The sequence below is a fragment of the Dromiciops gliroides genome, chromosome 4 (assembly GCF_019393635.1).
Source record: "Dromiciops gliroides isolate mDroGli1 chromosome 4, mDroGli1.pri, whole genome shotgun sequence".
NCBI lineage: Eukaryota > Metazoa > Chordata > Mammalia > Microbiotheria > Microbiotheriidae > Dromiciops > Dromiciops gliroides.
Window position 1 is genome coordinate 98,173,423 of NC_057864.1, and position 72,089 is coordinate 98,245,511.

Genomic DNA, 72,089 nt, shown 5'->3' on the forward strand with positions numbered 1-72,089 from the left:
AACTATGTATGGGCAATTGAGTTTCCAATTAGTACCAACTGCACCCAATGCCGGGAACACATCCCCTGTAATCTCTTTCTAGCCAGTTGTCTGACCCCCTTACCATGTCTGGGTTGAAATCTTCCAAAGCTGCTGCTGCTTCTTAGGCTCTGTGTGTGTGTGTGTGTGTGTGTGTGTGTATACATGCATGTGTGCACGCACGTGTGTGCTCCAGACAGGTGCAACAGATCTCTCCTGTGGACCTCCGAAGTCTGGAAAATTGTCTCATCCTGACCTTTTGTTGGCTCTGACACTCCAAAATTGGATTTGAGGCATTGAAGTTTTTTGGAGGTGAAAACTGAGAGAGTTCAGCTAAGTTGCTGCTTCTAACCCAGCATCTTGGCTCCATTTCTAAAAGAACTCATAAAAGTAAATTTAAAAAAATTTTTTTTAATTATATTTTAAAAAACATAGTACAGAAGCATCAAAATATCTTTTTACATGCATATGTGAAGTTATCAACTGGCAAAGCAACATGTGGCACAAATATGAAATAATCCCTGAAAATGTCTTCTTAGAAATTGTAAACAAGTATGTTTACTGGACTGGAGGGGAAAGAAAACTAAGATCTTTTCTTAATGGAAAAAGATTTTTAATCTTCTCAAAGTAATTCTGAACAGAGGACAAAAACAGATCCTTTATTTTCAATCTCACTTATTACAGACAGAATGGCAATCTTTAGCAATTATATGAAGGTAAAGAAGACATGTACAACTCCTGCTGTCCAAATCTGACATATCCAACAGTAACAAAAATCATCTCCTATATCCTCACCTTACAAATATGCTCTGTTTAGTCAGATACTATATGATAGTAATTTGTAGAATTTTCATTGATATTGCACAATGACAAGATTATCTAAAGTGGCACAATTAGTTACTTCTGAGAATGACTTTTATCATGTTTTTTAATAATGTCCATAAGATTATCACCAGTTACTAGGGTATTCTGCCCCTGGTTAACTCTTTGCTGTTCTTTTCTCTTCTGTTCATGGAGATAAGGGGAGTTTAGTAATTGAGGAGGAAGAATGGATCCTGTTGGTTTGACTCTCTTCACAATATCCCAAAAAAGCTTCTTTGTGTTGTTATTGATGAAAGTAATTGCAGTTCCATTGTGACCTAATCTTCCTGCTCTTCCAACCTGTAAATGAAATTCAAAGGATCATTTAAAATCTTAACCTCCATTCAAATGGAAAAAAAAGGGAAGACATAATTTTAATAAGCTTTACTAATATTAGCTTTCCTATTATCAAACCTTAGGAACAGAAATTACTTTTTAAAGAACTCAGGCTATAATCTTTAGTTAAATGGGGGATTATCTACCAGTTTTAGAATACTAGTCCCACCTGAAATGTGACACTAAAGCTATTTCATCAATGGTGTCTGAAAGCGATAAACTCACATGGAATATCATAATTCATTCCCATTCAAAGAACTGAACTTATGGATTCTATAAGAACTGCTCTGAGGGCTGGGAGGGATTGATTGTGCTATAGGGAGCTGGTTTCCTACTCAAAGTCTCCAACAGCAATTAAATCACAGGTTGGTCTTCCTCCTTCCCCAGTGGTGGACAAGAGACCACCCAGAGAAAGACTTGGGCAAACATAACTCATGTCTCTTATAGCTGTTCAGATACGCATTCTATAATCCATTTCCAGAAATCTGTTAAAGTTCAGATTGGTTTTCTAAGTTTGGGTAAAGCATTTTAAAGTAATTCAAAATTAGCTACAGTGTCACCATAGTCTGAAAACAGTTGATGTTAATGCAAACATCAAATTATCTCTAACTTAAACTAAGCAAAATAAACCAAAACTATTCTTAAGTGGGAAATAATCGCTACTTCCCTCAACCAATTCATCAACATTCTTGAAGCCAGGATGTCTGTCTGCCAGTATAGCTCAATCTGCTCATCTACAAATAGGCATGTTTCCACATGTGGTCCATGATATATTCACAATGGTTGACAAACAACATCCTCTACTTAAGTACTGCTTAGATTCTTCATCATGGCCCGGAGGGGACCCCAGGGTTTTTAAGTTCTGAGCTTGTCAAAAGCGAGCTCTGACAGGTCATGGAAAGATTTCATATTTAACCCTGGAAATGGACAACGTGTCTAAGGATCTGTCTAACTAATTTCAAGGTCACTAGCTTCTGAGGGTCTTTTTAATATTTTTATTACAGTAGCAAACAGAACCATTTGCCAAGGTATATAGAAGCTTCGATCTACACTAGTACAAAGAGTGGTCGGTCATGTTAATGAAAATCAAGGTGTGTTTTTTAAAGTGTAATCCTTAGATGGCTTCACAATATTTATCAGTCTGACAAAAGTATTTTACCACACATTCCATACTTACTAATGTTAATAGCACCTGATATTTGTAACTGATGGCATTCTAAAGAATTATACTAATGCACAAATAATGCTAGAGAACCAGAAGTCCTTAGGGATCATCTACCCCAACCCCTTCAAATGAAGTGACTTGTAGAAAGTCATAGACCAAGTTACTGGAAGAAGAGTGACTAGGATACAGGATTTCCAATTTCTAGTCCAATATTCTTCCCTGTAAATATTTTTTAATGAGATATTTTATTTTTTCCGTTACATGTAAAGATAGTTCTCAACTTTTGTTTATACATGCTTTACAATTTCAGATTTTTCTCCCTCCCTCCCCTCCCTCCCCCCTCCCCTAGACAGCAGGTAATCTGATATAGGTTATATCTATATATCTCTATACATATACATATAGATATATATATGTAAATATTTTTTAAATTAATTATAATCTAGTTTCTTTAGGATTAAATTAATTTGTTTCAGGTGGGCCTCATACTAATTTGGCTTGTTGACTGATACTCAGTAATTATGCACTCCCCCACCCCATCCAAGTCAAACTTCCAGCACTCTTATCCAGAACCATCTGGAAAAACATCTACAAATCTCTGCCCCCCCCAAATCATCCAAAATAGCCTGCAAAGTTCATGCATTTTGGTAGAAAAGACCCTCATTTTCACACAATAACAACCAATCCCATGTACTAGCCCATAGCAAAATTCGAGTGGCAGCAACAGTGGGTTACAAGAGTCAGGCATACTAACAGCAACCAGAAAAGGCAGCTGGCAATGAGGGAGGAGAAAAAGGAAATTAAGAAGCATACAGAAGACTAGGCAGGATGGTCTGGAGCCCTTTAGTGAAGAGTTATCGGCTTCACATTCCTCAAGAACACCACTAGATTACAACCCAGCACGATAACTGATCTAACAAAGTCAATCCAGATTCATCAGTACAATATAGTACACAGGACATGGGGCTATGAGTGAGAAGACTTGGGTTCTGGTCCCACTTTTGCTTGTGTAAGCCCTATACAAGGCATTAATATTTCTGGACTTAGCTTCCTATCTACAGAATGAACATATTGGATCAAATGAGCTCTATTGATCTATACCTGTACATTCAGTAGACACTGATTAAAGCAGCAGGAAAGTATCAACTGTTTTTAGAAAGATTTTCCTCAAAATGGTTAAATTAAAAGAATGTTTCAGTGGCAAAGTGGGCAAGCTTTGGTTATCTGAAAAATTTGCTCCCATGGACCACCTCCAAAAAAAAAAAGATTTTATTATATAAATATACAATCATGATTACCATGTTTCCAATTTCCATAGGTGCCTAAAAATAGCTCCCAAGCAACTGGTGGGATAACCAGGCCAAACCCAGAGGTTAAAGTCCAGAGCTGCTATCCTTAGCTCTGGAAACCAAATCTGGAAGTTACTGCTTGGTCTGAGGTGTACACTTGTGCAGCTCTCATTTCTCAGGTGATTTCCAGAGCTGCACATCTAAAACCCAGACAAACCCTTCTCTCCAGCAGAGACTCACATGAGGCAGGGTGGGAACATTTGATGGTGTCTCATTCCAGCAAACAAGTAACAGGGAACAGGCTCTGAAAGCCATAAGCAGCTGCCAAATTGAACATATCTGGAGCTGCAGAGTAGATGGCCTTGGCACACAGCCCAGATCCCAAAGTGTCCCATGTTGCTACTCCACTTTAAAGACCCATCCTCTATCTTAGCAGGCAGGTGAACGCAACAGGCAAGAAGAGTCATCCACAACTCATTCCTTCCTAATTCCAGTACACGCTGGGCAAGGACATGTGCAGAAGGCTTTTGTGAGAAGGGAAAGCCCTCTTTATGTGGGAACCCATGGCTGACTATAAATGGATGGAGGCAAGACTTTCACCAAACAGAAAGATTCTTAAGGGTTTTGCTCTGATGTATTAATTTAAATAGCAATCTCTACTGGAAACGAGAGGGAAGATTCCTATCAGTGGGCTCACAGAACCATTAAAGGGAACCTAAAAACAATTCCCAAATAGAGTTTTAGGATACCAGAGAAAACCGTTTTTACCTGATGGACATATTCATCCATACTAGAAGGCATATCAAAATTGACGACCAGTTTGACATTGATCAAGTCTAGTCCTCGTCCCAGGACTCCAGTGCTTACTACAACTTCATATTCTCCTTGAAATAATCCCTGTCAAGAAAGCATTCATTAAAATATAAGCTTCCATATGAAGAATTACAGAGTCTCTAGAAAGTTGAAGAATTAGCTCATATACCTTCTCCTCCATGAAACCTTCCATGATATTCTCCCACCAAAACTTGTTTCACAGTATTATAGCAAAAGCTTAAAGGGACCCGAGAGGCCATCTCGTCTGTAGAGAGTGTTGTTTATAGCTTGGACACTCTATGATAAACCCCTCATTTTACAAAGCTGAGGATGAGAGAGATGAAGTAACTTCCCAATATCACACAAGTGGTAAGCATCAGTCAGAATTTGAATGTGGGTCCTCGGATTCCAAATGCAGTCCTTTCCCCCCTCTTTCCTCAACTCCTCAGATTTCTCCCAGCATATGTCTAAACCTCTACATGTACTTCTGATTCTATTAGCTGCATGTGGGCAGCAACGTGACGAAGTGGATAGAGTGCTGGGCCTTGATTCAGAGTTCAAATCTGACACTTTCTAGTTGCGTGACTCTGGGCAAGTCACTTAATTCTGTTTGCCTCAGTTTCCTCATCTGTAAAATGAATTAGAGAAGGAAATGGCAAACTGTTCCAGTGTCTTTGCCAAGGAAACCCCAGATGGGATCACAAAGAGTTGGGCAGAAATGAAAAGAATGAAAAACAAAAGCTATAGGTATATGTCCTATGTCCCCAGTGAGGGCAAGGCTCATAATGTTGATCACTTGACACCAAGGCCAATACCCTGCACATTGACTATGTATTATAAACTTCTTTGCTTCAGAGTAAATAGGCTTATGTGTTTCCATTGTCGGAGAGGGGCAAAAAAGGTAGAGATGAGTCTCATTGTGATTCAAAAGCAATAATAACATACAAGGTACAGGTCATGGAACTTGAGAGTTTAGTGCAGCCCCCTTATTTTCTAAAAGAGAAGGACAAGAAGGTCGAAGGAAGTGAAGTGATTTGCTTCCATGTAATAAGAAGGATGTAGGAGTTCATGATGGTCATGGGGGTTATAATCTAACTCAAAATAAAATCAAATCTATGACAGAGTAAAACTTAATAAAAGGATTTTCGTTTATGTTACTCAGGGATCCCTGCAATGATTTGCTGTTATAACATTTTGAACAAAGAGTTAGGAAAAAGTCAGGAGGTTCCCACACAGTGTTATACTAAAAGAAAGGAGCATCCTTTCAAATATACCTGCTCTTCACAGGTAAGACTTACCCATAGTCCTTCAAATACTACATCTCCTTCAGTAACTAACCAATCCAAATCCATCTTCCTTTCTGGGAAAGCAACATTTTGGGGGTGAGAAGCAGAAATTGATGGTAGAGAGGGGAAGGATTAGAAAGTGATGGAACCAGTAGAATTTAAATTTCTTGATGCAGTGCTCTTTCATTTTTGTCTTGGTCACCTTAGTACCCAGCACAATGATATGCATTTAATAAATGTTTGCTGAGTTAAAGATAGATTCGAATGACAGAGAAAGATTAAATAGGTACAACTTTCTTTTTAATCCATGTTCAGCAGATCTCTGTATTAGTAGATAGCTGTAAACCTAAGACACTGTCATTTTTTACAACACTTTCATATATTGCCTTCTCTCCTTTCATATAACACCATATATTGCCAAATATAAAATGCTATATCTGAATCCTAGCTCTAAGTACAAATAAAAGAGCCACGAGGACTGTAGATAATACTCTGTGTGGTAGTAAGGATTAAAAGAATACTGACAGCTCAAAGCAGGGGTTGGCAAACTATGGCTTATAGGCCAAATCCCTTTGGTTATCTGCTTTTATACTGTCTGTGACCTAAGAATGGTTTTTACATTTTTTAATAGTTTTATTGTATTTAAAGATAAATTAAAGACATAGTTTAACAGGGATATATGTAAACTTTCATTTTGATCTGAAAACTCAATTTCACAAGTACAAATAGGCCAAAATGTTCAAATAGCAGTTTAGGTTAAAAAGATCTTGAGTCCTTGTGGGATACAAGCTCAGTACAGGTCAAGTGTGATAGGGCAGCCAAAAAAACTCTATATCATCTTGGGCTGCATTGAGAGATATAGCTTCCAATAACAAAATAATAATAACCTCCCTATACTTTGCCCTGGTCAGATTGTGCCTGAAGCACTGTGTCAAATTCTGGGCACCACATTTTAGAAAAGACAATGATAAACAGATCATCAAAAGAAAGGGGCCAAGAGTTGTAAAGGGCCTCATATTTATGCTACATAAGAATCAATAAAAGGATCTAGGAATGTTAAATATGGGGCGGGGGATAACTGTCTGCATAAATCTGAAGGACCATTGTATCAAAAAATATGAGACACATTTTATTTAGGCCCAGACAGAAGAACTAAGGAACAATGGAGGTAAGTTGCAAAGAGGCAATTTTAGGCCTGATACAAGGGAAATGTCTTAATAATCAGAACTCTCCAGAAAAGGAATGGTCTTGTTCCAGAGGATCTCCTACATTCCCCCCCCCCTTATTTTATTTTATTCATTTTTTTTTTTTTGCGAGGCAATGAGGGTTAAGTGACTTGCTCAAGGTCACACAAATAGTAAGTTTCAAGTGTCTGAGGACGGATTTGAACTCAGGTCCTCCTGAATCCAGGGCTGGTGCTTTATCCACTGTGCCATGTAGCTGTGGTTCCCCCCCCTTTATTTTACAGGTGAAAAAATGGAGGTTAAGTGACACGTTCTAAGTCATATAGGTAATAACCAGCAGAGTCAGATCTTCTAACTCCAAACCTCCTGTTGTTGCTCCTGTTAGTAGACCATTTTTCAGGCATGTTGTAAAAATGACTCTTTTTTTTTTTTCAGATATAGATTGGCCTAGATGGCTGCTGATGCCCCTTCTAGAAGTTTTGAAAATCGATGATTTAACAACCTGAATTTCTGAATGCTGAGTTAATTTTATGATATCCTAAGAAAGGCACAAGTTAAAAACTTCTTAAATTTGTGTATTAATATGAGGAAAGGCCATTGTAAATGATTAAGGTTTTGAATTGTAGGCTAAATACAGTTGTTGTTTTTTTTTTAAAGGACACATTCAAGTACAGCTAGGAGGCAAAATCAAAAAGATCCATAGGGAACTGGGATTTGTTTGAATGAACACATAGAAAGGGATTAACAATACACTATTTTATGTGAAATTCTACATTTTCTAAAGATCTGTCCTTTCAAGAAACTTAAACATCCCCATAATCTCCAGTAATCTTGCTAACACTATTAACTTATTTAGCAAAACTTCTGCCCCAGTGATGACAATTTCAGAATGAAGGGGATTTAAGCTTGTGAAGATCTGACCTCTACTTCAAAGATGAACAATAACTTCCTTTAAAATCTTAGGGTAACAGTAAGGTCTGTAAGAATTGGGTAGTGACACATAAGTGAAAATGAGACAATGTACACGGCATGTTTGGTTTTGTTTGTTCGAATCACACAGAATAAATAGGAGAGTCAAACCTGCAATATCCTTGTTCTTTCTACTTGTGGCTTATCTGAATGCATAGATATGCTTTGCAACCCAGTGATCTTATGAACTGCATCACTCAAAAGGTCAGCTCCTAGTTTGCAGTCTACAAACACGAGCACCGGAGGCTTAAAGAGTTTGTCATCCTGAAAAAAAAAAAGTCATTTGAAAAAGCTATTTTAGGTTATTCTTATCACATGGCCTATGGTGGAAAATGCTTCTGAGTCTATTACATTTAGCACACCGGCTAAACGGTTATTACAACTGATATGGGATAAAAAGGGGTTTATTCCAACAAGCATCTTGTTTAAAATATTCTCCCAAGGGTCCACAACCCAATTATTTTCTTCTTCTCAGAAGACAGAACTAAGATAGACCCAGACACCTCTTACCGCCTTAAGGATAATAGAATATTAAAATGTAACAAAACAATTCTGAAGGATTTATGATGAAAAATACTAACCAGCCCCAGAGAAAGAACTGATAGAGTCAGATTGAAGCATACAGTTTAACTTTTTTCATTTTTGTTGATTTTTTTTGGGTCTGTGTTCTCTTTTGCAACATGACTAATATGAAAATGTTTTACATGACTGTACATGTATAATCTATATCAAAGTGCTTGCCTTCTCAAGGAAGAGAGAGGGTAGAGAAGGGAGGGAATTTAGAACTCAAAGATTATTTTTAAAAATGAATGTTTAAAATAGTTTTTTACATGTAATTGAGAAAAAAATAAACCATTTTAAAAAAAGAATATTAAAATGTTCATCCTTAATTTAAATCCTAAAAATAAAAATAAGTGTGGTGCTAAATAAATTTTCTCCTATGTACTTAAAGCTAATTTTTAACCCTGGACAAATGGGTTAAATACATGAGGGAGGATATTTTAAAGAAGATGCTTATTTCAATAGGGCAAACCTCTTTCTTGGGGGTCCCCTTTTAAAAGAAGCCATACTTTATCATTAATAATTAAGAAAAATGTAAATCAATCTCTCTCTCTCTCTCTCTCTCTTCCCCTCCCTCCCTCCCCTCCCCTACATTTTTGTACCCTAGCATGAACGTACTAGAAACACATCATAAGCCATTAGGGACAATGAGCACACTTTACATACTTCTTGCAGAGGGGTAAGTAACACATATAACTAAAGTACTCTAGTTACTTAGAACTTTAAAAATTTAGCCAGTGTCCACATTCACCTAAAAGGATTGCATGGCACAGAGGAGAGAGTGCTGACCTTGGAGATTTAGAATCTGTCCTCATATACTCACTAGCCCTGAGACCCAGGGCAAAAACTTAATGATCCTCAGCTTCCTCATCAGTAAAATGAAGGGGCTGAAGTGGATAGAGCACTGGCCCTGGAGTCAGGAGGGCCTGAGTTCAAATTCAGCCTCAGACACTCAACACTTACTAGCTGTGTGACCCTGGGTAAGTCACTTAACCCTCATTGCCTCGCCAAAAAAAAAAAAAAAGTGACTGACTCAGTGGCCTTTAAAGTCCCTCTAAGTTCTCTAAGGTCCCAGCTCTAAATCTAGGATGCTATGATTTATGATCCTAAATGAAAATGTTAAGATTTTTCTATATGAAAATTCGAGAAAATGAAGAGAAAAAGAATTTAAACTTTAAACTTTCAACTCTAAATATCTAATTTTCTTATGACTTTCAGGAAAAGCTAGAAAAAAAGTAGAATGTCATCAAATTTTCATACTGATTCTACCTAAAATCATTATTGTAAAAATTGGGAGAAAAAATGTACCCATTGTCTGTCAACTTTAAATGTAAAAGTTTATTTCTCTACTCACATTTAAGATCTCAAATAACTTTTTCTTCTTGGAAGGTTCTTCTACCCACAAAATGATCTGGCGGACATTGGGACAGGGCAGATTTTTTTCTCCAATGATAATTCTCACAGGGTCATGTAGAAGTTGGCTTGCCAGGTGTTCTATGCTTGCTGGAATTGTGGCAGAAACCAAAAGGGTCTGACGGTCAAGAGTAGTGTTTTCCAAAATATCAAGAACTTGCTGTTGAAAACCCATTTTTAACATGGTATCAGCCTAAAATGAAATCATTATAAAGTTACAAAGTGATATACTTATAGAAAAAAAGTAGATAACACTTCAACATTATAAATATCAATGTATCCATCATATAAGAAAAATAAAAATAAACCATTTCACTGGTTTTTTTAACTCTTCATTTAACTTTGTCACAGCATTCAAATATTTTAAAAATTGGCCTGCTGTTCTCTAGATGTAGCATATAAATGGTTGTATCTTAATATTATCGTCTCACTCTATTTTTTTGAGTCATTCACACGTGAAAAACCAACTGCCTGAAGCCAAAATGTAAAACAAATATCAACTCTAAAGCAGACATATATATGCACACAGAGTACTGAGCCTTAGGGGGTAGTACACTGGGTACAAAAGCCCAAAGCCAAAATCGTATTCCTCACACAATGACTACTACAGGACTTCAGGAAGGTACTCTCTCTGAATTTCTTGTGTGTAAATCTAAGTAATAATATTCCCTATCCAGTTGCAAAGAAAGAAGGTGGAAAAGATTAGATAATGTGTTATTCCCTTTAGAAGTAAAAGGAGTGTGAGAGGTCAGATAATGAAATGGAAAATTCCCTGGACAAGAAGTCAAGAACTGATTTTTGGTCTTGCTTCTGAGACTTACTATGTAGTACTATATTCTGGGCAAGTTACAACCTCTCCTTGTCTCACTTTCTTCATCTTTAAATTAAATGGGGATAATAATGCTAGTACCTGCTATGTCACAGGGTTGCTAGGAAGAAAGTACTTTATAACAAAGATAATAGGTGACATTGATGTAGCACTTTAATACTTGCAAAGCACTTTACATAAATTAACTCATTAATATACTATATAAATTCAAAGTATAATTAAAGATTAAAACTTCATATACTTTGGTATAATATCTTACTTAAATGAGTGATGGCTATTAAATAGTCTAAATATACATTGGGGGGGTTTTTTGGTGGGGCAATGACTTGTCCAGGGTCACACACAGCTAGTGTCAAGTGTCTGAGGCCACATTTGAACTCAGGTCCTCCTGAATCCAGGGCCAGTGCTTTATCCACTGTGCCACCTAGCCGCCCCCTTAAATATACATCATAACATAAATGTGAGTTATTGTTCTTACCCTGAAAATACAAAAGTCAAGAGTAAAGAAGACAAGAGACTTGATAGACAAGGGAAAAAAAGCTTAAAAACCCTATGTCCTGTGGTAAAAAATGAAAGCTTTTAACTAAAATTTAAGAGTTGGCTAAACAATAACTGAAGGATGCCAGTTTTTGAAGGACTGCCCTTTCGGGGAGAAGAGCGTGAGGAACAGTCGTGCATCTGCTAATGCTTGGGAGAGCGTGACCAAGCACTCCACTTCCGGGGTGCGAGCTTAAAAATGAGGAGAGAATGGAAGTGGTCTCTCTCGCTCTGCACACACACGCTGACTCAGGTTTGAGAGCATGTTCTAGTGATTGGCCCTGGTCCTCAGTAGCAGCACGTGCTTGACGAGGTTCTCAGCCTCAGAGGTGGCTTTGGGATTCCGTGAGTTTTATAAGGAATATAGACTAAGCTTAGATCTAAGACTATTTGTATTTCTACTTTCCTATTTCACTAATCAGCATCACCTTGTTTGTTGGCTAATTAATTCCCAAACAATAAAAGCTAAGTAATCTATCTCTAATTAAAGCTCAGAGGCTTCTTTCTCTTGCTGGTCTGGAAGATATATATAAGGGAAAGGTTAAAGGGAATTTTAATGCTCTTATATCCAATTTTAAATCTCACAGTCCCCTTTACTGCCAAACTTCTTAAACAGCCAGCATACTCCTGGCTGCTTCCATTTCACCACTCTTCATTCCACCCTTAGTCTCTTGTTATCTGGTTTCAAACATCAATATTTTACCAAATACTATACTTTCAAATTTCGACAATTCCAAAATATTGTCATTCCAGTAAAATCTGAAGGCCTTTGCCTAGTCCTCATCCCGTGTTACTTGCCTGCAACACTGAACACTGTACTTGTAACTTTGACTTCTGTGATACTATGGTAATCAGTTTTTCTTTCTTGTCTCAATTCTGTACAGAATCCTTCTCAAATTCCTTGTGCCAACCCTCCAACCTCCAGGCTTAGTCACTGGCCCCTGATTTTCTTTCATTTTCAAAAAAGAGGTTTTAATGATGATTTCATTCTTTTTAATACAACAGTCATTATCTAGTATGCCTCCATGCCCACAGAACTCTTCCCTTGTAACAAATAACCTTTATTTTCTTCACTCTTCCTCAGATAAATCATCCTATCTCATGGTTTCAATTATTATCTCAATCAATCAAGTATTTAATAATCATCTTGATTAAATTGATTAATAATAATAATAATAATAACACTTACTATGTGCCAGGAATCATGTTAGACACTGGGGATGTGAGTATAAAAAATGAAATGATATCTACTCTAAATGAATTTATATGCTAAAGGGGGAGACAAGTACATAAAAATATACAGCATAAATAAAAGTTAACTTGTACATATATTTACACACACACACCCCATAGTTAAATACAGAGCACTATGTGGAAGAAGAATCAGCAAGGCTTCTCTGATGATGACCCCAGGCTCCTCAGTTCCAGCCACCCACATGATATCAGAAGTTCCTTTGTCATCTCAAATTCAACATATTTAGACTATACTCATTCTCTCACCCCACCTGACGTGCTATTTTAAAAGATAACATCACTATCTTCCATCCCCTGCTTTCACATCTCATCAGTCACTAAATCCTGTTCAATCCTCTTTCACAATACTTCTCCCACTCAGCCCTTCCTCCAGATTTCTCCTTCCAAGGCCCTTGTTGTAGGCCTCCCTTCACACACCTGCAGCATTCCTACAACAGCCTCTCTGCTGGCCTTTCTGAGACCTGGTCCTACTCTTCTTCAATCCGCTTTGTACACTGTTACAACCAAACTCATCTCCCTAAACAATGCCTTGCTCAAGCAGCTATAATAGCTTCCTACTATATCAAATCCAAACTCTTCTGCCCAGTTTTTAAGGACCCCATAATGTGATTCCCCAGTCCTATCTATCCAACTTTATTCCCCTCTAGTTCCCAAGACAAATCCTCAGCTTCTGTCTCACAGAACCCACGGCATACATACTTTCTCTTTTTTTTCCATATAAATATTTTATTATTTTCCAGTTACATTTAGAGATAATTTTCAACATTTGTTTTTATAAGATTTCTAGTTTCAAATTTTTCTCCCTCCCTACCCTCCCTCCACCCTCCCCAAGACAGCAAATAATCTGATATAGGTTATATATGTACAATCACATTAAACACATTTCTGTATTAGTCATGTTATGAGAAAAGAATCAGAGCAAAAAGGAAAAACCTCAAAAAAGAAAAACAATAACAAAAACAATAGAAATAGTATGGTTCAATCTGTACCCAGATTCAACAGTTCTTTTTATTTTTTTCTGGATTTGGAGAGCTTTTTCCATCATGAGTCCTTTGGAACTATCTTGGACCATCGTATTGCTGAGAAGAATCAAGTCTATCACAGTTGATCAAGACACAATGTTGCTCTTACTGTGTATAATGTTCTCCTGGTTCTGCTCACTTCACTCAGCATCATTCCATTCAAATATTTCCAGGTTTTTCTGAAATCTGCCTGCTCATCATTTCTTACAGCACAATTGTATTCCATTACATTCATATACCACAACTTGTTCAGCCATTCCCCAATTCATGGGCAACCCCTCAATTTCCAATTCCTTGCCACCACAAAAAGAGCAGCTATAAATATTTTTGTACCTGTGGGTCCTTTTCCCTTTTTTATTATCTCTTTGGGAAAAAGACCTAATAGTGATATTCCTAGGTCAAAGGGTATTGTGGTAAGATTATTGGAATTTGGCTGACTGATTGGATGAGCCACACCAGTCCTGCCCTGAAGGGACATGCTGCTGATGTCAGCAGGAGAAACCACTCTCCACAGGCAGTTTCGAAGGACCTCCCCTTTTGGGAGAGAAAGAGTAAACACTGGCTGAGGGGAGCTCAATCTCTTCCGGAGTCACTTTCTTCCCAGTGGGAGTCACTTTCTTTCCAGTGGCGTGAGCAGCACAGGAGCAGTTTTTGTCCTGTGAGCCCTAGCCGCTTTCCATTGAAGCTACGAGCCCCAGGTGGTGAGTTAACATAAAAGCCCTGCTTTCTTCTGAATTAGCTGAACTCGAAGTGAGTTTGGGGATTGTATAGACGTAGGTTAGAGTTAGGAGGATTATCCGTATTTCTTTTTCCCTATTCCCTTATCTTTGATTTTTATTAACTTCACTTTTGCTGTTTATTTTATTCCCATTAATAAAACCGGATTTGTTTGTGGAAAAGAGGTTGTTAGGCTCCTTTCTTATTGGCCTGGGAGAAATATCAAAAAAGGCAGTTTGGAGGGGAGAGAGCTTTGGACCTAGAAGTCCCTCATTATTTCCAGGACCCCAATATTACAGTGAGCCACTCAATTAACTCTCCATATATTAAATTTGGCCCTCACAGTACACAAAGCTTTATAACCCTTTGGGCATAGTTCCAAACTGCTCTCCACAATGGTTGTATCAGTTCACAGCTCCACCAACAATGCATTAGATACATACTTTCTCTTGCCTCGATCTTGCTACATGCTCCTCCTCCTCCTTGGAAAGTCCTCCCTTCCCTCTCTACTCATCCAGACTATGTTCAAGTCCCAAATTCAAGTGAAATTATATAATGACAAGCATTAATTTTATCCTTAACTTCTTTCAAAGTTATCTTCCATAAAAAAAGAAAACTTTTAGCATGATCAGGCCCTATTCACTAATTTCCCCTGCTACACAACTTACCATTAAGTTACAGTATAATGTTTTAGATATCACGCTGTCCTGTTCAATGATTGTTTCAAATATGTTTATCTTCCTTCTCCAACTAGAGTACAAGCTTCCTGTAAGATGGAAATGTTTCATCTGTCCTTTATACACTGTAACACCTAACAGAGTATAGGGCATTTAGCAGGGACTCAATAAATACTGGAAGAATAAAAAGAACTCAAGTGAAGAGCACTAAGGATAAAAAGTTTCAATTTTAACACAAAACCAATTTATCAGATTAATAATTTGAGAACAATTTGCAAACTTTTCTAACCAACCAATGTGACAAAGTTTGAGATCCCATATAATCTATATGCAGTATGATCTATACAGTTTTGGCAAAAAGTCAGCCTTGATTGGGGGAAGCTAGGTGCCCTGGATTCAGGAGGATCTGCATTCAAATCCGGCCTCAGACACTTGACACTTACTAGCTGTGTTACCTTGGGCAAGTCACTTAATCCTCATTGCCCTGAGAAAATGAATGAATGAATCAACAAATAAATAAATAGAGTCAGCCTTGATAAATCATTCTCTTAAGGCATTGCAAGCCCAGCTAAGATAAGATCAAGTTCTTGCTAATCAAGGAATCCTGGGTTTTTAAAAAATTTCATTTTTAGTTCTTAATTCTCTTCCTCCCATTCCCCCATCCTCTCCCCCAAACATTGAGAAGACAAAAAACACAATATGTATTACACATATTAAGTCAAGAAAAACATATTTCCATACTAATAGTGTTGTTTTTTAAAAAGCAAGGAAAATAAAGAAAAGAAAAGATGTTTCAATCTGTACTCAAAGTTCACCAGTTCTCTCTCTGGGGGTAGATAGCATTTTTCATATTGAGTCCCTTGGAAATCTCATGGACCATTGTACTTATCACAAGACTTATCACTAAGTCTTCCACATTTGATCACTGTTACTGTGTACAATGTTGTCATAGTCCTGTTCACTTCACTTTACTTCACGTAAGTATTCCCAGGTTTTTCTGAAGCATTCCCCCAAGTATTCAATCATCTTCATATACCCTACTGTATTCAATCATTCCCCAATTGATAGAAGTCCCCTTAGTTTCCAATTCTTTCCCATCACAAAAAGAGCTGCTATAAATATTTCTGTACATAAAAACCCTTTTCCTTTATCTTTGATCTCTTTGGGATACAGTCCTAGTATTTGATGGGTCAGAGGATATACATATAGCGCCTTGGGCATAATTCTAAATTGTTCTCCAGAATGGTCAGACCACTTTGCAACTCCACCAACAGTGTATGTGTTCCTATTTTTCCACATCCTCTCCATCATTCATCATGTTCCTTTTTTATCATGTTTAGCCAACCTGATAAGTGTGAGGTGGTACCTCAGAGTTGTTTTAATTTGTATTTCTCTAATCAAAAGTGATTTAGGGAATTTTTCAAATCACTATTGAGAGGTTTTATTTCTTCTCTTGAAAACTGCCTGTTCATATCCTTTGACCATTTATCAATTGGTGAATGTTTCTTATTTTTATAAATTTGACTTAATTCCCCATATATAAGAGCATTTCTTTCTTTCTTTCTAAAGAGCATTTCTTAAGAGGCAGAGCATTCTTCTTCCTCAGGCACAGAGATGAGAGCTCTGAGTCAAAAGCATACCACCTTGTAAATGCAAATGTATGTTATGGGGTCAGGGGAAAAGGTTACTGTCCTTTGAGTATATGTGGCTCACACTGGCTTTGCTGCTTTTTTAGACCAGAGGTTCTTCACATTTTTTGTGCCATGGACCCCTGGGCAGTCTGGTGAAGCATATGAATCCTTTCTCAGAACCATGATTTTAAATGCATAAAATCAAATGTATAAAACTGAAAAGGAAACCAGAGGCTAGTGAAAATAAGGATGTATTTTTTTTCCCTATACAAGTTCACAGATTGCCTAAATCAATCCACAGATCTGTTAGGGGCCCAAGGACAGCAAGTTAAGAACCCCTGTTTCTGGAGAGTCTTAGGTTTCCAACATTAAAAGTTGCCTCAAATCACATTATACAATTTGTATTTAAAAAAATATATATATATATATATTAAAAACACTTACTTCATCTATGACAACTATTTTTATACCGCTGAGTTCCACAGAGCTCTGTTTCATTATTTCCAGAAGTCTCCCAGGAGTTGCTATTATAACCTTACAGAAAGAAGAAAGGCAAAATTAGGAGGAAAAAAAATCAGATAACTATTTTTGGGGTCAAAGACTGTGATTTCATATATGTTGGGATAGTCCCTCCTACTTCCAATAAATGATATATGGTAAGCCAACAAAAGGTCTAACAAATACAGTGTTATTCTACCTTTCAAATACACCACAGAGTAATTCAATGGCAAAATCAGAACAGTGTCTGACAAAGTAGGTGCTTAATAAATGTTTACTGACTAACTGAAATTGCAGAGTGGGAAGAGATTTCAGAGATTATCTATTCCAATCACACATGGACAGTAAATCCTTCTACCTCAGCCCTTCCTCTGTCCTTACTGGGATAGTCATCTAATAGTCATCTAGCATCTACATGAAGACCTCTGGGGATGAGGAGATCACTACAATCCACTTGGGGCCAGACAACTCTACTTCTCAGGAAGTTTTTCCTTACACTGAGCCAAAATGGAGCCTTTCTACAACACACACTTCCCTGCTAGTTCTGCCCTCAGGAGCCAAGAAGATCAAGTCTAATCCTTCTTTTCCCCTACAACCCTTTAAATGTTTCAAGTCTGCTCTCATTACTCCCCCCGCCCCCCAATCTTCTCTTTTTCAGGCTAAATTTCTTCTGAAGGAAGATTTTGTTTTGGGGACACGTTGCAGGATGTGCCCATTCTATTTGTTCTTTTCTTGAAACTTCCATGCCACATGTGTAAAAAGGTGGGGCCTTGCTAGCATCTCCCTGCCCAGGATATCAGAGACAGGGCATGAATCAGATGCACCTGAGAGGGAATCTTTCCTCTCCCTATACACATCCATGGTACATCCTGACATCATGAAACTGCCCTAATGTAGAGGTGACAAAGGACCTGGGCATCCTGCCCATCAACCAGAAGGAAGTGATTAGAGACTGGCAGATCCTGAGTGTGCCAAACACAAGGGCAATCTCTTGCAGTATCATCACTGACCACTGGCCCCCCCCCTGCTCTGAAGAGCACTGTGAATGAGGTTTCAGAAGCCTCCTTGCTTATAGCTTTAATTACCTCCATCTCTAAGACTTCTCATGTTAGGCTTTAAGCCTTCTCTTGAAACACATCCTAATAAAGGTTTGCTGCATTAAGCAACCTCAGGGTTCTGGTTGCCTTGCTTACGACTCAGTGCAATCTGTCAACGTCCTTCTTAAAATGTGCCTGGAACTGAACAGAATAACACAGATCTACTCTGAGATGACACAGTGGAGTCATAAACTCCCTTGTTTTGGATGCTATATTCTCATGCATGTAGTTCGTGTTTGCATTAGCTCTGGGGCTATCATGTCACATTGTTGAATCATACTGAGCCTGCAGCCCATTAAAACAAGTCAAGCCGTTTTCTCAGTCCTCTACTGTCTAGGCAAATACATTTGTGTTCATCCCTGCTCAGTTGCTTTTCTGCATCCAGGCAGCAGACTTTACATTTCTCTCTATTAAATTTCACCTTATTAGATTTAGTCCATCATTCTAACCTAACTCTCTTTTGAATCTTGGTTCTCTCATTTAACATGTTAATCTCCTCACCTTTGTGTGATCATATTTTCCTATGCCTTCATCCAAATTATTGTTTAAAAAAAATGTTGAACAGAACAGTCAAGGACAATTCACTTGGGGACTCCACTAAAGACTTCCCACCATGATGATATCAACCCATTAAAAACACTCTTTAGGTTGGCTTACATAATTAATTACAAATCTATCTAACTATCTAACTATCATCAAGCCCACATCAGTGCAGTGGAGAGGGCCAGGACTGAAGTCAGGATGACCCAAGTTCAACTCTGGTCTTAGACACTTATTAGCTATGTGGCTCTGGGCAAGTCCTTAACCTCTGTTTGCTTCAATTTCCTCAACAGGGATAATAATAGCACCTAGCTCCCAGGCTGCTGTGAAGATCAAAGGAGATAATAATTATAAAGCACTTAGCATAGTGCCTGGCACATAGCAAGCTCTATATCAATGTTAGCTACCAGGACTACTATTACCTACCTACCTTGTGGCATTGCTGTGAGAATCACATGAGAGAATGTTTGTAAAAAGTGTGTAAATAAGTTTGTAAAAATGTTCTTTATGAGACATTATTCTCTTTCATGCATTTTCCATCAAGTAAATCTGCTTTTCCCTTAGCTCAGTGCCTGGCACATAGTAGATGCTATATCAAGTCTTATTCCTCTTTCTTCCTTCTTGCCTACAAAAAAAAAAAATCACAAGAAACTTTTCCAAATGCCTCACTGGAATATAGGAAGAATGTGTCAATGGAATTCCTTCCATCTACCAGTCTAGTTACCTGTTCAAAGAGGAGATTAAGTTAGTCTAGATCCATTCTTGATGAACCCTCTCATTAATCACCACTGCCCTTCTTTCTTAGCCCTATAATTAGCTATTCTTCTATTCTCCTTGCAAATGTCATTTATCACTTTTACAGGAGCATCTCACATTTAATGGGAAGAAAATGTTCCACAGAAAACATCTTTAGTGTTAAATGTCCGCTTGGAAAGTCTATCTGAAATGAAATCCTACAGTTTCCTTTGGATGGAAACTTTTTTCTTCTTTTGCTTATAAAATGCCATATTAGTTCTTACCTTAACGTTCTGTTTCAGGCGATAGAGCTGGGGAGGTAAAGGCAAACCTCCAACAAGCAGGACTGTTCTCATGTTTGGCAAGCCACACATTAGCTCCTTCGCTTGTCTCTCTATCTGAATGGCTAATTCCCTGGTTGGAGTGAGAATAAGTGCTGATGGAGTTCTGTTCTAGAAATAGAGGAAAGGGGAAAAAAAGACCATCAAGAATACCAACTAATAAATCTTTTTTATCCCTGGGAGGACTCTTCTCCCATCATTATCCCTTAATGACTTTTCACCTTCTGAGGTCCATGAAATGCATTTACACCATTCCCCCCCCCCCCTTCCCGCCCGCCGCTCCCGTTCTTTTTATGTGATTTACCAACCTCTGTCTGCCAGCCTAACATCCTTTCCTTCTTTCTCAGGCTATTTCTTCTATATTCTCAAGCAAGCGATTCCTTCATTCTTGCGTTAGCCTATTGAATTCCTACCCATCATTTAAGCCCAGCCTCAAATGTCACCTCCTTCAAAAAGCCTTCCCTTATGCTTTTGTTAGGGGCCTTGCTACTAAGAAAGTTTAATTTTGTACATGATATAGTTGCCATATTGTATTAATCATATACATATACCATGTTATAGCTGCCATTGTGTCCTGTCCCCTATTGGACTATAAGCTCAATGAAAGCAGAAGCAATGCTTTATCCAAATGTCCTATCTCCCCCTGCACCTAACATAGTGATCTGCAGGCACTTAATGTTTATTACTGTTGTTTTAGGGAGAAGTAGGTAATGTGAGTAAACCATAATGCTTAAACGTATTGTTCAGAAACGAATGGGCAGAGGGCAGCTAGGTGGCGAAGTGAATAAAGCACTAGCCCTGGATTCAGGAGTACCTGAGTTCAAATCCAGCCTCAGACACTTGACACTTACTAGCTGTGTGACCCTGGGCAAGTCACTTAACTCTCATTGCCCCACAAAAAAAAAAAAAAGAAAGAAAGAAAGAAATGAATGGGCAGCTATCTGGTTTAATTCTAAAAAAGACAAAAGGACGTAAAGAGTGGAGCTCAACCATCAGTCACCATCAATCATGCTTTTATCATGCTCTCGATTCCTCCCAAGTCTCCAGGGGGCATTTCCAGGTGGGAAATTATGCAGAGAAAACGAGAAAGAATTTCATTCACAAGCAAGTTTGGTCATTTGTAGGAACTATTCATTTTTTGGATCCTTCATCCAGCTCGTGCATTCCTAGAACCCTAGGGGTGATTTTCTTTTAGATTTGGCACTCATGCCTCTGAACCACAAACCATGCTCAGTTTTGTCACAAAAGAAAGGCAACTGTGAAAACTTTCATTGGCCACATCTGTTTCAATACAGGAGTGCTTGAACCTACAAATAAAATTATACTGATACCAGTTAATAATGTACTGTACCGGGGGCGGCTAGGTGGCGCAGTGGATAAAGCACCGGCCTGGATTCAAGAGTACCTGAGTTCAAATCCGGCCTCAGACACTTGACACTTACCAGCTGTGTGACCCTAGGCAAGTCACTTAACCCCCATTGCCCCGCAAAAAAAAAAAGTACTGTACCCAATGTAGGTGGTTCCTCTGACCTTTTAAATTGATACACATAAAGAAGTTTTGCTTTATTTTTATATATTCTGTTCTATATCCTGTGTTTCTATGTGTACTCACTGCAGCCTCTGAGGCTGAGATGCAGTAAAGTATGTATCTCTTCTCTGCAGCTTGTGCTAATTTTGGCCTAACAATTAACACCAAGAAAACAGAGTTTCTCCACCAGCCAGAAACATACCATGTATACGTGGAAACATCTATTACAGCAAATGGAGAAATATTGACTGATGTGAATCATTTACCTTGGCAATATACTTCCTAGAGATGTATACACAGATGATGGGGTAAACCCATGAATTGCTAGAACTAGCTGCTCAGTGTTTGGGAGGATCTGAACAAAAGTGTGGAAAAGAAGAGGTATTAGACTGCCTACCAAAGTGAAGGTCTACAGAGCCATTGTGCTGACCTCATTATCATATGGCTGTGAAACCTGGGCAGTCTACCAGCACCATGCCAGGAAACTGAATTGCTTCCATTTGAATTGTCTTAGATAGATTCTGAGGATCACCTGGCAAGATACGGTACCAGACACTAAGGTCCTTTCTCAAGCTGAACTGCCAAGCATTCAACTCTACTGCAGAGAGAAAAACTCCAATGAGCTGGCCACGTTGTCTGAATGTCAAATGTAAGTTTTCCTATAGGACAGTTTTACAGAGAACTCCCACAAGGCAAATACTCACATGGAGGTCAGAAGAAAGTTTACAAGGACTCTTTCAAGGTCTTTCAGAACTTTTGAATCAATTTTTTTTGGGGGGGGGCGGGGAGGCAATTGGGGTTAAGTGACTTGCCCAGGGTCACACAGCTTATAGTAAGTGTGTTAAGGGTCTGAGGCCGAATTTGAACTCAGGTCCTCCTGAATCCAGGGCCAGTGCTCTTTCCACTGCGCCACCTAGCTGCTCCTGGAATCAATTTCTTGACACAGAGGACACAGGACCACCCAGCAGAGTACACTCTCATCAGAGAAGGTGCTGTGCTCTACGAGCAAAGCAGAATTGCAGTAGCTCAAAATAAATGTGAGGTGTGAAAATTTAGAGATAACTCCACTCCAAATATTCATATGAACTATTTGTGCACAACTTGTAGCAGAGCCTTCCTAGCTCATATTGGTTTGATCGAACAACAGTCAGCCACACTATATACCTTGACTCCAACATAGTGATGTCATTTTGGTCCTCTTCAGGAACGAAGGACAACTGACAGATGCTTTCTTCTGAATTATTTCTCTATCTATTTATTTAGGAATTCCTTCTTTTCATCTATGCTAGTTGTCCCATATGTGTGTATATAGATATGTATATGAAATTGATTTGTAGTATTCAGAATTTGATTAAAATATTTGGATAAATATGAAAAATACTAATTAGAAATCTGACAGAAATTTATGAGATATTATTCTCTTTCATAAACTTCCCATCAAATCAATATGCTTTTCCCTTAGATGAGCTTTTAAGTAAAATAAAAAACACCTAGCTGATCACAGTAAACAGTCTTTGTTTCGGCTTGGCATTTTGTGGTTGTTTTCTATGATAATTTTTGGAGGAGCTGACTGATCTTGATTACACTGGATGTTTTGTTGTCTAGTCGTTTCAGTTGTGTCCAACTCTTTGTGACTCCCTTTGGGATTTTCTTGGCAAAAATACTGGAATGGTTTGCCATTTCCTCCTCCAGTTCACTCTGCAGATGAGGAAACTGAGACAAACAGGGTTAAGTGACTTACTTGCCCGAGGTTCCACAGCTAATAAGTGACTGAGGTAAAATTTGAACTCAGGAAGATGAGTTTTCCTAGGCCCAACACTCTATTACACTGCAGCAACTAGCTGTACCAGCCTGGCAAACAGTGTTTACTAAATACTTGTTGAAATAATTCTTCATTTTTGTTAAGGTTTCTAATATTTTTTTTTAATTTTTTTTTTAGCGAGGCAATTGGGGTTAAGTGACTTGCCCAGGGTCACACAGCTAGTAAGTGTTAAGTGTCTGAGGCCGGATTTGAACTCAGGTACTCCTGACTCCAGGGCCAGTGCTCTATCCACTGTGACACCTAGCTGCCCCTCTAATATTTTTTTTAAAGGAAAAGAAAAAGGTCACTACACAGTAGTTCTGTTCATGTCTTTGCAATCTGTAAGTACAGGATATTAAGGGAATGGGAGATCAGACTGTACATGTGAACTTTAACTTACTTTTTCCAAAGCTCTGATGATAACAGGAAGTAGGAAAGCTGCAGTTTTTCCCGAGCCTGTGTCAGCACTGCACACTATATCCCTTCCCAAAAGTCCAATAGGAATCATCTGCATCTGAATGGGAGTTGGAACTTCATAGCCTGACTTCTTCAAGTTGCAATTCAAGATTTCAGGAAAACCACAATGTTCAAAGTCTATAATAGGCCTTGGAACTGTTTGGCCCTGTACTGAAATTCCTAGCTGTCTCTTAAGGTTCTCAACCTGGTCATCCTGAAGGTTTAATATAAAAGAGTGTTCTTTATAGGCATAAAAGGCATCAAGTGGGGGAGATTCAGGCTCAGAGCCAGCTTTCTGAAGCTTCATTTTTTCTTCTTTTTCTGTAACTTGTAAAAGATGTTTTGCTTTACATTCCAAGCTACAAACATCTGCCTCAGTCTTATCACAAATATATTCTCCATAACGACCACAAACTACACAGACAGGCTCCCCTGGCTCTGCCCACCGCTGGGTTTTAGCAAAAGATTTTAGTGGCTCTTCTGCAACACAACTGTCTTCAGCACTCTGCTCAGGTTCATCTAAACAAATTGCAGTCAAGTGGCCATCTGGATCTGGCGATGTGCCGTGCCCCGTTGATGGGAAGGAGGCTTCTTCCCCCACTAAGGCAACGTTTGGGATCTCTCTGTCTTCCTCTGACGGCAGCTTTTCTCCTTGTGGTTTAAGTTTCTTAGCCACACAACTCTTGTCATCGTCAGAAACATTCCGTTTGACTTTCAGAGATCTTGGAACAAACATCCTTCAGTATGCTGTTGAGGAAAAGCTATAATGAAATTTATTCCCTCCCTCCACCCCATTCCCAAATCATTCTTTACCAAAAAAAGCACTAGACTACTCCGCATAAAAGTACTAGACCTTTTCTAATCCCTCCTTAATTCTAGTGCCTGCTTTCCCTTCTTTATTTCCTATTTATCTTGTAGATAGCCTGTCTGTACATAACTTGCTTGCATGTGGTTTCCTTTCATTAAATTTTGATCTCTTTAGGATAGGGATCATCTTTTGCCTTTGTAACTCTGTAACTCTTAGCACATTGTGGGACCTTAATGAATGTTTACTGACTAGCGGAATACAATGAAACATTGCGACAAAAAATATTCAAGATCTTGTCGAGTGGCACTATTTATCCGCAAAGCGCATTCAATAACCACGTCTTGGTGGCTAATGGGTTAATTTCATTAAAAGGATCAAATACCATCAAACTTTGGGGGTAACTTTTCATTTTCAAACAGAAGGGAAGCTTTACCAACTCATGGACCATCTGAGATGCAGTAGAAACCTGTTTTCACCTAATAATACCACATTAATGGAGGGATAGAATGGAAAAAAGATATAAACCTTTTATAAGGATTATAAACATTTTATGTTTGGATTTTTCTGTATTCATTTGCGTTTACAAAAAAAGAAGGGGGGGCATTGGCACTTATGGTTACCTTTCAAATTTTTAAAAATTCTTGGAATAAAAACTGAGGGATCGATGCCAATTTCCATTTTGTAGTTCAGACCTCCTTCTCCAAAAACAAAGTCTAATTCATCTGAGTTTCTGGATTGCCAGAGCCCAAGGCGAGGCCCAGACAACGCCCCCCTGCCCAGCCCACCCCATCCCTCTTCCTATAACACGCACTTCTAGTGACCAACCCATCCAGGCGGGGAGGGGATGGGAGGGCCGGGACTCAGCTCCATCCCTCCCCTCCCCCCGTGTAGTGGAATGCTCCGGGCTGCGTAGTCACCGCAGTAGCCTAGAAACCGATCTGAAATTTCCTCCCATTCCCCTTCCCCCCCTCCCCCGCAACCTCGTCCCCTAGTTTTACGTCAGCGGCATTGCTAGGATACGGGGAGGGGGCGGGGAAGTAAGTGCGTCCACGGGAGGTGCAGCAAAAGCCGGGAAGGGACTTCCTCTCTCCTCCTTTTCCTCCGCCTCTTTTCCTCCTTAGGGAGGGAGGAGAGAACAGGAAGGAAGAGAAGTCGTTCCTCCTCCTTCTCTTGGAGCAGCTCCGCGCTCGGGACCATCTCACCCTCCGAGGTCGTCGGGCGCCTCCGCTCCTCGGCTTCGTCGGGTCTTCGGACCTGTGCACCGGCCTACGACGTGCGCTGAGCCGCGCCTGGCCTCCCGGGTTGCTCGTGCGCGTGCGTACGCTCCGGCGCACGCTACGCTTCCCTCCGGGGTTCCCTGTCGGAAACCGGGGGAGAGGACCGCCGGTGAGGGAGGGGACTCGAGGGAGGCGAAGGCGGCGTTTGGCCTGGAAAAAAAGGAAGAGTCGCGAATACCACGGGGAAGACCCGGAGCGAGCTAGCATTTCCGGGGCCAGGCTCGGGGTTGAGGCGGAGCATGCCCAGAAATGGACGCATGCCGCGCTGGGAAGGGCTTGCGGGAGGGAGCGGATCAGCTGCAGCCTCCTGAATGAGGCCTGAGAGCCCGGGCTAGTGAGCAAAGCTCTGCGCTCCTAGCTGGCTAGAGACTGGGGCCTGCAAAGTCCACAAGCATTTAGGAAGCGCTTAGTGCATGCCAGGCTCTGTGCGAAGCGCTGGGAATAACACATAAAGACGAAAAGAAAGACCCTGCACTCAAATAACTTTCGTTCTAATGGACACATAAAAGGAAGCTGGGGTGGGGTGCTTCACCCCAGGGCCTGGTAGAGAATGTCCTGGAGAGTCAGGAATCCCCCTTAAAGGATGAAAGAAAGCACAGTGGGCCAGGGCATCATCCTGACAATGGAAGTCTGGCAGGAACCTAGCAAAAAGGGTGAATTTGAAATGGTGGAGGGCACCTCCAATACTGTGAAGCCCCAGGGTGAGGTGAGCTTACCTAGGAAAGCCGTTTCTGTGGCTTTGTTAATAGTACAGCGTGGAGAGGGCCTTATTTGGACTTGGAGAATCTGATTTCAGATCTTGGCATCTGTTAGGATCTTGGTCCAATCTTAGCCTCATTTCTTCCTTTGTAAAAATGAAGCTGTTGGTCAAATAATCTCTGAGGCCCTAAATCTTTGCTCCTGTGATCCTAAACCTGCACAGAAGGGGACGGCAACAAAAAACCAAAAGTCAAGATTGAGCACAGAATCATACAAAAGCCAAACCCAGTACTTAGAGCTCCCTCCTGATGTCAATTCCAATCTGATGAAGAGCTTGCATGTTTTAGTTTTAGCACTGACTCTGGACTCAGAATTTAGGTTCAAATTCTGTTTCTCACACTTAATACCTGTGTCCATATGTTTGTGAGTATACCCTTGGATTTGGACTTTATGACTTCTGAGGTGCTTTGTAAATCTAGATTTATGATCCTCCAAGGACCAGAAGATTGATAATAAGCAGACTTCAGTTAGGTTGTAGACCACCCCAATAAAGCCAGTCTCTTTATGTTTTTGGCTTCCCAGTGCATATAAAAGTTCTGTTTATGTTATACCGTAGTCTATTAAGTGTGCCATAGTATTATGTCTAAGAATAACAATGTACCTGCTTTAAAAATACTTTGTTGCTTAAAAAAAAATACAAACCATTATTGGAACCTTCAACAACTCATTATCTTTTTGTTGGTGGAGGGTCTTGCCTTGATGTTGGTGGCTGCTGATCATGATGGTAGTTGTTAAAAGTTGGGATGGCTGTGGCAATTTTAAAAAATAAGACAACAATGAAGTTTGCCTCATCGATTGACTCTTCCTTTCATGAAAGATTTCTTGTAGTATGCAAGTGCTGTTTGATAGTATTTTACCCACAGTAGAACTTATTTCAAAATTGGAGTCTATTCTCACAAACCCTGCTGCTGCTTTATCAACTAAGTTTATGTAATTTCTTCAATATTGTTATATCTCAGGGAATAGGGAGACCCAGGGAAGAGAGACTGGAACAGCTGGTCAGTGGAGCAGATACACACAATCTTTATCTATTAGGTTTGATTTGTTCAAAACAATTACAATAGTAACATCAAAGATCACTGGTAACAGATATAATGAAAAGTTTGAAATAATGTGAGAATTAACCAAAATGTGGCATAGGGACATGATGTGAGCAGGTGCTGTTGAAAAAATGGTGTGAATAGACTTAGTGAATGCAGGGTTGCCACAAACCTTCAATTTGTTTTTTGTTTTTTGTTTTGGGGTTTTTTTGCAGGGCAATGAGGGTTAAGTGACTTGCCCAGGGTCATAATTTGTTAAAAAAAAAATACAATGTGAAGTATAGTAAACAAAGTGCAATAAAACAAGGCATGCATTTATATGTATACATGTATATGTAAGCAGCTATGTGGGCATATACATGCACACATGCATGTAAGAATCTCTATGTCTATCCCTATTTTTGTAGTTTTGGGTATATGCCTGTCTGTCTAAATTTTTTGTTTTGTTTTGTTTTTTGTGAGGCAATTGGGGTCGGGACTTGCACAGGGTCACACAGCTAGTAAGTGTTAAGTGTTAAGTGTCTGAGGTTGGATTTGAACTCAGGTCCTCCTGACACCAGGGCTGGTGCTCTATCCACTACGCCACCTAGCTGCCCCTAATTTTTATGTATTTTTATGCCTGTTTCTGCCTAAGTTTTGGAGGTATTTCACTATTGACTGTCTGATCTAGCCTTCTAAGTGTAGACATGGAGATAAGGCAAAAGACCTTCTGCGAGATTTGGGGCTTTTGTCTTAACAAGCCAAGCTCAAATCCTTTTACAGAATAAGTTCATAAGAAGATTCTGTTAGGTTATCTGTGTAGAATTTTAATCTGTGTAGTGATTTTAAATTACCTATAATGGGGGGGGTGGAGAACAACACAGTTTTAACTTTAATTTTCTAAAAAAACTAATATATAATCATATGTGTAGTTATTAATGTATGAATACATTATTATTAGATTTTGTATACACACACATTACCAATCTTTCAGGTTACTGTTTGGCTTGGTGATCTCATCAGCTTCCCCTGATTAAATTCTAATGATTCTCAGATCTACTTATCTAGCCCTAACACTTCTCCTAACTTTCAGATATGCATCTCTTAACTGACTATTGGACATCCGGAATTGGATGCCCCATAGACACTGTAAAATTCAAAGAACAGAATTCATTAACTTTCCCTACAAACCCTCCTCTTTCCTAAATTTCTTCTTGCTGTTGAGGTGGAGACCATCCTCTTAGTTATCCAGGTTCAAATCTAAGTGCCATCCTCAGTTCCACATTCTCTCCCCCCTTATCCAATCTGTTCCTAAGTCTTATCAATTTTACCTTCTTATCATCCCTCTCAGATATTGTGGCAGGGGGTTGTTTTTTGTTTTTTTTGGTTGGTCTCCCTGCTTCTAGTATGTCTCTATTCTAGGCTGTCCTCTAGTCAGCTGTCAAATTGACAATGCTAAAGCCTAGGTCTGACCATGTCACTCCTCCTATTCAATAAACTCTAGTGGCCCCTAGTCACATCCAGCATCTAATATAAAATCTTTAATTTGGTGTTTAAAGCCCTTTAAAACCAGACTAGGGGGGGCAGCTAGGTGGCGCAGTGGATAAAGCACCGGCCCTGGATTCAGGAGTACCTGAGTTCAAATCTGGCCTCAGACACCTAACACTTACTAGCTGTGTGACCTTGGGCAAGTCACTTAACCCCCATTGCCCCACAAAAAAAAACAAAAAAAAAAAACCAGACTAGGGTAGCTAGGTGGTGCAGTAGATTAAAGCAAACAGAGATTAAGTGACTTGCCCAGTGTCACAAAGATAGTGAGTGTCTGAGTGGATTTAAACTCAGGTCTTCTCGACTCCAGACCCAGCACTCTAGCCACCTAGTTTGGCACATAGTAGGAGCTTAATAGAGGCTTATTGACAGACTGACTGTAACCTGGGAGAAGCCACTTAACCTCTATGAGTCTTGAGTTTACTTTTGAGTTCCCTTGAAACTTTAGATCTATGATCTTTGAAGGACCAGAAGACAGGCTTAGCTAAGGTCGGGAGAGACTCTGTACCAGAAGATATGTAATAAGCATCTGGGTATGGAAGAACATGTACTATGAGATTGCTACTACCTTATTTTAATAAAGTAATAGCTCAAGAATCTTTTGTAGCACTGAGATTATAAGAGCTCAAAGGTTATACTACTCTTTTCTTTTTTATACATTCCAAATTCTCCACCTTCCTTCCCATCTCCATTCTCTATACAATGCCATTATACAAGTATTGTACACTTTAAACCTAGCAGGGTTCATATAACTTTTTCTTATTCTAGAGGAAGCAAGGTTGTGCAATGCATAGAACACTGGACCTGGAGTCAAGAAGCCTCGAGTTCCAATGTCATTTTGGGTATTAGCTGTGTGATCCTGGGCAAGCAACATTAATTTTTGTCGGCTTGAATTTTCTCATCTATAAAGTGGGGCTAATAATAGCACTTACCTTCCAAGGTTGTGAGGATAAAATGAGATGGTATTTGTAAAGTGTTTTTCGAACCTTAAAATGCTATATAAATGCTAACTATTGTTGTTCTTAAGATACAGCTTATTGTGAGTGACAGGAACAAAACGGCTTTAGTTTCATCTTGAGAAATATCTTCAGATGTCCTTGAATCTTACTTAAAACCTGCCATTTCTCTTAAGTTACAAGACTTTCTGTCTGACTTCACAAGAGATTTATACTGTACCTTGGGGGGCATGTATGGATGAGGAATTATTGTAGATAAAATGGATTTTATGATGTAAGTAGACAATGGGAATCTAGGTTTGAAATTTACAAAGATTTAGGTACAAAAGAAGGTGGGTCTACCTTCTCAGCATGCCCCTGTAAATATCTAGAGCAAACTTCTTGAACTGGAATACATAGATCCTAGGATAGATTTCTGGGGGTGGGAGGTGACTGGTGGTGTGTATGACCTGGGATGGGAAAGAAAGTTTCTGTTTTAATATGATGAGTTTCCTCTGCAATTCTATGTATTCTGTTTTATGCATTTAATAACAATATCCTGAGGAGTCCATAGGTTTCATCAGGCTAACAAGATGCAAGATACAAAAAAGATGAGGAACCCCTGATCTCAAATTCTAGGCAGCTAGGGTATGTACTCCATTTGTGTTGGAAGAAATTAAAGCAAATAAAATTTTTGTCAAAGAGGCATGGGAAAGGGAGAAGCAAATTGTAAGTATGGGGGGGGGTGCAGCTAGATGGCGCAGTGGTTAAAGCACTGGCCCTGGATTCAGGAGTACCTGAGTTCAAATCCGGCCTCAGACACTTGACACTTACTAGCTGTGTGACCCTGGGCAAGTCACTTAACCCCCATTGCCTGCAAAAACCAAACCAAAAAAAAAATTGTAAGTATGGGCCAATAACAAATCTACACCCTGAGGAAATGAAGGGTCAGGTTAAATTCCTGTAAAGCAATGCTACAATGATTTCCAAGCTTATGGAGGAAAAAAGAGATGTCTGCACAGTCCTCTGGAAGCTGTATTTTAGGAAGGGAAAAGAGATATAGAAGTATAGTTGGAAAACATGGTAGAGTCTAATAAAGGGTTTTTAAAGATGAACAAGATTTGGGCATGTTTGAAGTAGTAGGGAACCAGCTCATCAGCAGTCATAGACATCAGTTCTTTTAGCAACCTAGAATGTATTTTCTTCAGTTTTGGTGGCTTCAGGTCATGGTGGATAGCTAGGTACGTTCTTATCATCTCACTTCTCTTGTATTTCACTCCTCTGATAACTATTTTTTCTAAATGTTCCAGTTCAAAGACCATTATCCTTGAGAGAGAAAACAAACAAAATGTACATGTTTTCTTTCAGTAATGGAAACATTAAAGGTGGTCATTTGTGTCAGTCAATCAAAAGACCTTTATTAGGTGATTACAGATGCCAGGCAGTGCTAGGGATTGACGACATAAACACATAAGTGAAATGGCTCTGCCCTCAAGGAGCTTATATTCTATGTGGTATGACAATGTGTACATATGTCAGTATATACAACATAAATGCAAGGTAATTTTTTAGCTAGGTGACACAGTGGATAGAGAGTCAGGCTAGAAATCAGGAAGACTTCTAGTTGTATGACCCTGGGCAAGTCACTTAACCCTGTTTGCCTCAGTTTTCTTATCTGTACAATGATCTGGAGAAGGAAATGGCAAATCACTCCAGTATCTTTGCCAAGAAAACCCCAAATGGGGTCATGAAGAGTCAGATACAACTGAAAAATGACTGAACCACAACAAACAAGTTTTGGAGAGGAGATACTAGTAGCTAAGGGTTGGAGGGGAGATCAAGAAAAGCCATATATAAAAGATAGCATTTGACCTAAGCTTTGAAGGAAACTGTTGTTTTTCCTTAATTCTTGAAGAAGATCAATGGTATCGGGAACTTGATGTCTTGACTTACAAGAGAATTGGATTTAAGTGAGGCAGGGTTGTGCAAAGTCATCAGCCTCACTCTGTCTTCCAGGGCCATCCAAGTCTAATAGCAAGACATAGGTCAGGCTGACTGGAAGATAATCCCACATGTAATGGGAGGAAACTAGAGATTCTAAAAAGTATAGGTGAGAAAGAGTACGTTCTAAGCATGGGGGATAACCTCTGCAAAGGTAGGATATAGTAGATGAAGGATTTTGTGAAAGGAACAGAGATCACCATTTTGACTGAAACATACATAAAGTGTAAGAGTAGTATATATTAAATCTGTAAAGGTAAGTGGAAGCCAGGTTGAAAGGATTTTGAATGCCAAAGGAGTTTTTTACGCCTTCATGTGGGCAATAAGGAGCCATTGAAGTTTACTGAGTGTGGAAGGGATGGTCAAACCTGCACTTTAGGAAACTGTGGGAAGTGACTAGGGCTGAGAGTCATCTGCATGGGAGCTGATGAGGTCACCAAAAGAATGAATATAAAGAGAAGAAAAAAGGGCCTAGGACAGAATCTTGGGAAACACCCACAATTAGGGGATAGAAATGCATGATAATCTAGGGAGATTGAGAAGGATTGCAGACACATAGGTGGAAATTTAAGATACAGTAGTAGTATGAAAACTCAGAGAAGAGAGAATATCCCAGAGGAAAATGTGTTCTATATCATAAAATGTGGCAGAGAAGTCAAGAAAGATGAGTATGGGAGAAAGGTAATTGGTTTTGTAAAGAAGAAAAAGAAGAAGAAGAAGAAGGAGGAGGAGGAGGAGGAGGAGGAGGAGGAGGAAGGAAGGAAAAAGAACTTGGAGTTTTATTGGACTGAAAGCTTACAAATCAACAGTGTGAGGTGGCTAGTTGCAAAGAGCCTAGAGTGTTCCTGATTTGGTACTAATAGTGTCTAGAACAAGGTAGGTGATAACCCCACTCTATTCCTGGTTACGCCATTAGAATATTGGACCAAGTTCAGGGTGCCATATTTTGGAAAGAAAATTGAGAAGTTAGAGCCTGTCTGTAGAAGGGTGAACCAGATAGTGAAAGAACTCACAATCATCCTGCACTTGGTATTATTTGAAGGAGGTTTTTAGACTAGGTAAGAGAACACATGAAGTTGGAGATGACATGATAACTGTCTTCAAATATTTGAATGATTTTTATATGTAAAAAAGATTAGAATTACCATGTGTGGAGTGGGAATTGAGTTGGACTAAGAGAGAGAAGGCAGATTTCAATTCAGTATAAGGAAAAACCTTTTCACTAGTAGAATTGTCCCCAAGTAGCATGAGCTGTTTTGGAATGTAATGAATTTACTGTCGGTGAGGTGAGGCAAACTGGAAATTAAATGACCTGTTGTTGGAAATATTGTTGAAAAGATTCATGCTTTAGGTAATATTTGGATTAGATAACTTCTTAGGCCCCTACCAAATCTGAAGCACAGTTCTATCATTCAACTTTTGGTGTCAATTCAGACGAATCAAATTTCAAAATTCTTGGGTGTCAAATATAACTGCTTAACAGGACTCTTTCTAATAAAGAATATTTTTAGTTTATATGCATACTATTGTAGTTGTTGACTTCACACAAGACTTCACAAATGCATCTAATCTTCTGGTCTATTTTATGGTGGACTTTTAGCATGACTTTTTGAATGCCTTTATGTGTAGTAGTTCATGTTGAAATCACCAGCAGGATCACTAATACATTCCTATTACATATCCGGCTTTATGAAAAGGAGGAGCCCAGAAACATGCTTTCTGTAGGACATCAAGGAGGGGCTGAGTTAGACAAGAGGTATGGAATGTACATCCTACATAGCCATAGCTTAGAGTTGTGCCTAGGGCTGTGTCTTGGAACAGGAAATGCTGCAATTCTCTGAGCTGGCCTATATATTAGTCTCATGTGCTGTTGAGACATGTACTATAAAAATAATACCTAACATTCTTTCATCCAAGGAAGCATAAGTGCTTACAACTATTACTTATTAGTTACTCTTTATATCATGTAACATTACCATGAAATTTGGTCGGTAAATAGAAATCCCTTCCCCACTCTAAAAGGGAAAAGAAGGTATAGCTGGATTATATATATTTCACCTGGTATCACTCTTGGCTCAAGACAGTACTCTCAGCCCTAATTGTTCCCTTTTTTGGTCAATGACACATCCCAACTTTGACACTTTAAAAACAGGTTCAATATTACAGTATGTAGGTTTAGATTTACCATAATCCATAACATGAGAATATATGCTTTTAAAGATAGGATAAACTTAATACTTGTAACAACATGATAATTATTTTGTTGATAATAGTTCTGAAAGAGGCTTCAGCTACTGATTTCTTGACTATCACAAGGTCTCTACTTTCTATGCTGATAAGTAGGAATTTTTCCTATCCAAACTTGTCATAGCTATGCCTTATTGGTATAACAGTATAATTTCAAGTCTGGGTGATTTGCATAACTCTCTCCTCATTGGTAATGGGAATGATGCTTTGGGTTACATGCCTATGTGTAGGGTGGATTTGTGAGAACTTTGGAAAAGAGAGAGTCTCATTCTTGCAAACAGAGAGGCATAGATGGTTCTAGACTTTTTTCAGAGAGATTCAGAGAAAGGGAACTCTGGGACCACATCTGGCCTCTCTCAAAGCAGGAGTTGAGAATGTCTCTATTCTCTAAAGCTCGAGTACCAGTTATCTCATGCTATGACTCTCATGGAGTTGTCATTCTCTCCAGCAGTGAGAAAAGTCTCATAAAACTGCTATAGAGGGGCAGCTAGGTGGCTCAGTGGATAGAGCACCAGCCCTGGATTCAGGAGGACCTGAGTTCAAATCCGGCCTCAGATGCTTGACACTAGCTGTGTGACCCTGGGCAAGTCACTTAACCCCAATTGCCTCACCAAAAAAAAAAAAAAATGCTATAGAACCAGGAGAATGTTGTACACAGTGACAGCAATATTGTTTGATGAAGTACTATGAATAACTTAACTATTCTCAGCAATACAATGATCCAAGACAATCCCAAAGGACTAATGATGAAGCATACTATCCACCTCCAAAGAAAGAACTGATATTGATTGAACACAAACTGAAGCGTGCTATTTTTCACTTTATTTCCTTCATTTTTTTCTTTTATTCAAGTTTTCTTACGCAAAATGACTAATATGGTAATAGTTTACATGATTGCACATGCATAACCTATATTTGATTGCTTGCCACCTGGGGGGGAGGGGAGGGAGGGAAGGAGAGAGAGAATTTGGAACTGAAAACTTTAAATAAAAGTGTTTATTATTTAAAAAAGAAAGAATGGAAAGAAGGAAGGAAGGAAGAAAAGAAAGAAAGAAAGAAAGAAAGAAAGAAAGAAAGAAAGAAAGAAAGAAAGAAAGAAAGAAAGAAAGAAAGAAAATGCTATGGCCTTGAATCCTGAATTATAGTAATAAAGTTCTTCAAAGTGAAACTTCTAGGACAGCAAATTATGAGTAGAAAGTTCCAAACCTGTTTTTCTAATCAAGCCATATTGGTGATTTTTCTTTCTTCCTACATCTTGGGCTTACAAAGTACTAGTCCTTAGATTTATAGGATGACAAAGACATTGGGCACAAAGTGTTTTTGGGGCTGAAACACAAAGAGTGTGTGCTTGCCAGCTTGGGAAGCTGGAGAAACAGGAATGACTTGATAGGAGATTTAACAGTTTTTAAAGTCCCTTTGAAAATGTTTTAAAACTCTAAATGAAGTACATGAAGGAAAACCTATTCCTAATGTTCTGTTTTCTAAATTCTTCATATGCATTGATTCTTATGGTATAATATTCCAGAAATTCATATGACGTAATTTATTCAACTGCTCACTAATTCTTGACCCAGCTTTTTGCTACCTTGAAAAGAATCCCTATGAATATTTTGGTATAGTTTGGGTCTCTCTGTCTGCCTTTACCTTCTTTGGCATATGTGCCCAGTAGTGGGATCACTGGGTTAAAGGGTATGAACTGCTTAGTAACTTTTCTCACACAATTTCAAGTTGGTTTTAAGACAAGGTAGACCAGTTTAAAGCCTCACTAACAATGCATTGGAGAGCCTGTTTTTCTACAGTATCCCCTCCATCATTATTTCTGTCTCTTACTAGAGATAGAAATCTTTGCCGGTTTGATGGATGAAATGTCAATGTGGTTTGGTTTTTTAAAAAATTTTATTTATTTTTTGCAGGGCAATGGGGGTTAAGTGACTTGCCCAGGGTCACACAGCTAGTAAGTGTCAAGTGTCTGAGGCCAGATTTGAACTCAGGTACTCCTGAATCCAGGGCCAGTGCTTTATCCACTGCACCACCTAGCTGCCCCCAATGTGGTTTTAATTTGCATTTCCCTCGTTTGTGATTTATAGTATTTTTATATGGTTGTTAATGTTTTGAAGTTCTTCTTTTGAAAACTGTTCAAATCTTTTGACTGGTTTATCTCTTGGCGATAAGGCTCTTTTTTTTTTTCTTTTCTTTTCTTTTTTTTTGGTGAGGCAATTGGGGTTAAGTGACTTGCCCAGGGTCACACAGCTAGTAAGTGTCAAGTGTCTGAGGCCGGATTTGAACTCAGGTCATCCTGATTCCAGGACCAGTAATCTATCCAATGCGCCACCTAGCTGCCCCCAAGGCTCTTTTTTTAGGAAAAAAAATCCCAATCCTATATTCTCTCTTTCAAGCTTGAGTGCTATGACAAACTCCCAGGAAGTGGGAGACAGATCTGTTGTGTTCTTGACTTTTACTATATAGTCAGATTCTCTACTATATGACTTGAAGTGAATGGCCTCCATCTTCCCTGCTTACATTATTATGTAAGCAAAGTCTACATGGAGGCACAGGGTGACTGGTGAGCACACTTCTGAGAAATACTGTTCAGTTGTGTTTGACTCTTTGTGACCCCATTTGGGGTTTTCTTGGCAAAGAACCTGGAGTGGTTTTCCATTTCCTTCTCCAGATCATTTTATAGATGAGGAAACTGAGGCAAACAGGAGTAAGTGACTTGTCTAGGGTCACACAGCTACCTCTACCTCCCTGGAAGTGAATAGAGCTTATTAAAAATTTTAGTTGGTGAGGGGGCAGCTAGGTGGCACAGTGGATAAAGTACCAGCCCTGAATTCAGGAGGACCTGAGTTCAAATTCAGCCTTAGACACTTGACACTTACTAGCTGTGCGACCCTGGGCAAGCGTCTTAACCCTCATTGCCCTGCCCCCCCCCCCCCCGCCGAAATTTTAGTTAGGAATCCTTTTTTTTTTTTTTTAGTGAGGCAATTGGGGTGCTCTATCCACTGCGCCACCTAGCCGCCCCAGGAATCCTTTTAAAATATTGCTTTCATGAATTTTGGCTCTAGCAAAGGATTTTTCTTTTGGTATGCTGGTTACCAATGTTGGGTGTAGAATTTCCTTAGTAATTTTTCCCTTTAAAGAAAATGTTATATCTAAAAATCTCATTTAAAGGGTACCAAATTCCACAACACTCCTTAGTACTCTTACATAATGGACTTGAACAAGCTTTTCTCTCTCTTTTTAATCTTTTTGGATAAGTAGTAAACGAGAATGCTTGGGTGCTGACATGAGCTTGCCGAATTTGTTCTCAGTTTAGCAAAGAAGGGACTAAAATCTGAATATCTCTTTTACTACCACTGGTAGTGTGCTTTGGCTCAGCTCCTGACTTTGGGGGAGGGGGATGAACTGATAGTAGCTGATCTAAGTAGAAAGAAAGTAGAGCTAGGGAAGGTAATATTTCAGAAAATGGGTTTAGACCAACATCTTATACCATATACCACAATGAATTTCAAATGAATACCTAATTTAGATAGAAAAGGTCATCTTAAAAAGTTAGAGGAGAAGGGAAGGAGATACCATTCACAATTTAAATGTCAAATTGAGGAGTTTGTATATTATCCTAGAAGTATTAGGGAACCTACTCCTTGGAATATTGTGTAGGCACCACAATTTAAGAAGAACATTGGTAAGCTAGAGGGCATCCAGAGGAAAGAAAAAAATATGGTGAAGGGCCATGAGTGTGTGTCATATGAAGATTGGTCAAAGGAAATAGGGCTGTTTAGAGAATTCTTAATTAAACAAGAGAAAGGAATGAGTAAAAAAGAAAAATGGATAATATTATTCTTAAGAATTGAAACATTTTTGTACAAGTAAAATAAATGCAGTTGGAAGGGAAATAATTACCTGGGGTAAAAAAATCTTTGTAACATTTCTATTATAGAAGTCTGTATATGAGCTATGTATGGAATTGATTCAAACATATGAGTTGTCGAGAGATGAACAGGTAGTTTTCAAATGAAAACCCAACCATATGAAAAGTGGAGCTAGCTAGATAACACCTGTGCCAACATGACCACTTGTAACAAGGAACTCTATAGCTTCTCTGTGCTGTCCTGGGGTACTCTAATTGGACTATTGTGATATTCAGCCATTTGTTTATTCAATAATTATGAATAATTTTGGGGTGCTGTGCTAAATGCTGGAGATATAGAAAAAACAAGGAATTTCTATTAAGAGGAAGCAGCATGTATACACAAATAAATATAAAATAAATACAATTTGAATATAAAGAAATTGGAGAGGGGAAAAGGTGTTAATAACTTTCAAGATTAGGAAATATAGGGAGTGACATGAGCTGAACTTTGAAAGAAGCTAGGGATTTTCAGAGCTAAGGAAGAAGAAAGAATGCCTTCTAGTCATGGGGACAGACTTGCAAGGCAGTAGAGATAGGAGATGGAATGCCATGTGTGAGGAACAACAAAAAGATCATCTGATGATATAAAATTGAAAAGCTGTTATAAGGGGGGGCAGCTAGGTGGCGCAGTGGTTAAAGCACCGGCCCTGGATTCAGGAGTACCTGAGTTCAAATTCGGCCTCAGACACTTGACACTTACTAGCTGTGTGGCCCTGGGCAAGTCACTTAACCCTCATTGCCCCACAAAAAAAAAAAAAGAAAGAAAGAAAGAAAGGAAAAGCTCTTATAAAATCAATGATAAAGTCAGAAGCCTCCAGAAGGATCCTTGATATCCTGAAGGATTAGGTCTATCATTCTCCTCAAAGATCTTCAGTGGCTCAGAATCACATTTTAGGGGCCTCAGCAGCCATTGGGTCCAACCCATATACAAAAGAAGTCCTTCCTATAACACACCCAGCAAATGGGTGGCAAACCTGTCATTGAAGCCCTCTGAGGAGAAAGAACCCACCGTTTTCCCAAGCAGTTCATTCTACTTTTGCACGGTTCTAATTGTTAGGAATATTTCCCTGACATCAAACCTAAATTTGCCTCTTTGCAATTTCTCTCCCACTGTTCCTGGTTCTGTCCTCTTGGGTCCTATGGAAAACTCTAATACTGCCTCCACATGACAACCCTTCAAATACCTAAAAACAGTTATTATGTCCCTTCCTGAGTCTTCTCTAGGCTAAAGATCTCTAGTTCCTTAAACCAATCTTCATATGACATGTACTCATGGCCTTTCACCATATTGGTTTCTTTCCTCTGGATGCTCTCTAGCTTATCAGTGTTCTTCTTAAACTGTTGTGCTCATTATCTAAATACAATATTCCAAGGAGAAGGTTCCCTAATGCCTCTAGGATAATATACAAACTCTTCAGTTTGACACTTAAAGCCCCCCACAACTTAACTTCAGTTCCTCCTACATGTGACTCATATTCTATATTCTAGCCAAACCAGCCTACTAGTTGTTCCTCAGATTCAGGATTCCATCTTCTATTTCTGTGACTTGGAACAAGCTACCTATCATGCCTGGGGTGCTCTGCTTTCTCACTTTTGCCTCTGAGAATGCAGACCATTCCTTTAAGGCTTGACTCAAATCCAACTTCCTGATTTTCTTAATGGTTAGTCTTTCCTATACTTAATTGATTTGTGTCCCTGTTGTAGCCCTCCCAATCCAGGTCCCCTACCTACCTACTCCTATACTGCTCCTTGAAGGCAGGGACCATTTTATTTATGCCTTTTCTCCCCATTGCCTAGCACATAGTAGGCACTTAAAAACCCATTGTTAAACTGAATTGAACACATTCATACTTTCCAGTTAGGCCCAAGAACTAACCTGTCATTGTTGTATAATGAAACTGGCCTCAAACTGACCCTCTTCCTATATCCAGGCACTGACCACCTCCCATGCAATTTATATTATGAATTTTTTTTACTTAATAGTATTTTTCCCCCAATTACATGTAAAGATAGTTTTCAACACCCATTTTTATAAGATTTTGAGTTCCAAATTTTTCTCCCTCCCTCTCTTACCCCCTCCCTAAGACAGCAAGCAATCTGATATGGGTTATACATGTACAATCATGTTAATTATATTATGGAATTCTTAATGCAGTTTCTGGGTCCAGTCACTATATGCAAAACATTTTTCTTTGTAATGAATGTGAATTTATATTATTTCTTAATATTAGATTACACTGTAGGGAAAACTAATTTAAAGCAATTTGCTTCTAGTGATACCTTAAACAATTAAATTCTCACTATAGGAACCAAAATAACTTCAAATCCTTTTCATTAAAAAAAATTAACATCTCTGGAGAAATTTAGAAATTTGAATTGTTTTTTCCATATAAATATTTTATTATTTTCCAGTTACATTTAGAGATAGTTTTCAACATTTGTTTTTATAAGATTTCTAGTTTCAAATTTTTCTTCCTCCCCCCTCCCCAAGACAGCAAGTAATCTGATATAGGTTATATGTATACAATCATATTAAACATATTTCTGCATTAGTCATGTTATGAGAGAAGAATCAGAGAAAAAAAGGAAAAACCTCAAAAAAGAAAAACAACAACAACAAAAAACAATAGAAATAGTACAGTTCAATCTGCTTCTAGATTCCACAGTTCTTTTTTTCCCCTGGATTTGGAGAGCATTTTCCATCATTAGTCCTTTGGTACTATCTTGGATCACTGTATTTCTGAGAAGAGTCAAGTCTATCACAGTTGATCAACACATAATGTTGTTGATACTGTGTACAATGTTCTCCTGGTTCTGCTCATCTCACTCAGCATCAGTTCATGCAAGTCTTTCCAGGTTTCTCTGAAACCTGCCTGCTCATCATTTCTTACAGAACAATAGTATTCCATTACATTCATATACCACAACTTGTTCAGCCATTCCCCAATTGATGGGCAACCCCTCAATTTCCACTGAATTGTTATTTTTAAATAGTTAACATAAGAATTATCCAGCGGAACAATATACTGCTTCCTATATTTAATCTGATATACAGTAAATCTATTATAAAATATAAGATCTGAATCTCTTATTGTGCAATTAGTATTCTCTTACCTCAGATATTCCTAGGACTCTCTAATCTCTTTTTTGCCTCATCACCCCCTACCTTTTCTGTATATGAGTTGCATTTAAATTACTAGAGATAATGGAGTTTTGTTTGTGTCTTTGTATGTCTGGAATCTAGCTTGGCATCTAAGTAATATTTGTTGGACTGAACTGTATATCTTTCTGTTGTTTTCTGGCATGTTTTCTTTTGACGTTAAAAAAATAATAATTTGTTGTTATAAAAACAGAATTGAAAAAACACCAAACTGAAGTATTGAGAAGGATGCAAGATAGGAGGAAGAAATGTTTTACACTTCCTTTTCAGGTTTGGGGAGGTACTAGGGGTAGAGTGGGGATGAGGTGGGATAGGAGAATCCCAACTAGAGTCTATATAATGTGTGTTAAAATTGTATCTTGTTTTGGTCCTCCTGACCACCCTTCTCTCTTTTCTAATAAGTAAGTTTATAAGTAGTCAGTATAAAGGGGCAATAACAGGAAATAAGATTGCAAAGAAGAATCTCCAAGTCACATATCTACAAACAATCCCAAAGATCAACGGAAGATGATTACAAATCGTATACTATATTAACCAAAATTCACATCCTGATAATAAGTGCTGAATCAGGGGAAGTCATCAATACTCTGCTCTCAGGGCCTTTTGATCCTATGATATGTAATCCAGACCTCTACAGTAAAAACCAGCAGATCACCAAATAGTGTTGGTAATGTTGACATGATGTGGACATGTTAACTTTAAAATTTTACCACCAACTTTGACAATTTTTTTTTTAGTGAGGCAATTGGGGTTAAGTGACTTACCCAGGGTCACACAGCTAGTAAGTGTTAAGTGTCTCAGGCCGGATTTGAACTCAGATACTCCTGACTCCAGGGCCGGTGCTCTATCCACTGCGCCACCTAGCTGCCCCGACATTTTTTGGATATTTGAATGAATTAATCCCAAAGTGACACAGATAAGTCTGTTCCGCCCTCTACCCTATAAAAAATAATACTTCAATTGCCTGTGCCTTCCCCCTCCTCCCCCCATTACTCTTCCACACCTCCAACTGGGTCCATGCTGCCTAGTGCTACCAACTCCAATCTATAGTTATATGAGTGATACTTTCTGCCTCTCCCCTTCCTCATCCTCTTCTTCACCTGCCTGCCTTCCTTTACCATCTCATCCCCTGTCCCCAAGTGATCTGCCTCTGTACCCCTTTTGCTGCTTGAAACTGTACTTTCTGTGTTATTTGGTGCTACACGCTCTGTGGTTATTAAAGTGTGAATACAGCCTTGTTTCCCAATGCCATCACAGTCTTTCCCAGCCAACAGCCAAAGAACTGGTGTGCCTGCACCCAGTTCCTGCCTCCCTTTTATTTCATAAATTATCAAATCAGATAGCAACTCTCTTGGCAAATCATTGATTGTTATAAACTGAGAAGTTCATGGCTGAACCCTTTTCCAGTTTAAGAATCACTTAAATCCAAGAAATTCACTAACCAAACAGTGATTCTTAATAAGTAAACTACTTAGAATTAAGTGTAGGAGCTTCCTGGTTCAGATTCCTAATTTAAATCACTATACAATATGTAAGAAAACTGCCTCTTCTCCTCCTACTCTCCTCTCCACATCCTTGGTTCTCTGCTGAAAAATAGAGGAAGTTTTTTGGTTTGGGGTTTTTGTCCCCTCTTTATGGAAGGAATAATGAAATCAGTGGGTGTTTCTATTCTTCTCTTTTTTAGTGATGATTCATTTCTAGCAAAGTGCCTCTGCATTTCTGGCTTTACATTCTGTTTCCCCATAAGAACACTCCTAAATCCATTTGCTTTGCTTTTTTGTTTGATGAGATGCTTTTTTAATGTACTAGTAATGAGGAATGAGTCACACAGAACACTCTCAGCTTAATGTGACTGACCATGTTCTCATGAGGTAGGAGGTCCAGCTACATTACTTCTAATGTCCCTTCTTTTTTTGGGGGGTGTTTTTTTTTGCGGGGCAATGGGGTTAAGTGACTTGCCCAGGGTCACACAGCTAGTAAGTGTCAAGTGTCTGAGGCCGGATTTGAACTCAGGTACTCCTGAATCCAGGCCCGGTGCTTTATCCACTGCGCCACCTAGCTGCCCCCTCTAATGTCCCTTCTAACTTCTAATGCCCCTTCTAGGATTCCATAAGGCCTACCTGAAAAAAATAAATAAATTGAAAACTACTAATTCACAAGTCTGGGAGGATTTTTCCCCAAAGGTTTAAATCCTATCCTATGAAATGTGAGATGCAAAATACTTTGAGAAGTTAAAAGCTAAGATGTAACCAGTGGCATAGAACCAAAACTCTGGACGTATACAGACCAGGTTCAATCTTGGGAACCTCTCAGAAATCTCTTTTTTGGTTCATTTTGCTCCCTTTCAGAGTTTCATTTGGGAACTTCAGTATGTAACTTATGTCTGCAGTATATGGTTCAAAGGGTCCCCTTTACCCCTCCCATGCAAGTCCTTCTAGGTAATGCATATCAGATTCAAGATGGCTGGTCTTTTATCCCTGCCCAAGATGTGAAATGGCACAAAGGACTTACTACCCCATAAGCAGTAGATGCAATTCTCTTTTCTACTGAGTCCCATCTATCTTCTTAGGGACCTGGAAAGGCCACTAACCTTTTGGTACTTACCCTATGGGTGTATGCTCCTCCCAGATAGAAAACAAAATTTGATTTACTAAGAGACATTGTACCTGTTCTCATCATACCTGCACAATCTAAATAACTCATGGTGTTATTGGAGAAAAAAGTACCAATTTTAGCTTCTTCATATTGTGGTTCAGTCTCTTACTATTCCACATCATCACTCAAATCAAATGAGACAATATTTGTAAAGCACTTAGCATAGTTCCTGGTATATAGTAGACACTTAATAAATGTTTATTCTCTAGGGGCAGTTAGGTAGCACAGTGGATAAAGCACTGGCCCTGGATTCAGGAGGACCTGAGTTCAAATATGGCCTCAGACACTTGACACTTACTAGCTGTGTGACCCTGGGCAAGTCACTTAACCCTCATTGCTCCATGCCCCCCCCCATGTTTATTCTCTTCCTATTCCCTTTCCCTTTCTAGAGTTTGAGGCCCAGAACTCTCCTAGAATTTAGCACACCCAATAACAAATCTTCCTTCTATCCAGGATGCTGGCTGAGTCATGGGATTCCATTTTCTCCTGAGGCCATGTGGTTAAGAGGTTCAGTTGCTGCCTCTTGAGCCATATGGATGAGAACACATACGACTGCAGTGTTCTGCTTCTGCCAATTTGAGGTTACTTTGAGCAGCTTCCAGAGGAAAGCTGTGTAGAGAGAGTTTTCCTCTCCCCCAAATCCCTCCATGCCTTAGTCTTAGCTCTGCTGGTGTATTTTCTCTTCCTACTGTCTTTCTTTTTGACCAACACCTTTTATAGGCTGAGTATAAACAGGCATCTCTTATCCTCATTGGTCTAAGTCAATCAAGTCATCCTTCTTTAGAATCCTGTCTGAAATGATTTCCCCAACTACCTCAGGAAGTCACAGAAGATTGGGTGCCTAGAGTGGGGCTGATATTACTCCTTTCAGGATTTTAGGGGTAACTCTGAGAGATTGGATTCCTAATACCTTTGTTTGCAAGTCCTTACTGGCAGGCTATCCCACTAACGATCAGCCATTTGATTCAATTAGCTTTTAGCAAAAGCAGAGACTTATAACGTGACCCTCCATGTGCAATACACCTGTCCTGTCCTGGCATAGTCTTACTCAACCAAGAGGTTTGCTACCCTCTCAAAGAGTAGTTAATATATAAATCCACCTCCTCTCTAGGCAGATGCAAAATCTCAAACAAAGGTTTACCTACCTAAAATCTCATCCAGTTGAATAGGCTTCTGTTTCATTGTAGAATAGTTCCTAATGTGTAGAATCATTATACTGTTGCTATCCACACTATGATAACATTCTTGTATCTTCAAAGTCATCTCTTCATTGGCCATTATCATACAGATGTAGGTAAAGCTAATCTAGTTCTATTTGTATCTTCTGGTCTCCTAATTATGCTTTCCTGATCAACACTCTACTTTTTTGTTATATGAGACAAAAGGATATTTCAAGTACTTATATTATTTCCATATTTTTAAACTCTTTAGTCTCTCCTTAGAGAATTTTCCAGTTAAAATTCCATTGCTTTTATGGTCAGTGTTTATCCCTTGATTTATATATTTTTTTCTATTCAATATCATTTAATATTACCTAGAACTGAGGCATTCAGACATTAAGGGGAAGTCATTGTGAGGCCCTAAAAATCCTTTACAAGGCCACAAACTGCGATATTAGATTGCAGTCACCTATCAGAATTGTAGGTTAAAGAATACAAATTCACTTCTGGGTGATTCTGAGAATACTGTCATATTTTAACTGCTTACAGATTGTGTTTAAGGATCAATTCATGTGCTAAAAATATTATTTTGCCAAGAGAAAGGTGTCTGTTTTTTCTTATTAATGTTAAATTTTATATATTGGAAAGGAAGACTTCTACTCTGATTTTTATCAGAGCTTCCAGAGTAGACAAAAGAGGCTAGGCAATTGCATTAGGACATCCTAACACAATTGAAATTAGCAGCTAGAAGCAGCTGATGGTTCTCAGAGTAGGTAGAAAACAGAAATGAGTTCTCTTTGTGAACAAATACTGAGAAAATGAGTTGCTGTCACCTTGAAATTGCTCATTTAAACACTCTTGGACTCCATGGTGCATATATCTTTTTTTTTTTAAACCACAGAAAATCACTGGGCACATCAAAGCTTACAGAGGGAATAGGGATACCCCATTTCCCAGAGAGATCTTGCAGTGTTCTAGAGAAAGTGCAGTTAAGGTAGACACTTTGATATGCTTCTTTTACCCTGAGTTGGAATTTGATGAAGCTACATGTGACTTTAACTATCAGGAGTGTCTTAAGAGAGACTTTTGTTAGACTTTGTTTCTGGGTTAAGGTTAGATTGGCAGTAAAACTCAGATATTAGGTTTCCTGGGCTAAATAGAATCTGCCATAGAGGGGGATAATGCATGTAGATTTCAGTCAGTGCTGTTCTGACTTTGTAGCCTAGAAAATGAACAAAGAGAAGTTGTTATCATTTGAGCATACCAAAGATATAGATGACTACAGTGGTCTTTTTTTTTTTTTTGGACAGGATTATTAGACTGGTAAATCAGAGAAATGCTATAGAAGCAGTATTCCTGGATTTCAGCAAGCATTTGAGAAAAATCTCCTCATATTTTTGTGGACAAATTGGAGAGACACCTTGAGATAGATCAGAATGGTTGAATAAATGAACTCAAATAGGAATGATTTAGATTGATGTCAGCCTGGAAGCAGACCTCTAGTAGAATTGCTCTGGGGATCTATCCTTGGCTCTGTTTTGCTCAATGTTTTTATCAACATGGATAAAAGAAGGCTTAGATAGCATGCTTATGAAATTTGCAGACCAATGGAAAAGAAAACTTATATAATGGATAATAGAATTAAAATCTAAAAAGGTTTGACAGACTAGACATATAAGCTAAAAACTGTAAAATGAACTTTAATGTGGATCAACGTAACATCCTATTCTCAGCTTCAAATGATCAACTTCACATATACAGAACTAGGAATACATGACTATACTAAGAGTTTAAGTGAAAAAAAATACTTTGATTCTATTGGATAACAAGCTCAATATAAGTCAAAAGCGGCAAAAAAAAAAATTTAAAAATTGCCTAGCCTTAGGCCATATTGAGAGACATAGATTCTATGGGACTAGGGAGGCGACAGTCTTATTATACCTTATACCTGGAGTAGTGCAGGTTCAGTTTTGGGCACCACATCATAGGAAGGCCATTAATAAGCTGGAAAACATCCAGAGGTGGGTGTTCAGGATGGTCAAGGGCCATGCTGTGTGAGAATTTGTTAAAATGTTAACTTGGAGAAGAGAAGACTTAGGAGGTGGGCTGGGGGGAGTGTATGGGGGTGGTGTTGGTGGTGGTGGTAATAATGGTTTTCAAATCTTAGAAAGGCTGTCATGCAGAAGAAGGATTAAGCTTGTTTTGTTAGGCAGGCAGTTTCAGAGGCAAATTTAGATTCGATATTAGGAAAGACTTCCTCACAGTTTTAGCTATCTACAAGTGCAGTGGGCTGCCTTTGGAAGTAATAGATTCTGCCTTACCAAAGATCTTTAAGCAAAAAGCTAGATAACTCCTATGGCGGCATGTTGTAGAGCATATTCTTTTTTTTTTTTATAAAAGTATTTTATTATTTTCCAGTTACATGTAGAAATAGTTTTTAACATTTGTTTTTATAAGATTTCCAGCTTCAAATTTTTTTCCCTCCCTCCCTCACCCTTCCCCAAGATAGTAAGCAATCTGATATAGGCTATATATGTACAATCACATTAAACATATTTCTGCATTAGTCATGATGTGAAAGAAGAATCAGAGCAAAAAGGAAAAACCTCAAAAAAGAAAAAAAAAACCCCAAATAGAAATAGTATGGTTTGATCTGCATCTAGATTCCATAGTTCTTTTTTTCTGGATTTGGAGAGCATTTTCCATCATGAATCCTTTGGAACTATCTTGGACCATTGTATTGCTGAGAAGAGTCAAGTCTATCACAGTTGATCAACACACAATGTTGTTGATACTGTGTACAATGTTCTCCTGGTTCTGCTGATCTCACTCAGCATCAGTTCATGTAACTCCTTCCAGATTTCTCTGAAATCTGCCTGCTCATCATTTCTTACAGCACAATAGTATTCCATTACATTCATGTACCACAACTTGTTTAGCATTCCCCAATTGATGGGCATCCCCTTCATTTCCAATTCCTTGCCACCACAAAAAGAGCAGCTATAAATATTTTTGTACCTTTTCCCTTTTCTATGATCTCTTTGGGAGAAAGACCTAATTGTGGTATTGCTGGGTCAAAGGGTATGCATACCTTTATAGTCCTTTGGGCATAGTTCCAAATTCCTCTCCAGAATGGTTGGATCAGTTCACAGTTCCACCAACAATACATTAGTGTTCCAATTTTTCCACAGCTTCTACAGAGCATATTCTTGCATGAGGTATGTGTTGGACGAGTAATCTTTTAGGTTCATTCCAAGACTGAGATTGTGTAATTGAGAGTACAAATTCACCCAACATAAAGATGGGTGAATCTACATTCACTATAATTGTCTCTTTTCAGAAAGCCAAATGGTTGATTTATCTTTTCAAATCTTTGACCTCTTAGTTTCCCATATATGGTCCTGTGGGATCTAGTCTCATAATCAAGTAATCTGTCTATTGTATACCATCCCTTATTCCAACTGTCTAATGTCTCTTTATTAGATACTGAATCTAGAACATACATCTGCCATTCAGGATCTTCTCCAAAACTCTTTGTTATTGTACTATGTACTATCTATGAAGAAGCCCTGCGTAGCTTTCCTTCTTTTGTATGTTGGCTATCTAACTATTGGCTTTTGCTCTCCAAATTTCATTGTAAAACAGAATTCTAATGGATAGTTGCCCTCAGCACTGTAAATTTAAATATTCCTGTTTTCATCTTCAAGGGCATCTCTTCATTGTCTGACATTATTAAATATACGTGAAACTAACCCAATCCTTACTCTTCAAATCCTTTATTCCCATCATCCTCAACCCTCCTCCATAATGTCCTACTCTATATGTGCTTATCCTTTCCACTGTGCTCTCTGGAATACCTGTTCCATAGCTGGTAAACATTCTTTTATCTGAAATTTCTTCCTTTCTCACTTCTTCCGTCTTCTGTAACTCTCTGAGACCAACCACACTATTTCTCTAGCCACCTAGCTATTCTTTCTCATATACTTAGATTTACTGATTATGGTGGGGGGAGTCAGCCTACTGCTTGCTCCCCAGTGATATGTCTAGACTCTTTATTACCATCATTCCTTCTCAGCTAAACTTTTTGAAAAAGATGCCTGTACTCAGTGTGCCTCTACTTCCTCTCTTCTTACTCTTTTCTAAACCCTCTAAAATCTGACTTCTGATCTCATAATTCAACTGAAATTACTCTCTCCAAAATAACCAATGATTTCTTTCTTTTTTTTTTTTAAGTGAGGCAATTGGGGTTAAGTGACCTGCCCAGAGTCACACAGCTAGTAAGTGTTAAGCGTCTGAGGCCAGATTTGAACTCAGGTCCTCCTGAATCCAGGGCCGGTGCTCTATCCACTGCGCCACCTAGCTGCCCCCAACCAATGATTTCTTAATTGACAAATCTAATGGCCTTTTCTTAATTCTTTTTAAAAATATTTATTTATTTATTTTTGCAGGGCAATGAGGGTTAAATGACTTACCCAAGGTCACATAGCTAGTGTCAAGTGTTTGAGGCTGGATTTGAACTCAGGTCCTTCTGAATCCAGGGCCAGTGCTTTATCCACTTTGCCACCTAGCTGCCCCCCTTTTCTCAATTCTTATTCTTCTTGATTTATCTCATGGATACTCTATCCTTTCTGGGTTTCCCTTGTACCTGTCTGCTCTTTCCCAGAGGGGAACAGGAAAAGGGAAGGGAATAAGCACCTACTATATGTTGGGCACTTTTTACAAATATTATCCATTTGATCCTCACAATACCCATAAGGTAGAGAAATGTAGAATATCTTTTTCCAGAAGTAGGTCTCTGGCACCTCCCACATAGATCAGTTCATAGATCACATGTTCAATGATCTAGGCATGTGCAACGCTCCATTACACATAGTATAACCCCTTTTTTTTTTTTTGCAGGGCAATGAGGGTTAAGTGACTTGCCCAGGGTCACACAGCTAGTGTCAAGTATCTGAGGCTGGATTTGAACTCAGGTCCTCCTGAATGCAGGGCCAGTTACTATAACTCTTAATCTGCTAAAGAAAGGGAGCACAAATGGAGAAGAAAGGAAGAACAGTAGAGTTTCTTGTTTTACCTTGTTTTCCCTTCTCCCTTTCTTCCTTACTTCTCATCATTTCTTATGATAATGTAGACATTACCCTGAAGCAGTGGGCCTTTCCCTAAATATGCTGGTTCATATCTTTTAAAAGATGGGGAATAATTAAGTGATTTGCTGTAAAGCCTTATTACAGGTTCTTCTGTAAGGGTAGGGTAAATAATGGTTCTGTTTTTGTCATCCTTGTATTTAATTAGGTAGAGTAGAAGAGTGTGTCAGTAAATACATGAAAACAAGATTCTGGGGCAGCTAGGTGGTGCAGTGGATAAAGCACCAGCCCTGGATTCAGGAGAACCTGAGTTCAAATCTGACCTTAGATACTTGACACTTACTAGCTATGTGATCCTGGGCAAGTCACTTAACCCTCACTGCCCTGCAAAAACAAAAAACAAAAAACCCAAGATTCTAAGGATTCACTCTAACCTCAAAGATAAATAAAGGATAATTTTCTGGCTCTATAAGAAACAACATAATAAAGGAGTAAATTAATTTAAAGATTGAGTAAATGGTCTCCTTGTAAACTGGACTGGTTTGGGTATTTCATCTAACAAACAAATGAAGAGAACAGCATTGGTGGGTACTGCAGTACAGACTATGGAGGGCCAGTCTGACCACTAACTCCAAAATATATCATTTTAATTCATTCCCAGGTATAAATAATTAAGGGTGGGTATTACTGTAGATTCAATAACTTTTTAAAATTGTTCTGTATTAGGAAGAATTTTTTTCTCTCCGGTAGCTTATTATTTTAAACAATCGATTTGTCTCTCCATTGACACATTCTATAGCCCCTCCCTTGGATTCTTCAAAAGAAAAACATTTTTTCCCTGCCACTTAAGATGAATAAATAATTTAGAGGAAGATAATATTAAGTGTAAGGCAAAACAGATCAAACCTCTTCCAAGTCCTTTTAGTGGCAATGTGAGAATATAAAGACAGACCACAACTTAGACTTCTACAAGGTTTCTAAGATTCTTGGACTATGAAATTCAAATCAATTCAAGAAGCATTTATTATATGTCTGCTGTGAGCAAGACACTGGGCTAGGGATAGAAATGTTCTCTCTCTCTCTCTCTCTCTCTTTCTCTTTCTCTCTCTCTTTTTTTCCCCCTCCCCTCCTCTCCCTTCCTTCCTCCCTCCCACCACCCTTTCTCCAAATTACCTTATGTTTATTTATCTTCTAGATGTTGTGTCCTGCAGTAGGTTATAAACTCCTTCAGGACAAAGTCCATCTTCTTTATATCTGTCTCCCTAGCATAATGGCAGAGAGGTCAAGAAAGATGGGGACTGAGAAAATGACATTATCAATTACATCACTGGTAGCTTTAGAGAGAGCAGTTTCAATTAAATGATGAGACCAGAAGCCCAATTGCACAGGGTTTAGAATCAAGTGAGAGGAAAAGAAGTGGAGGCAGTGGGTATACTATAGATGGCTTTCTCAAAAAGGGGATGAGAGTGAGGTAGCTACGTGGCACAGTGGATAAAGCACCGGCCCTGGATTCAGGAAGACCTGACTTCAAATATGGCTTCAGACACTTGACACTTACTAGTTTTGTGACCCTGGGCAAGTCACTTTTGCCCTACAAAAAAAAAAAAAAGAAGAAGAAGGGCATGGATGAGAGATATCAGATAACAACTAGTAGAAATGGTTCAGTTAAGTGAGGGCTTTTGTTGTTTTTTTTAAGAATGGGGAAGACATGGATGTGTCTGTAGGCAACTGGCAAACAGAACAGAGGGAAACACTGATGATTAGGGAGAGTGTAGAAATGATAGAAGGGGCAACCTGCTGGAAAAGATGGGATGGACTTGGATCGAGGGTGCATGTAGAAGGGTTTTCCTTGGCCAGGAGAAGAATCTCTTCTTCATGCTGGGAAGGCTCCAAAGAGTCAGGCAGGTGATGCAATGGAGCTACTATCCTATTTTTGATTGTCTTTCCCAAAGACTAAGCAGTTTTGGTGTTTTGGGTTTTTTTTGGTGAGGCAGTTGGGGTTAAGTGATTTGCCCAGGGTCACACAGCTAGTAAGTGTTAAGTGTCTGAGGCCAGATTTGTACTCAGGTCCTCTTGAATCCAGGGCCGGTGCTCTATCCACTGTGCCACCTAGCTGCCCCAAGCAGTTTCACTTGTACATAGTTCTTAGACATTTCCAAAACTAACAATCTTATGTGAAGGTCTAAAAATCCCATAGCTATGTGGCCTGATATCCACAACAGGTACACCAAGTTTCTCTAGTCTTTAGTTAGCCTTGTTGCTTATAAGGTGCTATCCCACCCCTACCTCTACTTTCTTTAAATAAACAAACAAACAAAAAATCATGCCCAGAAGGCTTACTTGGCTATATTTCTTTATGCCTAAAAGTTAAATTCACCAGTATTAGTAAAGTCCTTTCTTTCCTCTTAAATAGCCTAGTTAAATGACACTTCCATATACTGAACATACTATAGCTTCTTAGAGCCACTGGTGTGAGTTGGGTGAAGGTGGACACCAAAAGTGGATGAGCAGCCCTGAAAAGGGCTCCCTCACACTGGATGTGCTAGTCCTCCTGTACACCCCATACACCTGTCAGTTACCCTCAACCTGGTTTAGACCATCTCAGTAGATGATCCTCAAGGGGATGTCTACCTCAAGCATGTGAAGGCTTCTCCCAGTGGAATGGATGACTGAGAATGGATCCAACTGTTCCAATGGTTATGAAGGCAGTTGAAATAGGTGCTGTGGAGTGCTTACAGCTTGGTCAGACATCAAAGATGCAAAGGTCATGCACTGCATCCTGGGCCATACCTAGTCTTTGTGACTTCTGTCTTGCCCCTGGACTTCAACAACTCTGGAAAAGAGAGTAAGGCTGATGACTTGGTGCAACTCTACCTCACTTAAATCCAACTCAAGCCTAGGTCAAGGCATCACCCCATGATGTTGTTGGTCCTCTTCAAAAACAAAGCATGAGCAATAGCACAGAATGGGTAGGAATTCAACAGGTGAAGACATTCTAGGTGTAGGAAATAGCTTGAGAAAAGGCAAAGCGGATATGGGAGATGACAAATATTCTAATTTCATCAGATCATGGAGTATATCCAATCATCAATCAGCTAATTAATCAAGTATTTATTTAGAAACTACTATGTTGCCTATGTACTGTTAGGCACTGGGGCTAAAAAGACAAAAGCAAAACTCCTCAAGTAGCTTAGTTGTACCCAAAGACACACACACACAGTATATACTCTGTGTGTGTGTGTGTGTGGTAAGCATATACAAAATACATACACCTTTCTGAGATCCATCCTACCAGTACCACTGTAAGTTGGAGGAATGAGCCCAGGAAAGATACAACAGCAGACGTAACCAATACAATATGAATTAATTTTGGTTGGTGATATGTGTTACAAGGAAAAGGTTATATTGAGGGAAGAGAATTTCACGTGGGAAGACAGAGGACACTGATAGTGATATAAAACAAGAGAAGAAAAGAACATCAATGAAATGTTAAAATGCACAAAAGAAAACAGAAAGAATTTTAGAAGGGGCATATGTAAGGAAAGTCATGTTAATACTACTATGTGACAGTACATTTATCCTTTAAAAACAAGCTTTTCATGGTAGATCAGGGTATCATCTGCAAACTTAATTTTCAGTCCGTTGTATATGGAAATTTTATATTTGTTGATGATTGTCAAGTTCACATTTCTTAAATATATATGTATGGGTTTTTTTTGTTTTGTTGTTGTTGTTGTTTTTGGCCGGGCAATGGGGCTTAAGTGACTTGCCCAGGGTCACACAGCTAGTAAGTGTCAAGTGTCTGAGGTGAGATTTGAACTCAGGTCCTCCTGAATCCAGGGCTGGTGCTTTATCCACTGTGCCACCTACCTGCCCCATATATGTATGTTTTTAAAAAAGAAAAGTAGTAGGGATTATGAACTAGACAAGGGATGGTAAGATGGCTGTGATTAGAATCACCTCCTTTGCTTATTTTATTTTAAAATAGACAAGTTCTCATGTGGGAAAAATGCAACTGTAGGGACTTTTCCTTTATCCTAGTAAACACACACACATACCACAAATCATGCATAACTTGGTCTCATGTTAAGCAAAATGAACACTTTCATTTAACTACTAACATGAACTAAATGTCATCCTGTTCTTCTACCACATCATGACTTCTTGCTATATCCAGTAAAAGTAACATTAGTGAATGTAGAAAAAAATAGTTTATTAAACATATTTTGTGCCAAGTATTATACTAAGTACTAATGATACCAAAAAAACAAAACAAAAAACAAACCCACAGAGAGCCCTTGCCCTCAAAGTGCTTATTTTCTAATAGAATTCAATAAGGCATATAGGGGAATTGTGGTCAGGGATCAGTATTATGGTTTTTACAAGTTTATATTTGTATAAACACATTTATACATATATAAATATACATCTGAGTACACACATATGCTTATATTAACATACTTAACATCCCTTTGATTGGTCTGTGATCTCAGAGATTGCTCAACTCCTTGGGTGGTCCAGGTCCCCACCCCTCCATGTCTTCCTATTCTATAAGATTTTTGCCCACATGTTTCCATAAACCCAGCATGAAGGATCTTCCCCACAAATTGGAGACATTTCCCTGGTTCTTTTATTGACCACATTTAAGAGTGTAGAAAGTGGGCTGTTCATCTGTTATTGTAACATAATAATAGTAGTTGACATTTATATAATACTTTCAACTCTGCAAAGGACTTTGCATATGTAACACTAAGGATCATGATAGGTTAGGTTTAGATACTGATAGGAAAAAATCAAAGGCCCAAAGTCATAGTAATTCTGCCTTGGAAGTATCATTATGAAAGATATGAATGGCTTGTGATTATGCCCCCAGTTACAAAGAGAAAACCATCTAATAATGGACTGGAGTCCCAGGCCTGTCCACAGAAAGGTCACTTTCCTGTGTGACACCCTCATGCCCTGAACCAATGACCTCAAGGAAATGCACAGGCTAATCACAAGAGTTTACAAGAAATTGGATTATATCAGTCACACTCAGTCTTTAACAGAATAAAAGAACAGAACTGGGTGTTAGTCTCATCTTAATAAAGTCAAGGGAAAGGGATAAGTACCATTAATTCCTCCACATTCGCCTCAATGTATTTGTTTTTACTTCAGTGCTCCAGCCACTTGTCCACAATAAAAACAAAAGTCTTACACTTTGCTGCTCTCCAGTCACCCAAGAGGTGTGGGTTTGGGAAGGAAGAACTGCTAATGAATGTCCCCACAACTGCTTCCTTTGTGTGGCTGGTCCACATCCTACGGGGAAGCATCACTCTCTCCCTCTTAGTGTGTTCTCCACCAACTCTCTCTTGAGAGATTTTTCTTTCATTTATCTTTTTTTTTGGGGGGGGGCAGGGCAATGAGGATTAAGTGAGTTGCCCAGGGTCACACAGCTAGTAAGTGTCAAGTGTCTGAGGCTGGATTTGAACTCAGGTCCTACTGAATCCAGGGCTGGTGCTCTATCCACTGTGCCACCTAGCTGCCCCCGAGATTTTTCTTTAAAACTGCCACTGTAGTAGAAAACTTTGCCCTTCCATTCTGATCCTTCAATCGGCTATTCTTTCTTGTGCTACAAAGAAATATAATTCCTACAGACTTTAGTGACTTAGGCTCCCTCATAAGACAGTCAGTCAAATCCTTGCCAGAAGGACCATTATGCAGATATTAATTCATTTGACTTACATGACATGATTGGCTTAGTCCTTTTCTAGTTTATACATATCTTTCATGTCTTTTATGCCTAAAGCTCCTCTCACCATCACTTAACTTTCCAAAACCATAATATTGCTCCCTATCACCATTTCTGTATATGCCTTATTGCCTCCTGCTATAATATAAACTCCTTGAGGGCAAGGACTACCTTTGCTATTATTTTTGTATCATTATTACAATATCTATTACAATATTTGGAGCAAAATATGTGCTTAATACAATGATTTTTTCGGGGCAGCTAGGTGGCACAGTGGATAAAGCATTGGCCCTGGATTCAGGAGTACCTAAGTGCAAATCTGGCCTCAGACACTTGACACTTACTAGCTGTGTGACCCTGGGCAACTCACTTAACCCCCACTGTCCCACCAAAAAAAAAAAAAAAAGATTTTTTTCTACATTCATTCTTTCCCCTTTTAATGACTATGAGATGATAGTTACAATGTCACATCTGGTTTACCCCCACCATGATTTTTTCCATTCTCCTTTGAGTCACCTAGAATTGTGGCAATCATGATTTTCCATAGTGTATGGTTATATAGCATCTTTGGGAGAAAACAAGTTTAAAAGATGAGTTTTTGCAGCAGTAAGCAGCTTAGATCAGTAAAAGCACTTCAACTTTGATTACATTAAATTAAAAAGGTTTTGTACAAACAGAAGCAATGCAGCCAGAATTTGAAGGGAGGCAGAAAGCTGGGAAACAATTTTTATAGCCAGTATTTCTGATAAAGGCCTCATTTCTAAAATATATAGGGAACTAAATAAAATTGATAAGAATGTAAATCATTCCCCAATTGAGAAAGGATATGAACAGGCAGTTTTCTGATGAAGAAATCAAAGCTATCTATTGCCATATGAAAAAAATGCTCTAAATCACTATTGATTAGAGAAATGCAAATTAAAGCACTCTGAGGTGCTACCTCATACCTATCAGACTGGCTAATATGACAAAAAAGGAAAATAATAAATATTGGAGAAGCTGTGGAAAAATTGGAACACTAATGCATTGTTGGTGGAGCTGTGAACGGATCCAACCATTCTGGGGAGCAATTTGGAACTATGCCCAAAGTGTTATGGGACTGTTCATACCCTTTGACCCAGTGGTACCACTGCTAGGTCTGTATCCCAAAGAGATCATAGAAGAGGGAAAAGGACCTATGTGTTCAAAAATAATTATAGCACCTCTCTTTGTGGTACCAAAGAATTGGAAATCAAGGGAAAGCCCATCAATTGGGGAATGGCTAAACAAGTTGTGGTATATGAATGTAATGGAATACTATTGTGCTGTAGGAAATGATGAGCAGGAGGAGTTCAGAGAAACCTGGAAGGACTTACATAAACAGATGCTAACTGAGAGGAGCAGAACCAGGAGAACATTGTACATAGTAACAGCAACATTGTGTGATAAACAATAGTGATAGACTTGGCTCTACTCAGCAGTGCAACAATCCAAAACAATTTCAAAGAACTCATGATAGAAAATGTTCTCAACATCCAGAAAAAAGAACCGTGGATTATGAATGCAGATTGAACCATATTGTTTCTACTTTTGAACTGTTTTTTTTTCCTTCTTTTTTGAGGTTTTCCCCTTGTGCTCTGATTCTTCTTTCACAAGATGACTAATGTAGAAATAAGTTTAATATGATTTCACATATATAACCTATATCAGATTGCTTTCTGTCTTGGAGAGGAGGGAGGGAAGGGAGGGTGGGAGAAAAATTTGGAACTAAAAATCCTATGAAAACAAATGTTGAAAACTATCTTTATATGTAACTGGAAAATAATAAAATACTTTTATTTATTTAAAAAAATTTTGTAACACAAGCACTTCATAGTTTCCCAGTCAATCCCTGTCTCTTTTTCTAGTCTACTCTGAGCCTAGCTCATTCATTGTCCATCTCTAGTATTTGCCAAGGATACATGTACTGGGTATGGCCAATGTATTTGTTTTGTCTGACTGTATTTCCATGTTATAGGGTAGGGTTCTACTGAGTTGGAGGTAAGTCAATGGGAAGTGACAATGATATTTTGAAAATCATCAAATTTGTTTTTTAAAGATATATATCTTATATAAAAAGATATATTCACAGAGATAGAGGTGATCACAAAATAAAATCTATCATTTCAATAACATGAAATTGAAAAGCTTTTTAATGAACAGAATTAACATGAGAATAAAAAGAGAAACAACAATTGGGGGGGGAATCATTACACCAAATGTCTCTTATAAAGAAGATATATAGGGGGCAGCTAAGTGGTGCAGTGGATAAAGCACCGGCCCTGGATTCAGGAGTTCCTGAGTTGAAATCCAGCCTCAGACACTTGACACTTACTAGCTGTGTGACCCTGGGCAAGTCACTTAACCCCCATTGCCCCACAAAATAAATAAATTAATTAATTAATTAAAAAAAAAAGAAGATATATAGAGAATTTACTCAAGTATATAAGACTAAGAGCTTACCCACAATGGATAAGTGGTCAAAAGATATGAACAAACGGTTGCTGAAAAGATTGCAAAATATTAACAACCAAATGAAAATACTCTGTCACTAGTAGTGAGAAAAATGCCAATCAAAACACTGATGTTTTACCACACACACAGCAAATTGAGAAAGATGACAAAATATGAGAATAGTCAGTGTTGGAAAAGTTGTGGGAAAAGAAGTACGCTTGTCATATGTCTGAAACTGTGAATAAGCCAAACTATTCTGGAAAGCAATTTGGAATTATGCTTTTAAAAAGTAACTAAAATGTTTATACCCTTTGGCCCAGAGATCTCAATGTATAGGTATGCTTCATTTCTTGTAAAACTACAAAGAAATTTCCCAGGTTAAAAAAATAGCAAAAAAGAGTCAGACTTGTTACCTTTAAATAAGCAGTCAAATGAAGCCTTTAAAAATTATGAATGTAAAAGTACATTTTAATATTTAAAAAGCATTTTTTAAAGTCTATAACAACTTTATGACAAAAACTGTATTTGAAAAAGGCTTGAAAAAAGAGCTGGACAGAATTGCCCATTGCCTTTTACTTTTCTTGTCAGAAAAAAAAAGGGAAAGCTTCTCTGTAACCATAAATAATGTTAAAACTGGTGTTTATAAAATGGTAAATAGTATCTTATGAGAACTTTTTTTATACAATCGCAATCAGTGCAGCCCTCAGTAGGTCCTGAGTAAAAACTGTTTTAGCTAAATGCAAAATAGAATACAAAGTTTATTAATAAGGGGTGTGTACAGTACATTAGGTCTGTTGCCTGTGTTTTGCTGATCTCATTCTTTCAAACTCTAACTCCATCTCTTCTAAGACCTTCAGTATATATTGCGTGACTTATTTAACTTTTCCTTATACTGCTTTTAGCAGTTCCACAGCTTTTTCATGGTGTTCTCCTTCAACACTCTTGGCAATAGCATTAGCTCTCAATTCAGGACTACTGCTGATATCCACAGTTTCATTACCACATTCATATACCTCTCTCACAGCATTGCAGAACTTACTTTGAAGTACTCTTTGCAAAGCCTGAAGTTTTTGTGGTGGTACTTCCCCACTCCTTTGTAGTTTTTCTAATAATTAAGTTGCTCTACAAATATCCTTCTCCAGCCTCACAGGCTTCCCCAATGCCATCTTCTCTCCCCTGGCCCCCATCTCACTGTATTGGGAGGTCAAATTAGATCAAATTGATGGAAAGAAAGGTTTCATATACATCAAAATATGTATAGTACTATATTTTGTGCCAGCGAAGAACAGGAAACAAAATAGATATCCATCAATTGGGCAAAGGCTAAACAAATTATGATACATTAATGTAATAGAATATTGCTATGCCACAATAAATAATGACTATGAAGAACACAGGGAATCAATCAACAAATATTTATCAAGTGCCTAAAAATATGCCCTAAACTGTGATAGATGTTGGAAATACAAATAGAATGAAACAATGCCTACTGACAAGGAACTTACATTCTAACAGGGATACAATTACATATAGAAATACACACATGACAAATATAAAGAAAATAAATACAAATAAGTGGAAAGTAGTTAACTATTAACTTATCATGAGAAGAAGTAAAATAGCAGTGGGTTGAGGGCAGGAGAGATGAAGGATAAAAATTTCCCCCTCACAACAGATTTAGCTGCATTCAAAAAGTTTTGATATATTGCCTTGTTATTATCATTTTCTTTGTTGAAAGTTTCTGTTATTTCTAGAATTGATTTTTGATCCACCAATTCTCTAGAATTGTCATCTATTCTCTAATTACTTTAAAATTCTTTCTTTTAGGACCCTTTGTTAAATATAATTTAATTGCATTGTGATCAATTAGTGGTGTGTTTGATATTTTAGCTCTTCTACATTTTTTTGGTGAGGTCTTTAAACCTGAATACATGGTCCTAACCTTTTTTTTTAAGGTGCCATGTGCAGCTGAGAAGTATGTAAATTCCTTTCTATTTCCAATCATTAATTTCCAGAAATCCATCATCTCTAATTTTTCTCAAGTTTTTTTTGGATACTTCTTTCTTTTCTTTTGGTTAGATTTGTCTTGGTCTGAAAGGCTTACATTAGGGTCAGTTGGGTGTCTGTGTATGTGAGGGATCCAGAAATGTTTTATTTAGGAGGTGATGCTTGAGCTGTATCTTACAGGAATGAAAGAGTTCTATGAGACAGAGGTGAAGAAGGAGCAGGTTCAATACATGGCTTTGGGAGTGGGGAGAGGAAATGGAGTTTTATGTGTGAAGAAAAGAGAGAACGCTATGTTGGCTGGATCACAAAGGGATATTAGAAGATAAGACTGAAAGAGGTTTAGAATGAAGGAAGCTTGTTTACTATGGAACAAGAATTCTAAAGGGAATAGTGGAAGAGGTAGGCAGAATTGAAGTGGGATATAGTTGCTATAGGAGTGGGGAGGGTGGGATGAGAGGACAGAAATGAGGATATTTTACTCCTATATGACCAGTGATTAATTAAGGGCTTGGGAAAGAAATAGGTGGTGAGAAATTGTTAGCTATAGGGTATTGGGTAGCAGCAGATGAACAATAAAGATCATAGTTTGTAAAGGGTGTTGTTAGTGTACAAGGGCAGGGTGGGGGGAGGTTAGTCATTCTCACCTGCTCCCCATATGAGGAGATGAGGAATGAAATGGGCAGTGAGGTGAGGAAGTGGTCCCTGGGTCCTTTCTCGCTCTTACTTTCCTCATCCCTCATATTCAGAGGCCACTAAATCTGGGTCAGCTCCATCATTTTGCTTCTGCTGGTCCTCCCCTGGAGTTGTGGGGACAAGGGAAAGGTTGGGGTTTTTTGTTTGTTTAGGATTGGGGAGACAACACATTTATAGTCAAACATGAAAGAATCCTTGGGGAAGCAGAAATTGAAAATCAATGAGAGAATAGGGATAACTGCTGTAACAAAGGCAGAAGAAGATGGGATCAAGGTCATAAGTAAAGGAATTAGCCTTAGTAATGAAGAAGAAAGAGGAGAACAAACTATGAAGGACTATCTGGGTCTGAGATTCTTCAGTGATTAAGGTGAGAAGTTTTGAAAAGTAGGACTGGAGGAGCTCGTCAGACAGCCTCAATCTTTTCACCTAAGTAAACAGTGAAATCAGTTGGGGTTAAGTGTGGAGGAAGAGATATCACTGGGGACTAGAAGAAAAAAGGTTAGGTTTGGAACAGTAACTGTGGAAAATGAAGAAGGGGAAATAAATAACAATGGAACAGAAAGATTACTGAGTAGTAGTGAAGGACCATAAAGAATAATACCTTGTGGTAATACCTTGTGGGTAGAGGCTGGAAGGGAGTTTACTTCCGATAGAGTTGGGGTTCCAAAAGGCACAGTGGAAAGGGCAGTTGGGGATAGGTGAGATTATAGGGATGAGACCACAAAGAGAGGTACCAAGGGGGTTGAGTTGGTTTTGCTTGTTTGTTCTACCTGGGCAGAACATAGGGGTTCCAAATGATTAAGATTTTGCCAGTCATGGAACCAGAGGTGAACTAAATATCCAGAAGAGTGTAAAATAAATCAGTCTTTAAAGTTTTAGATAGATTGTTGATGTGAGGGACCCTTTTCCCATATTCGAGGTAGTTCACACTGGTTTCATTTCAGGTGAGGTTTGGAGGGTCTAGTAGTAGAAGGTGTGTGTCTCTCTTCCTAAAAAGCCCTCAAAGTAGCCTAAAGCATAAACTACAAATGCTGTAGTCTATCATTTAAGACCTTCCACTATCTGTATTCCTTTAGCACCCTTTATTCCCTTGCATACCCTTGCCATTCAATGATCTTGTCCTCCAGTCTTTGTATTTGCACAAGCTGTATGTAACACACTCCCTCCACAGTTCTGCCTCCTGAAGTCTTTTTCTTCCTAAAGGTCCAAGTTGGGTGCCACCTAAATGAATTTGTCCCTAGCCACCTCCCCCTTTCAAAATAAATGTTGATTGAAGTTGAATAAATATGTTGGGGATGGAATCAGTCCAATTCACTAAATGCCTAATATATTCAAATCTCTGAGCTAGATATTGGGGACACAAAGATAAGGTAAGACATAATTCTTACCTTCAGGAAGCTTATGGTCTAATAAAATAAAGTATGTATACAAATAATTATGAGGTAGTATATAGAAATTCGAAAGGAGAAGTTAAGACATAGTGCAAAATCAATTAAGGAAGGATAGATTATTTCCATGGGGAACAACAGGGAAGGCTTTATGGAGGAGTAAGTTTCTACTCTGAGCCTTGATGGAAGGGAAGGTTTCAATGGGCAGAGATGGTAAGTTTTTTATTTCTTTTTGGTAAACGGTAAAAGTTCTCTCCCGGTGAATAGGGAGAGGATAAGCAAAAGAAATGGGAGAGAGCAAGACACAAATAAGATATGGAGAATTTTTCTACCTAAATTGCTTTTTGTGTAATTTAGTATAATGCTTGTTCTTTTGTTGCTTTCCCGTCCTTCCTACCCCCATCCTTTTCCTTTAGACAGAGATGTATCTTTATGTCGAATTAGCCACTGGACTGTCTGTCTCACATTCAAGCATGAAGTGTAATGAATAGGGAAGGGTGTTCCATGTTTGGATTGTATATTTTTCAATGGAAACAGTTGAGATAGTTCAAGTAATAACTAAAGGAAGAGCATGGTAAGTCCTTGGCATTGAAAACCAAAGAAGTACAGAGTGAGTGATGGTTTTGGAAGAGGAACACCATGTTTTGAAAGTGGCTGTTTTGTATGACCCTGGGCAGGGCCACACCATGTCATGATGGGATTTAATATATGGCTTTCTGATTCTGAAGTCAAAAAGTTATCTCAGGCCCCACAAGATCCTTTGGTCTCCCATGAAAATGAAAGGGGGTAGGGAGAGACAAATTTTGTTCCTAACTACTGCTCTGAAATCCAAATTATAGCTTTCCAGAAGTTATAAAAAAGTATGCTGAGGTCTGCATAAGGATAAGGTAACTGTTCCTTTCTGAAAACATAGATTTTGTCATTTGTATTGTTTTCTTGAGTTTTCTGGCATTTCTCATACTTTGTTTCTATTTACAAATCTTCATGGTGGAAATTTTGAGCAAGAATCACTCAGCTGGCTTTGAATTATGCAAGTGTAATAAAAATGTTCTTTAGAAATTGTAGTTCCAAGTTTGTTTTTATATTCAGATGACTCATGGAGAGCTTCACTTGCAGACTACTCATTTGGCATGAAAAAAATGGTCTGTCAAAACTCAAAAATACATTTGGTCTTGAAATAAAGTCTGAAAGCCTTTATGCTATATATTTGTTTTACTGATACACTTCATTTTGACATAACAGATTCTTCCCAGCAAACACCCAAACAACTCCTCTCCCCTCCCAGACACAAAAGTACATTCCCTAAGAAGTTAAGCAAATCCTTCTAATTGGGTGACTATGATGGATAGTATATGTGCAACATGTGGGGCTCCTAGAAAAGTTGCCCCAGGTTATAGGAAGAATAAAACCACTCAAAACCCATATTGTATCACCCCCACTGATGTGTTTACTTTTTGTTTTGTTTTGAGAGGGCAATGAAGGTTAAGTGACTTGCCCAGGGTCACACAACTAGTAAGTGTCAAGTGTCTGAGGCCTGATTTGAACTCAAGTCCTCCTGAATCCAGGGCAGGTGCTTTATGCACTGTACCACCTAGCTGCCCCGATGTGTTTACTTTTATTAGTAAGCAAGAAGCCACAATTCAAAACAAAGACAATTAAAATAGCAGAGCAAGAAAAGGAAAAACAGAACACTTCCTTGATAAACCTGGGGCACACTCTCCCACAAATAAGCCCATAATCACTGGGAAGAGGGGATACATGTATAGAACATATGGAAGAGCACACATCTGGAGAAGATATATGATTAGGGTACACATGTGAAGGGCTGTATACAAAGAGAAAACATGAGGGCAGGGTCCATGCATGGAGGAGTAACTTGTGTCTCTGGTGCTGCAGGATGGTCAGTAGGTGTGTCATTGGGCTCTTCCCACCCTGCCTGCTCTTCCCCCCACCCCCAGAGACTTGACTCTACAGGTGATGCAAGGCATGTCATCTTTACCAGGTAGTCCTCTGGTAATCCCATGGATGCAGGTGGTCACTGCTCTTCTCAGGACATAGCTGTTCATCTTCTCTATGTTTCTAGCTTCTGATTTCAGCTGGAGTTCTCAGATGTTTGGTCTTCCCCATAAAAGAAAGGGTGGGCTTTGTGTTTTCCTAATTTAGCTTAGAAACCCAGAGTTGTAAGCTTCAACTATTTCAGTGAAGGATATAGAATACAAGCACCTTTAACTTCTTTCTTTCCATACAGAGGGGAATCTGTCATTTCCTAGAGCCTTGGCCACGTGTGACTTTTTTTTTCTCCAGAAAAATAGCCTTGTTTTCAGGGTCCTGGCTGTTTGGGACACCTCAACCAGCAGCTAAGTGGTGCTTGCGGGCAGTCAGTCAGTCTTTGAACTTCCTTTTTCCTGCTCAACAAGAGCAAGAGCTCTGTTACTTTTTAAATAATTATTCTAAACTGTGAATCTTTCTGTGCCCCTTCTTTACAAGTTGACTTTTGGCAGTTCTGTCTCTGCTATACAGTTAATAGGACATTGCTATACACACACAGCCCATCTTTTTCCTTATCTAGCACTAAGGTTTGCTTGTTTGCTTGAAGCTGAAAGTCACTTCCTTCATCTATGCTCCGGTTTCTTCATTTGTAAAATAAGGTGGTTAGTCTCCATGGCCTCTAAGTCCCTTCCAGCTAGAAATCTATGCTCTCATGGTCTTTGTTGTTTGTTGTTTGCTATCTCCTATGCTGGAGCACCTTCTCCACCCTGCATCTCTTATCTACTTTCTACCTTCAAAGCCCATTGTTCACATGTTCACATGTTCACATGGACCGTTTGTGCCTTCCAAGATGATATTGGATTGATTGGCCACAGTCAGATACACTGTACCTTGCTTGACCCCAACATCATGATGTCGTTGATCCTCTTTGAGTATGAAGGACAAACTATAAGCTCCTCAAGGCCTAGCTTGGGATTTAGTACATAGTGGTTACTCAGTGCTGATTGATAATAGTAACTCACCCTTGTATAGTACCTTAAAGTTTACAAAATGGTTCCCTTTAAAGTAGGTGAAGTATTATTCCCCCTATTTTCCAGATGAGGAAACTCTGTGATGGTGGCATTAAATTCCCTCCCACATCAGTTTCAGCATTCCTTTCTAATCACCTGTGGTTTCTTGCCACCTCATGCTTTTTGTGTTGTCCTCTGACTGTACAATGTTCTTGCAGTAGCAATGCCCTCACCCAGACTGACTATATCTGAATGCCTCATGCCCCAACATTATCCCTCTTCCCCATCTCCCACCATTGGAACTCCTGTTCCACCAGTAATTTCAGCTATGAGAAAAGCAATGTCATTGTCTGATTAAAGAAATTCAGGCTAAGGTATGGCTTTTACCAGTTCAGAGTCATACATTTAGAAATAAAGTTGAACTAGGTCAGCTATTCCAACTTTTCTAATTTACACATGAGGAAAGTGAGTCAAAGAAAAGATAAATTACTTGACTGAGGTCATAGGATCATGAGATCATAGATCTAAATCTGGAAAAGACCACAGAGACCCTCATTTTAGAGATAAAAAGCTGAGTCTCAGAAGAGGTTAAGTGACTTGCCCAATATTGTACCATTTGTAAGTATCAGAAGTGGAATGTGAACCTAGGTCTTCTGATTCCAAATTCAAGGCTTTTCCCACTAAACAATCATTTCCCAGCTACACATGTAGAAGAATAAGTTACAATCCCTTGGCATTGGGAGAATTCAGAAAAGGCTAGTTTGACCATAATATTTCACTCTGAAAGGAGAAACAAAACTGAATACTCCAGCAATAACCATAAAGGTATGAAGGGACATTATTGGTACTCAAGGTATGTGAAAGACAGAAAAAAGTACAATGTATGGCAGGCATTGTTTCATGTGGAGACCATCTGATTACCTCAGCAGAGTCACATCACAACTAAGGATAGCGCCCTGGAGACAATTCACTTGTAGACAGGGCAATCATCCAGAGAATAAATGCATAGCCCCATGGGAAATCTAGTTCTGTGTCCCCACATAATGGCACAGAGTCCCCAGAGGCCAGTCTCTTTTGGGGACTCATCAAGATTTGAATTTTATTCCAGTGCTTCTGGCATTCCTGGCTTCCTGCTTTGAGAGAAAAGATGGAAGAGGCCAACTCCATTTCAGGTTGCTGAAGGAAAAGACTCTGGGAAGATAGGAGAAGAGTGGGAAGTTTCCATTATGTCCCAATTCCCAGCTTTCTACTCTAGAGACTTCGGGGATTTTTCTCTTAGTTGAGATCCAGGACCTTCTCTCTTCTTTAAGCTGTGTTACCTTGCTCCCATGGGAGTGCTCCTTCACTCTCATGTCTATTATATATTTCCCTATGTATACTTCCTCTGATTTCTGTTATGCTATGATTTAGATAAATGGGTTTATTTGCTATTTGCTATGTGTGATTATTGTAGAACTGGTATTGGGTGGGAAAAGGATCAAGCCTTGAATATAGAACTTGGGGTCCCCCTTCCCACCAAAATAAAAAAGTGATCAAAAGTTAGTGGGACCAAAAAAAATTTAAAAAATAAAAACAAAAAACAAAATAAAAGTTAGTGGGACCCAACTATATCCCCTGAATAAGCAGTATTTAAGGAAGCAGATAGATATTCCTATCCATGCACCCCATGTCTCTGAGGAGAGCAGAGTAGTAGCTTCTGGTCACAACATCCTGCTGTCCCTCCTGGCTGGAATGAAATCTCCCTTGGAGAGGGGGAGGGAGAGAAAAGGCTAGAGATGTCTCTTCCATCTTCCTTTGCACTTCATAAGGAAGGACAGTTTCCTCACTACATATGGAGTCTCACTTTACATGTAGAGCCCTTTTTCTTATATTAGTTTAGTGAATTAGAAGCCAGAAGGCAAGACTGAATCAATATTTACTTGATTTTACCTTTGCTAACAACTTAGTTATTAGTAAACAGAGAATCTTACTGCTAGACTGGACCTATGATCTAGTTATGAACGTGGCAAGGTCCCTTAGAGCTTCGTTGTTGTCCTTTGTTCTGAAGGAGCAGCAGAATGACATCACTATGTTGGAGTCAAGGTACAATGCATCTGACTGTGGCTGATCAGACCAATATGGACTAGGAAGACTCTACCACAGGTAAGGGCACAAATAGTCCACATAAACATTTGGAGTGGAGATGTCTAAATTTTCTTATCTCACATTTCCTTTGAACTACTGCAATTCTGCTTTGCTTATAGAGCATAGCACCTTCTCTGATGAAAGTGCACCATACTGGGTGGTCCTATGTCTCCTGTTTCATGAAATCTATTTCAAAGTTCTTCTGAAAGACCTTGAGAGTATCCTTATATCCCTTCTTCTGACCTCCATGTGAGCACTTGCCTTGTGGGAGTTCTCTGTAAAACTGTCCTTTAGGAAAACTTGAATTTGACATTCAGACAGCGTGGCCAGCCCATTGGAGTTTTTCTCTCTGCAGTAGAGTTTGAATGCCTGGCAGTTCAGCTAGAGAAAGAACCTTAGTGTCTGGTACCTTATCTTGCCAGGTGATCTTCAGAATCTACCTAAGACAATTCAAATGGAAGCAATTCATTTTCCTGGCATGGTGCTGGTAGACTGCCCAGGTTTCACAGCCATACAACAATGAAGTCAGCACAATGGCTCTGTAGACCTTCACTTTGGTAGGCAGTCTAATACTTCTTCTTTTCCACACTTTTCTTCAGACCCTCCCAAATCCTGAGATTGTTCTAGCAATGTATGTGTCCACTTCACATATTACACATCCCTGGAAAGTATACTATCCAGGTATATGAACTTATCCACAGTAGACAATGTTTCTCCATTTGCTGTAACTGATGGCTCTGCACATGGATGGTGTGTTTCTGGCTGGTGGAGAAACTCTGTTTTCTTGGTGTTAATTGTTAGGCTAAAATTAGCACAAGTAGCAAAGAAGAGATACTTACTCTGTTACATTTCAGCATCAGAGGCTACATTGAGTGCACAATCATCTAAAAACAAACAAACAACAAACCATGTACCAACTCTCCCTCTACTTTGGTCTTGGCTTGTAGCCTTTTTGAGTTAAATAATTTACTGTTGGTACAGTAGCTGACCTTGATGCTGTTTTTGTCTTTGTTGAAGGTGTCTGACAACAAACATCATACTAAAAAGCATGGGAACAAACACACAGCCCTGCTTCACTCTTTTGGTGACTGAGAACATGCAAGAGCATTGTCCATTAACCAGAACCCAGGCAAGCATGCCATCATGAAACTCCTTGAAGCTAAGCAGTCCCCCATGCCTCCTTGCCTCTTCAGTCTAGAGAGACAGAAAAAGAGAAGGCTCAGGAGACAGAAACTAGTAGGATGGACACCCCACCCCAAACCATTCTTAGAGGGAAGAGGTGGGCATTGACTGTAAAGATTTTGATTTTCAGGTTGGGAGATGGTTAGACCCAGAACTGAGGAAGAGAGCAAACTGCATGTCATTTGGGAAATCATACACAAAAGTTCATCCTTTAAACTAAAAGTTTCTACTAGTGATGCTATATGCTTACAAAATGTAGAACAGCACAATTATCAAGTTATCAAAGTCTGCTCCCTCCATTGTAGAGGTGGGTCATCCTTTTTGCACACGAGGCAAGAATATTCACCTGTGTAAACCCCATCATTTCGTAATAATGACTTTAATAATAGCTAGTATTTATATTGCACTTTAAAGTTTGCAACGCATCTAAGCTTATTTCAATATATCCTCACAACATCCCTATGAGGTAGGTACTATTGTTATCCCCATTCTCCAGCTCAGGAAACTGAGGTTTGGAGAGGTTAAATGAATTGCCCAGGGTTACACAGCTAATATGTGTCTGAGGAGGAATTCAAACTCAGATCTTCCTGACACCAACACTATTCACTATGCCATTGAGCTGCCTCTTCATGCCATATATTTTTCTAGTCTCACAGGTCTGTGTGCCTGACAAAATGCCTTCTAAATTGTCTGCCTTGCTTTTATTGTTATTATTCCTAAGTGCAAAGAACAGCACAAGGGATATTATCTCATGAATTATGATCCAAAAAAGAGTTGGGTCAGTCATGTAACAAGCAAAAAGGTAACAGATGGACAATCTGAATTCTGTTTGGGTACCCACAAAATACTAATTTTTTTAAAAAAGGTCTCTAAATCTTCTGTAGAGAATTTCAAGGAGAATATGGATGAGAATTGTACAAGACAAGAAGGCATGAGTAGGTTTTCACTGATGGAGGGAATACTGAGCTAGATATGCCCAGGTAGGACAGTCTCTAAGTCCTGTGGTAACAAACTGTAAAGAACTGTCAGTTGCTTTGGGAATTATCATACCTAAGTTTTGTTGGATTTTTTCTTGAAGTTGGTGATTTTGAAGTTCAGCAAAGTAATTTATGTCAAAAGCCCTGGGTTCCAAGACCCTTTCCTGAATCATAGAACCAGCCATGGAAAGTGGGCTTTTTGCCACAGATTTATCATTTCCATGAACAAAAATGAGAACAACAGCAGTAGGAGCTCTTCTGCTGAGAGGGATTCAGAGGAATCCGAAGGGCAGGTCCAGGTACCTATGGCCAGACATAAAAACTCTTACATGCTTGTACAATAGCTGAGTTTAGCAAAATGAATGAACTCTTTGTCAGCCTTGCCATATCATTGCTTACTTTGCTGTCTAACACCTGCAATCCCATCCCAGGCATCAGCACATGTTAGTCCCCTAAGACTCTGTGGCGATGTGCCCATACTGGGCTGTACCTCTTCTGCCTTAGATGCTGCTTACTGTCTCTGGGCCTTCCACTTCACTAACTGTATTTTTGGCTATTGATCCTGGTTGGGTCTAACAAAGGTTCTGCTAAGTTCTTCAAATGGGCATCTCAAACAAAGCCTGGGGAGATGGAGAGGCATCTCAGACCAGTGCCTGCAGAGAATGCAGCCTGGGCTGTCTCCAAGCTGCTATGTCATCGCAGCCTTTTACTTCTGGAGAACAGACATCCTTACTCTGTCCAGCTGCCTTCCTGGCTGTCAGTGAAGCTACCGAACACCCAGCAACATCCATATAAGGAAAGACTTCATGGGAAACTCCACACTATGCAATTCTGCTCTTCCTTATGGCCTGAAGATTTACTTAGATAAATTTACTTAGATAAATTCTTTACCTGAAGTCAACAAGTTTTTATCCTTTCTTAGATTCACTGGCAAGAGTCAACATGTTCTTTTTCCCCTAATTTTGTTCAGTCATTTCAATCTTGTCTATTCTTTATCACCCCATTTGAGGTTTTCTTGGCAGAGATGCTGGACTGGTTTGCCACTTCCTTTTCCAGCTAATTTTATAGATGAAGAAACTGAGGCAAATGGCTAAGTGACTTGCCCAGGGTCATACAGCTAGTGTCTGAGGCCAGATTTGAACTATGGGGATGTCTTCCCGACACCAGGACTGACACTCTATCTACTGCACCACCTAGCTTCCCTCTTTCCTAAATAGTCTAGTTAAATGACACTCCCATCCACTAGCAGAAAGGCAATGCAATTTTTCATGTTAATAGCACTTTGAAGTTTGTAAAGCACCTTACAAATATCTCATTTTATCCTCATAAGAATCTTGGGAAGGAGATGATATTATTATCACCATTTTACAGATGAGGAACTGAGGCAAACAGGGTTCAGTGACTTGCCCAGGATCACACAGCTAACAAGTATCTGAGGCTGGATTAGAACTTAGGTCATCCTCTAGGTCCAGTGCTCTATCCACCTAGCTGCCTCATATTACAATTCACCTGCTCCCATTTACAATGTTACTATTACCCCATACCTAAGAGAGAACTTCCTGGTTTTGTGTCTCTCTCCCTACTCACCAAACTTGTAAGATATATGTCACTGTCATAGAACTCATGCAGACTGGGTCCTAGTAGGCAAGGGGAGGGGGCAATACTACTGGGGTTTGTGGACTAGTACAGATCTAGATCCAGAAGGAATTCTACAGGTTACCTAATTTAACACCCTCAGTTTACAGATGAGGAAACTGGTCTAGAGAGATTAAGCACCTATCCCATGGTCATACAGGTCATGTGACAAAAATCATCCAAGTGTTATGGGGAAATAGGTGAGGGTTTGGGGTAGGGGTTTAGGATAGGGGTTCTTAGGAATTCCTCTTTAAAGAATTACACCCTCTTGCACACAAATCCAATTAGAATAAAATAATAGTTTATTTAGGTGCTAGGGAAAGGAAACCAAGAGAGAAATTCTTGGACTTCTCATGGGGAGAAGGCATGGCACAGAGTGTGGCTCTGAGATACCTATCTCCTCGAGCGGGAGACAGGGAAATCCTTTTATAGAGGACTGATGGGGGTGATCATCTGACTGGAAAGTGCCCTTATTGAGGGAGGACCATCCCCCACTGGTGGTGGCTGGGGGAAGTTGGGTGAGGGGAGGCTCTGGATCTCTCCAGCTATCTCTGTCCTCCTCATGCCACAAAGGCAGCAGCCACACCTAATCTTATCTGCCTGAGGGGTGGGGGAGACTTGGAATGAAGGGTGGTGGTCCTGGAGCTAGCTCAGTCTGAATTGGGTGACGCTTATCTCTTTAGGTGTGTCTGTCCTTTGATTTAGTTTCTCAAGGAGAAGGTTCTTTTGATTTACCCCACAAAACTTCTGGGGTACC

General features: G+C 39.0%; 1 protein-coding gene across 2 annotated transcripts; it reads right to left on the reverse strand.

The window, feature by feature from the left end:
- Positions 1–488: 488 nt before the first annotated feature.
- On the reverse strand, positions 489–26,149 carry DDX59 (DEAD-box helicase 59). 2 transcript variants are annotated; one of them, XM_043964001.1, is made up of 8 exons: positions 25,387–26,149; positions 23,503–24,295; positions 19,717–19,884; positions 17,007–17,096; positions 9,837–10,088; positions 8,033–8,185; positions 4,438–4,566; positions 489–1,179 (listed from the first exon to the last, which is right to left on the reverse strand). In XM_043964001.1, exons 1-8 carry the CDS (start codon positions 25,848–25,850, stop codon positions 916–918), a joined length of 2,313 nt encoding a protein of 770 aa, XP_043819936.1. In that variant the 5' UTR covers positions 25,851–26,149; the 3' UTR covers positions 489–915. The 2 variants fall into 2 exon arrangements, with proteins under 2 accessions (XP_043819936.1, XP_043819937.1); XM_043964002.1 differs by having other exon boundaries at positions 23,503–24,305; positions 25,569–25,695.
- Between the last annotated feature and the right edge of the window lie 45,940 nt (positions 26,150–72,089).

Coding starts and splice junctions, on each gene's coding strand:
- DDX59 (XM_043964001.1), bottom strand. CDS start 25,850: ATGCTAGCTCGCTCCGGGTCTTCCCCGTGGTATTCGCGACTCTTCCTT. Junction 24,296..25,386: donor TACTTCCCCGCCCCCTCCCC/GTATCCTAGCAA, acceptor AGCATACTGAAG/GATGTTTGTTCCAAGATCTC. Junction 1,180..4,437: donor TGGATGAATATGTCCATCAG/GTAAAAACGGTT, acceptor TTTCATTTACAG/GTTGGAAGAGCAGGAAGATT.